The sequence below is a fragment of the Corapipo altera genome, unplaced genomic scaffold (genome assembly GCF_003945725.1).
Source record: "Corapipo altera isolate COAL_440 unplaced genomic scaffold, ASM394572v1 97, whole genome shotgun sequence".
NCBI classification, from domain to species: domain Eukaryota; kingdom Metazoa; phylum Chordata; class Aves; order Passeriformes; family Pipridae; genus Corapipo; species Corapipo altera.
Window position 1 is genome coordinate 360,679 of NW_020884998.1, and position 63,575 is coordinate 424,253.

The following is a 63,575-nucleotide window of genomic DNA, read 5'->3' on the forward strand; positions in this document are numbered from 1 at the left end:
CAGCTGGCAATAATAAATTTAAATTGATCTTCATAGAGAGAAAAATGGAAATATGTTGTGATAGACCAACATCTTCATGAGTACACATGCTGCTTGGTTTTGAGCAGGGCATTTGAGGATCTCAAAGGAACAGCATAGTTCGACAAATGGTTGCTAATGAATGCAAGAGTTGTAAAAGCAAAACTAAATATAAATATAAAAATGCAACTTCATGAATTAGCTGAACTAGCATCTTCCCAGCCACATTGGGGAAAAAAAAGAAAGAAAGAAAAAACCCCAACAAACTAGTTAATGCTGCCATCTTTATGTTGTCATAAATTTTTATCATGCAAAGCAGATAGGAAACTGGATATTGCTCTCTTTCTGCAGGTTCTGTGCCAGCCAGAAACTATGCTACAGACAGAATCTGACAAGTAATTTAGAAATTGTTTTTGACCACATTGATTGCAATTACAGAGTGAAGAGCCATAATAATGTGAAGGCTAGAGAAAATGCCCTACTATAGGGGCCCAAAGAGCACAATGTGCTTCATTTATAAAAAATAAAATCAAGAATGATCCAACTACAGCACACACACCCCTCATGGGAAAAAATAGCTAGTCTCAGAGGGTTGTCTAACCTCGCAGAGAGATGCATTGCAAGAATCAATAGTAAAAAAATAAAGTTAAAAATAAAACCAATTTAGAAATAAAATAAGTAGCATTTTTACTGTGACCCATTGCTGAGATCAATTATGAACAGAAGCAGTACATTGCTTTTTCAGTTTTAAAGGATACAGTTTTTTCATAAAACACAAACCACCTCTTGTCTGGCAGGAGCTGTCACACAGAAGTTCTGTGGAATGTACTACAGAGAACAGGCAAGGTGGGAGATCTGACACAGACACCTTTCTGTGCTTTTTGGGGCCAACCACACTGAAATCAGTCATTTCTCAACACTCTTAACACATCACCACACCCCTCACTCTAAATTTTTTGCCAAGTTTCCTATGAAAATAAAACGGGTCTTTGTCCTCTAAATGGATATGAGTCTGTCCATGGCCTCTTAGCAGTTCTGGAACCCAGTGGCAAAATCTAATCAAGTTCAGCAAAAAGGTAGGGGGGTTTCTAAAATATGAAATGCTTAAATAATATGTGAAGATAGACAAAAGAGAAGATCACAGAATCAATTAGGTTGGAAAAGACCTCTAAGATCATTGAAGTCCAACCCATGGGCGAACAGCACCATGTCAACTAGACCATGACATTAAATGTCACATTCAGTCTTTCCTTAAACACCACCAGGGATGGTGATTCCACCACCTCCCTTTTCACTAGAATGGCAGTGCATTCCAATGTCTAATCACCTGTTCTGTGAAGAAATTCTTCCTAATGTCCAACCTAAACCTCCCCTGGCACAGCTTAAGACTATGTCCTCTTGTCCTAATGCTATTTGCCTGGGAGAAGAGGCTGATCCACACCTGGCTACAACCTCCTTTCAGGTTATTATAGAGAGCGATAAGGTCACCCCTGAGCCTCCTCTTCTCCTGGCTAAACTACTCCAGCTCCCTCAGCCACTCCTTGCAAGACTTGTGCTCCAGACCCTTCACCAGCATCATTGACCTATCCTGGATCTGCTTGCTCCAGCACCTCAGTGTCTTTCTTGTATTGAGGGGCCCAGAACTGGACACAGGACTCAAGGTGTGACCTCACCAGTACAAGGAAACAATCACTGCCCTGGTTCTGTTGGCCACACTTTTGCTCATAAAGGCCTGGATGCCATTAGCCTTCTTGGGCACCTGGACACACTGCTGGCTCATGTTCAGCCACAGCTGCTCAGCATCTCCAGTCCTTTTCCACTGGGCTACTTTCCAGCCACTCTGCCCCCCAGACTGTAGTACTGCATGGGGTTGTTGTGGCCAAAGTGAAGGACCTGACACTTGGTCTTGTTCAACCTCACACTGTTGGTCTTGGCCCATCTATCCGGCCTGTCCAGGTCCCTCTGCAAAGCCTTTCTACTCTTCAGCAGATCAACACTCCCACCCAACTCAGTGTTGTCCACAAATCCACTAAGGGTAGACTCAATCCCCTCACCCAGATCATCAATGAAGATAGTGAGCAGGGTTGGGTCCAACATTAATCCCTGGGGTACATCACTGGTTACTGAACACCAACTGGATGCAGCATTGTTCTCCACCACTCTCTGGGCCCAGCATCCAGTCAGTTCTTAACCCAAGGATCTCTTATTCCTCCCAGAGGAACAGGCCACAGAATTAGGCATCAAAGAATCCACATGGGAGAACATGAGACACTCATACACACACTTTAGGAACAAGGCTTCAGTAGTTTTGCTGTTCATGAAATTGCTTAAGTGAGAATATTACAAAAGCAATTTTATGCTATGGCTACAGGTAGCTTATTTTCTGAGCTAAATATGGCCTGTATACTCTCTGGGAGATGTTAATCTGATGACCTCTTTTTGGCCTTAAAATCTATACCAGTGTGTTACTTTTCCTTCAGATTGGACATGTAGTAAGCATCCTTCACCAGTCGTATTCTACGTAGCTCTCCAAAACATAGTAGAGAAAAATATGATGGACAATACTGCTTTTCTTACTTACCTGAACTCCACACTGAGCATGAGACTGCTGCAGGGACTGGTCTTTTTAAATACCGTTGCAATTTTCAGATGGATCCTAAAAAGGAGTTTTAATAATCCATTTGACTATTGACAGCATTTCATTTTACTGAAAATATAACCTGAAAAAGACTCCATGGTAGATCCTCACGAGGTCAGGTTTGTAGAGAGCAGAGGTGCTACCTGTTAGAACACTTCCTGCTGTGGCTACATCTTGGAAATCACCCTGCTACCCCACCACCCCAGTCAGGGTGGGATTAATTATTCCCAGGAAATAAATACTACCTCCATTGGCTCTAGAAGGAATCCAAGTGCCTAATTTTAGATAGAATGCGTGACTGCTTAGGCTACTAAAGTTTGGAAAGATCAATCACGCATCTGGCTCCATAAGAGTTCAAAATTAATATAAGATCAGGTTGAGAAGATTCAGTAGCAGCCAGCATGACTCTTTTTAGCAGGGTGTGGAATAAAGTCATTGCCTGCAGAAATGGTGCATGAATTCTGGCTTTACTCTGAATAACATGACTCGTACCAGCATTTAACCATATCTGTCATCTACAGGAAGGAAAGCACAATAGAAGGAAGGCCACGCAAAGTCCATCCTTAGGAAGCAGGTTTTTTGGCTGAAGAGATTTCCTCAAATCTTTAACAGGACATGTTCTCCTAAGTTTTATTGGAGACAGTTTCTGTTAAATGACCTGTTTCTACCTGTTCCTCCAGCAGTGACTAAGGCAAGTTTAATTGCAACCCTTTAAAGGTGTGCTGCATTGCTCACTTTCTGTTAAGAAAAAAGAAATTAAAGCTGCCACAGCTTTAATGGAACTGCTGTACCTCCATGCAGCAGCTGGCAAGTGAAGAAAGGGCATTTCAATCACCAAGGCAACATTTCCGAAATTCAGACAACAATCAAACAACTTGAGCCAGCCACACTGACTATCACTAAGGAAGTGAAGCTTTCTCAGTGTTAGGTTATAAGATTACATTTGATTGTTGCTTCCTCGTATTTGCGTATGAACAAAGAACGTCAGTAAAGAGTAATGTAGCTATTTACCATTGCAGGGCATTTTGTAACACTGAACACACCTACTCCTAAAAACTAGGAGTGAGAGAAAGACGTGGTCTCACAGTAAGTGCGTCAATAGCAAAAATGTGGGAATGACTCCCTGACCAACCTCATTCTGGACAAGGGCTGCTAGCACACATAACACAAGCGGCAGGGCTACTGAACAGATAGATAGGAGAAGGAGCCACAATTGCTTGCCAACCCATACTGGCAAGAATACTAAAACTCTGGCCAAAATATTCCTCATGACCCAAGAGGAGTGCTACAGATTCTTTTCCTTGGGGATAAGAATTACTTAATAATTATAGCAGCACACTCTGTTCTCCAGTAAGACTTGAATTGACAATGCTCTGAGCCCCACCTATAAAGAGGAAAATTCCTCTGCTCCTGCTAACAGCTATTAGTCAGTACAACTCAGACCTGAATAAATTAACACCAACTAGATGCAGTCAGCACTTACAGCAACAGCTTATGGGCATACCTCTGCATATGCCTGGTTAGGAACTTAAAAAGAGCTTCCTTCTCCTGGGGCTATAGTGTCTTGTCACTGTTGTGTGACCATATTACTCAGTGGGTGTGGAGTTATCAAGGCAGTGACCCAAAAGAATGCTGAATAGCAGTCTACAGTGTGGAACTTTTGCCTCCCTAGGTCTGCTGGTTCATCTTCACATCGCATCTCTTGGCACATCTTTTCTGCATCTAAGAGTCTGCATCTAAGAGCTGCTTATTTTGAAAATAACAAGTACACTGTAAATGAAAAAACATAATCCATAAAATGTTTTCAAGATATTTTCTGCCGACACTGTTGCTGTGTTTATAGCCAATTTATTTCTGTTGGCCTTTTAGATTTCCTGTTACTTGCAGAATTACCTTGAGAACAGGAATGTGAAGCTAAAAATACTGATTTAGGTGCAATGCAATACAAGAGTGTACATCATGTACAGCACTAAGTCCTGTATATTTATGATTCAGAAAAGAATAATGTACTTAATACAATGCACTGCTTTGCAGAATGTAGAATTAGCTACATATAATAGCATTAACTATTGGTTCTCCAACAAAAATCAGATTTGAGCAGTTCTCTCTGAGTCAGACTTCTCCTTCCTACCTTTTTAGTTTTATTAGCTATCCTGAATTTCTTTTCAAGAAGAATCTTCTATGAGAAGGGAAGGAAGTTACTTTTCTTCTCTATTTCTACTACTGTCCTAAAGAGGACAGGTATATTTGAAAAGACTCATGCACGAGACAGAACTGTATTTCCTTGCCTGACTTCTGTCCCTGACTTGCTTTGAAATCTCAGTGAGGGAAAAATTAAAAAAATCTCTTTTGTCTTATGTTATCCCCACCATCCCTAAAGAAAGTGCTCTGACCATAAAGCCAGAAGAACATCTGAAGCCACTGCTAAGCAAACAGACTAATTCAGTCACTCTTAGCCATTAGAAAAAGAAGAGAATGTCTATACAACAACATAGCACTCAGGACATGCTATGTGGAATGATGTGATCTAAACCCTGTTCCATTCAATACAGAATATTTGAATATTCTGTATTGAAACAGAAATTAGAAATTAGAAGCCTGGTCTCCTCACGCATCTTCATAGGAGCACTTCATAAACCTCATTTCCAAAAGGTTTTAACCCCTCTGCACTCTCTTGGGAAACACAGAAAATGAAAGACTGACCTACTGTGCAAAGAAGTCTTCTGAACCACTATGCAATAGCTTCACACAAGCAGATAAGGTAGAGGTGCCAGAACTTTCCCTGGTTGTGTTTTGTCAAAGCAAACTTCAGCTATTTAACAAGGAGGTAAGAGTTCATGAGTTAATCATGACCAGCTGAAGGTACTTCAGTCTGAAGATCAGGGGTAAAACTCAGTCCTACATTCAGCCTTGCCTCTCATCTTGAAGGCTCCCTACTCAATGTCAGCATCTTTTGGATTAAGCTCTGAGGCACCCAGCTCACCTGTAACTCAATACATACCTATGCTGGGATACTGGTTTGCTCTAGGTACTTAAAGCTTTAAGTCTGGTGTTCCTACAGGATTTTCTGAAATCAGTTTTCAGGCACTTCTGGAAGGATTCCACATCATTTAAGAGTTCTACACATTTAAATCCTATTATATTCCTAAATTCTACACCTTAGATGTGTTCTAGGTATGAGTTGCTCAGGCTTGCCCATAAACAACAGGGCATTAGGGTGCTCAGGGTGGACAGCAGTAAAATGATATTGGCCACCCTAATCTGTTTCCCTTTTTTCTACAATTCCACAAGCTGGGGGGAAGGGGGTCATTTACTATTTTCGTATCTACAAACTTCTAAAATTTGCAAAATTCAACTTGATGCTGTTAAACAAGATTAAAGCAAGACTGATAAATGCATGCATACAGAAAGCATCCAAATTAATGCAAAAGTCAACCTAGCCCAAAGCAAACTACTAGCCTTCACACAGATTTGTATTCACACACTTAGACACCACTTTGTTAACTGTCGGACACACTTAGTGAAGTCGGTAGGATATTATGTTTAGAAGAGGCCTTAAGGTGTGGTTTTAAATCAATTTAATTAAAATGGTACAAAAAGTTGTGCTCATCCTCTGAGATGAGATCAGTGTTCCTGATTCATGAATTAGCCAAGCATCAGCTTAGCCACTGCAATTGTACATGCAGGCCTTAACCTGTGGCTAACAACAGGCACAGCGTGATTAAACCCAGGAAAATCTGGCAAGAAATGAATATGTTTATTATCTGCTTTTAAACTCATCCCCTACTAATAGTGAAATTTAACAGGTATGGTGCACGATCCAATCAATACTGACCAAGGGAAATGGAAACTTGAGTTCTTTAACACCCGTGGGTACCCAGTCTTGTAATGGTGTTTTATGCAACTTTTACAATACATGGTCACAGGAATTTCCAGACGATTATCTAGATATGACATTTGTTTTAATTTATAGGAAGAAGCTCACTAGCACAGGTAGTCCTAATGAAACAAAGCAACCACAAATTTGGGGAATGTGTTGCATGTTCAGCACATAAGCAGAATCTGCCCCCAGAGATTATAGTGAAATCAACAAGCCTTTAGAGACTGACATTTCCATTTGCAGTTTCCAATTAAAGCATGCATTATTTATAGCAGTAGAACCTTGGCCTTAATATAACACAACAAAGAGTATTCTGTCAACTATGCTACAGTCTCTAACCTATGCTGAGCCTGCACTTTGTGGAACTGCTGCTTTATGACAGGTCTTTCCTGACAGCAAAGGAAATTAGGAAGGGAAGGGAATACAGGGGACAGTTCGTTCAAGAGTAAGCACAGTTAACACCTTTGTAACAGTCACGCAGAAAATCTACCTCAGATTCCCCTCAGACTCACATAAATTGACATACAAAAAACCACACATATCCCCATTTGCTGGATGACACAGAAAGAAAATAAAGCACAGCAACTCAGATATTCCTTGAAAAACTGTGCTTGGGAGTTGGAAGCAGGCTTGGAAGATTTCTACTATACCTAGCAGTTGGACTAGAAACTAATTGCATGCTGATCTAACTGCATTTAAATATTTTATATCATTAAATGATAGTTTTACATGATAGCCACATTAGTCTTCCACTATGACCAGTGTGTGGATTTTTGATAAAAAGCTATTATTCCAAGATGTCTTACAAACGAAACAGAAACATGTCAAGATTATTAGTTTCTGTAACTAAATTTTCTTCCTTTTTTAGAGAGCAAAGAAATAATTCTGATAGAACATGTCATATTCATACTGAAAGATCACTTACAAGGACATACCAAAATCCCTCAATTTACTGCAGAATAACTGTACTGCCTGAGGCTGGTATAAAGAACAGATTAGAATTTGGCTCTATAAATCATACCTTATACATACAAAACCTGCTATCATCAGTCAGTCTTTTCAGTAAACTAGTTAATGCTGAATATTTCTGCCCATTTACAACAGGGTAATAAATATGCAAAAAAAAAAAATAAAGTGGTTATTTTGTATTCAAGATCCCATTTCTAATTAACTTATCAAGCCTATTATACAGCCTCCTCAAGCAACAGTGGGGGAAAAAAAAAGGAAAAAAAACCAAACAACCCAGCACATTAAAAATTCTAGTGGGCATGCAACTGCACCATGCTATGCCTGCAGCTCTGCTACTCCAAGATGTACTCTTGCCTGTTCTCAAATGCTAAGACTGAGCTTGGTGCTTATGTGAAAGATATAAAACCAGGGCAGAATGCTGCCAGAAATAATCTCTAGCAACTACTAGTAATTTAGTAAGTGATACAGATCATCCTTCACAACTTTACTGAATAAATTCCCTAGAAAAGCAGATTGTCAAGGTGACACCAAAATAAAAGCTCGGTTCACTTTGCAAGATTGGGACTGTTGATGTGAGTTTTGGCTGAATTCCAGTTTGGTTAATTAAATTCCACATACCTGCATCTCCTTTGCATCCCTTTGCCACTGCTAAATGCTATTAAACAACCAACGTGTTACATCAGTGTCCCCTGGGCCTAACATCAACATGGATCAAAACGTTTCCCCAGTGCAAAGTCAGTGAAAAGCAGCTGGAATCCTTCAGAATAAAGTACTGCTCTTGTCATAAATGAGTACTTGCCACTCAAGCAATTTCATGTTAAAGAACCATCAGATTGCTGTGCAAACAAGTTAATGCAATTTACATTGCAGCATTTTAAGGAAAGAAATTTTTCTCATTAGTAATAACGTAAGTGCTCAGTTGCAAATGTCCAACTATTATGCTTCCAGATGGAGAGGGACAAAGCGTTTATATTTTGTATGCATTTCTGTACCAAATCTAGAGGAAGATGAGGTTTGTTCTGCTCATCAGTTTCTAAAAATATAACAATTTTCTTCTCTGAAGAAAGTTTCTCTTTAATTCTTTAATAAAGGTTCTACCTATAAATTTCCAGTAGCTTCTCTCCACATAACTCTCTTACTAACATTTTCCTGTAAATCAAGAAATCTACAACTTACCTGAAGGGAAAGTTTTACCCTGTTGCAGTAGTATGTTTTTTACAATTGTGTGTAAGAGAACAGTGATTCTGTCTGGTAGAAAGTTGAGATACTAGGTTCTTTATCCCCATGAGTTTTTTAAACCATCATAGGCAAGTAATAAATGTGGAGTCTTGGAGCAAAACCATTTTAAAGTGAGCAATTTCTATTTGGGTAAATAAGGTTCAGATGTACTTAACCACTGAATTTTCAAGTCAAGTTTATTTGATGTCATATTTCAATAGTTTCTATTTTTACTTCAACATTGAATAATAATAATAATATGATAATAGACACATTTTGTCATAAAAAGTAACCATGAAGAAATTTAGTGAATATTTTTTACCACATTGAATGCCACAGCATCAGTAGATTTTCTTGAATCATTTACTGTTTTATACAGACTGTATTAAAAATGAAAGACGTAATACACAAACCACCTGTAGGGTTCACTGTCAGCTTTGATGCTTTTCAACAGATTCTGTCTTGAAATGTCAAACTCTTCATCAGTAAGTAAGCAGAATGTATGAGCAAGAGGTAACCAGACCAAAAATAAACATGTCCAACCTTTGTGCAAGATAAATCTCCACAATACTTTCAGCACACTGAAGTTACCACCTGTACCATACTGCACACAAAGTACTTTGGAAAGACCATACTAAGTTCTTTTAATTGCCACATAAAAGCCATTTCTTCTCTTCTTCCAGATAATCCTTGGCTTTCAGCACAAAAGCCTGACCATGCCAACAGCTTCTTTATTTGCTGGGATGCTCAGGTGGAAGTTTAAGCATGAAGAACCTAATGTTCCACAAGGAGTAATTTGAAGGTAAAGATGGGCTGGAAAGTGGTTAATGAGGTTCCTGAACACAGGTAATATTTCCTAGTATGTTTTCAGAGAAGTTGTTTGCCAGGGAAAGAAGAGCAGCAAAAACTACAGCCAAATACCTCACCAGTGTGAGGTCAGTGTATGTGAAGGTCCAAGCTCTTCTTCTGAATGCTGTAATAAAACAGAAACGTATCCGTCATTACTACCATCAGTAGCAGTGAATGAGCACCACACAAGCACAAGCAGTCAGTCTCTAGCTGTAGTGTTCACAAACCCAAAACAGCCAAACAGTAGGTCATCTTTCTCAATATCTCATGGCCCTGTCCAGTAGCAGAGCTAGACCAGAACACAGCTCTCCTGTTTGATTTTGGTTATAGCTAGCTGTATTCCCAAGTGAGGGGTTCTAGACCTAAAATACCTCTCCTTTTACACAAGCAAGGTGACACCTTCCACAATTTTTCTCCTACCACTGGAGTAAGTTAGTGGAGTTTGCACCATGTTTTTCAGCAGTATTTCTATTTCAGTGTCAGTTGTGCAGCTGTGGATATTCTTCTGGATATATCGATTCTTTGAAAATAAAACCTCTATACAGACAACTAAAGATCTAAACTCCTACCAAAAAAGTGTCCCAATCTACTTTTTAGTCTTAACAGGACTTATATGCACTTAGATCCTTTGAATACAATTGCACCAGCATGCAACCACATACACCAGAGATGCACAAATTTGCATGTGCATATAATTCTAGCTCAATGTACTGAAAGCTGCGAACTGGTCGGAATATACTGAAAAGTTCTGAACTTGCATTTGTCATTTATTCTACCTATTCTGCACTATGACTGAGGGACATACCTCAAACTAAAGAACTTAACCATAACAAGTTAATCCTTGACAAATACTGTTCAGGATTCATTCCATATTAAAATGTGAGGTCTGCCATATACTTACTATTGGTCAAAATTGTGCCCTGAGACAGTGGAATTATCATCTGATACTAATCAAAACCTCAGTTCTATCAGGTTAAGGAAATACCAAATCTAAAATCTAAACCTTTGGGTTCTGACACTTCCCTCATGCAAGATCAACCAAGAATACAGCTGTACACAAGCTAAAAGAGAACCCAGACTCAGACTTTTGGGTTAATCTCAGCATTTACCTAACACGAGACTCCAAAACTTACCAATTTATGACATAAGCTTCTCTGAATTTTGGGTTTCTCTCAAACGAATATTGAGGATCTATTTATTTTGACAGCAACAATCTGCAGACCTATCAGGTAAGATACTAAAACAATTCATCTACAGGAGGATTCAACCCACACAGTCAACAGATGTATTATCTTCTACATTTCCTCTGTAAAGTTAACTGTAGGCAGGCAGTAAGAAATCCTAATAGGTGAATTAGCCCACACATTTAAATAATATCTCATATGAAATTAGGATGTCTTGTAGGAATGCCCATCATTCTCCATTAAATATAGAATGGAATCTACAGAGAGGTCAGATTAAACAATTAAGTTGGCTAAAACTAAATTTTAGACTTAGCAATGCATACACCATACCAGTTTAAAAACTTCATGGTTGGTGATGCCAATATTTATGGGTTTTCTGTATTTGGGGTAGTGGTGTTTGGTGGTGGTGTTATTACAGGAATGCACCAAGCAAAAGACCTGAGGCACCCTGAAGTATGCTTAACTTAATAGAAAAGCATATCTTAACACTCCTTTTCCCTCACACCTAACAAGAAATTTAACTGGTTGACCTAGCATAGAAAAACATGCATTTTCAAGCTAAGATTTATACAAAGGATGAAACACTTTTCCACAAATTATTCTTAAAGCAGCACAGAACCCTCCCTATCTCTACTATCATCAGGATTGCACAATTTCCATGAAATTTTCTTGTAGTCTTTGACAGCAAGACTACAAAAAATGTGAACCCGTCAGATTTTGTGCCATCAGAAGCAGTCATCTGCCTCTTCCAAGTCACTAAGTAAGGCAGATATCTCAAGCAAATTTACATCTCCTCTTCTACATAGCTCTAACCTCTTGATAAGACAAAAGCGTTAAAGACTAACTGTTGTGAACAGCCCAGCTGCAAACATGTACATATACACACACACACACACGTGTCAATACACGTAGAGATACATTCTTTTGTAACTGAGTATCAGTAAGCAATTTATATTTATTCATGAACTATATCAAAATACAGTAAAGATTTAGATACCACACTGCTCTGTATGTTTCACCACTGCAGTTATGCCATCCTTAGTCTTGCTTACATTCAGACCCTTTATACCTTGCTGTTGAATATAGCACATTGAATCAGGCAATGGGTTCTGTGTTGGTGTAAAGAATACGCTTGGGGGCTAGGTTGGGTTTGTTTAGTTTTTTTTTTCTTTCTTTCTTTTTTATTTAGTATTCCTACACTTCATTGTATTTTTGATACAATTTCTGAAATTTGTGCTACATTCTATTGAGCTTAAAAATCCTAGGACTATTACAGACCCAAAATAAATTACTTAAGAAAAAACAAAACCAAAACAACCCTAACTGTATTTACCCAATTCAGGCAAATTGTTTCACAAGTGGCAATTTCAAACATCCAAACTACTTAGGTCTTGAACACTATGCAGAAATGAACTAAATATTTTTTAAGCATAGATTTCACATACAATGAAAGAGTACTTTCAGATGGTGTTATCATTTACTCTTACAGACACTGGTTAAAACATTCACTTCCTGATCCCATAGATTCTTATTATATAATGTTTTAAATTTATAAAATGTTTTAAATTTATTAAAGAAGAATTCTACTAATTTCAAATGGAACCAGTTTTACAGCAAAAGTTAAGCATGCAAGTGTTTATAATACAATGGTTAACATGCATCTAACAGGGCAAAGTAGGTTGGTGGAAGGAGGCATATTGATAATTTGAAAGAAACAAAATCATTGGTTGCTGTAAGTAGGGCTTATTACAAGTAAATGAAAAAGTATATGCTTTTAAAGTAATACTGCAAAAAGAGATGAAATATCATGGCAGGTATTACAGAATGATTTGTCTCAAAAAAGGATGCTTAGTAGTACAGGACTTAATGACAGCTCCCTGCCATGCTTTAGTTGTATCCAATAACTAAACAAATCATTGCAACAAGGCCAGTAAGTGATCATCTCATTATAGGAATTTCCTTCGTTTTTTGTTACAACATTTGGATAATGTTTACAATTCTGCATTTTTACACAGCTGCCGCAAAAACTAGGAAAAAGTTTTTTTCTCCTGTTATTCCATTACCAGATACTGAACACCTCTTGGTGAAGAGGGAACTTACTTTAAGCTCAAGGTATTTTATCTCTTTTGATAGATGCATTTCCAGTTTTTAATTCTGGCATCAAAAGGCTCTCCAAAAGGAGCACTGGCTTCGTAATCAGAATTACCTTTATTATAAGAGCTAAAGAACCAGAGTAAACTAACCTTTTTTTTCTTTTTTTGTTACACAAGGAACAAACCAAAACTAATCAAGCTGTCTTTCCACCAGCCACTGCACACCTGAAGAAGTGACTCCTGGACATTAGCTTATCTTAGTTTAAACCTTTTAGCTTTAAAACAAAGAAAATAAACAAAGCAAAGAGTACATTATTTAGTGTAAAGAGTTTAGACACACACAAATTTAACACTTAAAGGCTGCTAAGCACATACTTTCAACATGTACTTTGGTTTTACTAAGACCAGCTCATGCTCCCACTTATCACATGATGCACTCTGCTACCACTGCAAAATGAGATGTGCTAGCACTATCAAAAATGTGATCATTTCCTCAATCTGTGGGAGGGTGGAATCAAAACACTACAAACAAAGCCGTAGACAAAATCAGAGTGAAAAAGCAATGTGGTGCACCTAAAACACCAAATAAGACAAAGTTAGTGAATGAATACATTTTTGGTCTTTTTACATAAGTCATTATCACTTGCCTGAGTACCCTTTCACACACATGCACAGGTACTGCCACCTTCTACGGGATATTTTTGTATTTACCCTGTTAGTGTTCCATACATCTTGCAGAACAGTCTGTGTGGTAGTTAAATACAGAAAGAGCTGTAAATAGGGGACAGAAAGCAATTCCCTTAAACAAAAAAGCCTTCATAGAGCCAAGGTCCCAACACGAATATATGTAAAGTAAATGCTTGACTTCGGTAGGAGTGCCTACCTGGAAGTGTGGGGGTTTGTTGTTGTTTTTTCAAAGCCAACAGATGTACAGAATTTGTCTCACAGAAAGATTGTTTACAGTTACCAACTATATGAACAAAGTCAACATTCACATGGTGTCTCACTAGCATGTGTTTGCAAGTGCCACTATAGAGGCATAAGAGCAGACCTCACATTTGAAAGGCTTCTCGCCTCCCAGGAAATGGAAAGCAAAATATGAAGGATGCCGTATCTTCCAGGGGAACACAAAGTGTGTGTGGGAAATTCAGAAAAGTATCATCAGATTAGCATTTATAGCACATCCTCCAAGCCACAGCTCATCTTTTATATGATCCTGTTGCTTAGGATCCTGTTGCTAATCCTAAGCATGATCTTAGATAATGGTCTGGGCAGTAAAAGGTTGTAGTCTGTTTTACCAGTAGCAGACCTACTTCATCTAAATTTCGCTTCAACCATAAGTCTGATCAAGAAAGACTGGCCAGAACTATTTCCAAATTTAGTTTTGATCTTTTTTTCTGAATTAAAGTTGAGAGAGACAACTTTCAGTGTACTCTATGTCACCAATTGAAAACAAACAAATCCCCCACAAAGGGGAAATGTAGCAGAACAGGAAATTTTCAAGAAGCGATAGGAAATTACATTAAGGTAAAGGCATTTTAACTTAATGAAGAAAACACATGAAGAATTTTCTCTAACGATAGCAAGGACAATATTTAGGTCACAATGAAAAAGGAAAACAATGACTTTCAATAATAAAAACATTGAGACGTATATTCTTAAAGAACTAGCTTCCCCTTTCATTTACGTTCCCACTGACAAATTTTAATTTACAATATTTAACTTCATATTTGTATGAAAATTCTGAAAAATTAGTGTTACAGTGGAAAACCTGAAATGAACCTAACCACAGACTAAAAAAATGAAATGGAACCACAGAAAGGTCAGGGTTGAATGGAGGTCATTCAGTCCAACCCTCAAATAGGCAAACTTATTTTCATTTTTATAGCCAAAAGTAAAATAAATACCAATGAAAACATTTGAGTCCAAAAAAAAATAGTGAGAAATGAACAAATTTTAAGAATCCTTGGTGTTAAGTCCTAACTCCAACCCTGGTATAGTAACAATTCTCCTCAAGACATTTCACACCAACATTATTACAAGTAAGTCTACTGTGCCAGTTTTATTACTGTTATCTTTCAAGAATTACTGCAGGGGATATCACATTGCAAGACTACTGCATAGCCAGCATTCTGTATGCTTACCCCCAGTTGTCAACAGGGAAGTAAACAGGAAAGGGCTGATGACATTTTCAGGAGCAATTGTCAATGGTTTGGTTATCTAGACAATAAATTATATTTTCATAGGTAATAAGCAGCTTTCTAAAACTAATTACATGTGTTTGCTGTGGGTCACATAAGTAGTCATCAGTCATCAACAAGGAATAGGAGACAGTTCTAGATTTGCAATTGTTCTTCTAGTCAGTAACTTAGTGTCTTCATTTTTTGCATAAGTTTAATTTATTTTGTATGGGTTTGGTCACTTGTCTACTTATGCACCTAAACACCATTAACAGTGTCTAGCCACACTGCCCAGCCAGGCTCCCAGCATAAGTCAGTTGGCGCTTTTTTATCCATCACTCTCCTTCTTCTGTACCTTTAGAAGCCCTGTCAGTTGCCTTCCACATAAGCTAAGAATATTTAATAGAGCAAATGTCTGTCTTTGAAGACAGAGCACACTTGCCACCACAGAGATTGAGAGCCATCTGTCCCAGTAGCATGAGACGTCTATCAGCCCCCTTCACACCTAGGTTTCCTGCCAGACATCTGCCTACTCTCCTCTGTCACCATGTGTGATGCCATGTCTCCAATGCCATGGGATGCAGCACCACCCACAATGCTCAAGTGTTGGGAGCGCCGCACTCCTGCCAAACGACTGCAAGAGTATTCCATTTCTTCAACTTGACAGGAAGTTAATTCTGCCAATGTGGACAAAGGTGGATATTCCCTACTCACTATGCTGCCAGGTCCTATAGGACAAGTTCTCCACAAGCTATTTTATTTAAATATTACCACAAGCATCGAATTGGCCCCACTGTCCTGTTCACCCACCCACTGCACATAACAAGCAGCAGTTTTCACGACGCCATTAAGACAACATAGCACGTTTCCATCCTATTCATTCAGCTAAACTTATTTTCTAATCCTATAAAATGCTCAGTTCAGAAGAAAGGAGGAAGGCTTTACTTTTTAAATACCAACAAGATGGAGTAGATCCAACAGTTCCAAGCAGACAGTGCTACAAAGTACTTTCTTCAGTGTAATTTGGAATTTCTAATGCGAGTGCCTTTTCTGGCAGAATGGTAGACTTAATATAACCATGGCAATACAAAGTCTATGTAAACAAATCGCTTGACTGAGGCAGAAAGAACCCCAGAGCATAAGACACAGAGAGGCTGGGCCTTTGACAGAGATTCAACATTAAATTTCAAAACAAAACAACTGAAGCAGGAAGCTTTCCAGAAAATGAAAGGGAATGTAGTCAAGGTGGAAAAACAACTCTGTTATACTGAAAATCTTGAAATACGCCAGTATGTGCAAGTTGATTTTAAAAGTTTTGAGAAGACATTCCTATTTCTTCCCTAGCCATGGAGTACCAGAACAGAAAACGACTTATGAACTGGTTAAAGCCCACATCCCTCTGAACTAGCAGAGACATCCTTTTCAGTTAACAAGCCAGCAACATAAGATATCCTTGGTTTTGCAGTATCTATATCTTTAGATAGGTGTCTTCTGGACACAAACCCTAAACCAGGATCAAATATATCCTTAAAGATCAATATGCCTAACTGCCATTAAAAAAAACCCCAAAAAACATTTCTGTTAAAAATTTGCCTATTTTGTTAAATCAGGATCACAGTGTTTGGTTTTTGCACATTCAACATAAGAGGGAAAATTACCAGTAGGGGAAAAATACCCCTTTTCTCTATAAATTTTTTTTCACGTCACAAAAGAATCACTCCTACACAGCATTCAATATTCAACTGTACAGTACTTTTTTTTTATCTCCCTAAGCAGTTTACCTAAGTGGTAACATAAAGAAGAGATATATATGTAATCCACCTGTATGCATTTGCATCTGCTGTATCAGAGAGACCTTGTTTCCTACTCACAGTGCTGGTAATGAAAGGCTTTGATGCCAGCATGCATTCCCATGTGTTTCTGCAGAGCTAACTGTAAGAATGCTTCCTGTCAAAAAGGAAATGAACCTTGTCACAGCTGGAAAATTATCATCTATTCTCCCTGTATAAGTGGTCTGAAGGGATTACATTTCTCAGTCACTGTGTTAATTTAGGCTTTTAATGCCTTTTATCATGAGTATTTAAGGCTATTAGTTAGGAAAGATTGATATCACTACGGAGAAGAGCACAAAGATTCCTATCAAACCCATATACAACGAAATACTTCAGTCACTAGTTTATTATTATTCAATTATTTACTTATATTCCCGAAATGACAGTTTGCTGTGTCAAATTAATTTACTAGCAGCCAATACTGCATAACGCAACATGATCATATCAGATTGTGGTATTTTTATGTTTGAATGGTCCACCTAAGTTTTCTAGAAATTATTTGTCTCTGCTGTGTAAACTGCTACTCTTTCAGGCCTGTAAGTGGAATTTATTTAAAAGGGGGAGGGAAAAAAAGCGTACGAAAATTATGTATGTGCTTATACACAAAGAGAATTCCTAGGAATAAAAATTGTAAAACATCTGAAAAGACTGATGCAGATCACAGATGCGGTGTTCCAAGTTCCTTGATTTTCCAGATTCTTCCCCATACCATGCTTAGAATACCTCAAAACCATTTAGCTCTAAGCACTTAGAGTTCCTCAAATTTCAGCAACAGAGGAAGCACTGGCTATTCACAAATTCAAACACAAGTCTTTAATGCTGTAAAGTCACATCTTTAACACACAGTCATTTCAAAGGGAGAAAGACAAGCATAGAAGTTTAAAATCTTTGCCTTGTGGAAGTCAATTATAGCAGGTTTAAAAAGGTGCACCTCTATCCAGATTATTGACAAGCACTCAGTAAAAGGACACATACTTGTAAATAATTAATTACCGAGTAAATACTATTTCCAAATACATGCATTACATTCACATGTTGGATGTAATAAACAGGATTACTCATTCTTTAAACACTTTATTATGAAAGCACAGGTATTTTCACAACAGATTTACGAAGGCAATTAAAGTCCAGCTATTTTGAAAACAAAGCATTTTAAAAAACAAGGAAATTAGTTTATATTATACTCAAGAATTCTACTGGTAAAAGTATTTCTGCTAATTCTAAAGTAAGAGTGAATCATACAGTTGATATTTTATGCAACAGTGTTCAAACAAGAAAGATGCAAAAGGGGGTTTAATCTTCAGTTGTTTGTGTGGATTAACACTTTCTTGCACAACAAAAATGAAGCTTACATTGCTCAAAGAATAAAAGCCCCTAACTTGCATGAGAGAACTTAACTACTCAGGGAAGTTGTTGAAGTGCCTGATGAAGAGAAGGTGCTAAAATAGTGACCTCAGTAGAACCAAGGGCCAACATGGAAAAATCTGGGATTTAAACAGCAGGCTTCAAGATGAAAGCCAACTCTGAAAGTCAAGCTGTGCCATTCTGTGTAACTATTTGTAATAATTTCCCCCACTTCCCTGAACATTTGTCATCTTAAAAGTAGAAAAACCATCACAAAAAACCTCCCAAAAAGTCAAAGATCTAGAGTTTTAACTCCTACAGGATAGGCAGAACCTTTTTAGAGCTACGAAGCGGAGCCCAAAAATGCAGAGGCTATTTTCTGTAATACTCTTCTGAATCCAAGTGTAGTTCAAAGGGGTAACATACCAATTCATGGACTTGGAAAATATTTTTTTTTCATTTCTACTCATTTAAATGAGAATTATAACTGTATATTCAATGCATTTAAAGTCATTACATAATGACTTCATAGAACAACCTTTCTGAAATGCTTTGTAGAAAACTAATGCTTTTTGGAATTTCTAGCTATTTCAATTACTCTTTAAAAAGAAAGTGTAAACATAACTGCCTACTTCCAGCCCATCTAATAGCTTTAAATGAAAATTTCAGAATTCTGATAAAGTTACCATCGTAGGCAGCACTTGCAGTGCAAAATCCCCAGAAATAGATATGTTCTCTTTTTTTGAAGGAGAAAAGGAGGGTTGGTTAAGTCTTCTAAAGTTAAGGGACAAAAGTCCAAAGGAACCTGGAATATGGATGATTCAGCCTTTCATTCCTGACATATAGATAAGGTGTATCTACACAGTGGGACACTCTAACCCATTTAGACCAAAGGGTCTTGAATTCCCTTGATCGAGTTTTAGACCACATAAAGGTCCCACAAGCATTCTAACACTTAGGATTTTAATGAAAACCATTAAGGCAAGACTATCAATAAATCAGTCCTGTTAGGAATCAGCTTCATTCTTCCCAGTTAGCTTTTGAACACTGATTATAGGAGCTGATATTCATAGATGCCACTATGATCTGCCCTTCTTTTATAGGAACTATTGGATAGAACTCAGCAACTGAAAAGAATAGACTGCCCTCTCTCTGTGGCTTCTTGCTAACTACTTTATCTCTAACTTAAACAGAACCACAGCCAAACATTTTCAAGAAATTCACAGTGATAGGTAATAGTCAGCATTTTTCCATACAGTCACAAAACCCCCCCACTATACTTCCAATCAGTAATGTGGTGTGCCTCCATAAAGTTTTAGATGACAAAACCGTACTTTGTGGCTGAAATAAGGCAATAAAATTTGGTTATATTGTTTAGCATCACTAGAATTCCCTGTGAATTCAGAACTCTAACTCCTGTGCTCTGTCAGCAGTACACACAAGCCACCCTTGTACATGAATGTATTAATTATACATGAATTAAAAGCATCACTAACTTTAGTGTATCCTCAGATTTATTTTCTGATGAGAGAAAAACGTCTGTGAGACGTTTATTCTGAATTGTAATATTACATTAACTTGCAACATAGAAAATAAATATTTGAAACACATTAAGTAAGACTTAGGTGACACTAATTAATATTGTCATGGGGTTTGGTTTTTTGGTTATTTTATCCTTTAAAATATATCCAGAACTAATTGCCACAGTCATAAAAATCTTAAACCTTCATACAGAACTGCGCTTTTTATAAACTTGACATAGATTTTACTAAATAAATTTTACTGCTTAATACCAAAAAGAATGAAGACTTTCAATTCGGACATTCCAGCTATCCTTGTAGCAAAATAGGTAGAAATCATCATTTTAAACTCTCACGTCGGTATGTAGCTCACACTGAGGATCTCAGGCAAGAAAGAAGACTAGAAAAGCGTTTGAAAAGTAAAAATTCCCTTCGGACGTTGTTCATTTGCTGCCCCCTCCTGGTGAAAAACAAACAAAGCGCAACAAGACAGCAAGGAAAAACAGCTGGTTTTCCAAGTCCCGTTAGGAACACTTCACTGGTAACCTTGTGACGGCAGACCTTTTTCAGTTTAAAAGAATTTCTTAAAGTTTTGCAGCATCAATAGACTCTCAAATATGCTTCCCAAGTGACTGTGTTAGGCATAACGAGAGACAATGTTGGGACAAAGAGAAAATGAGGCCACTTACTTTGGCATACTGGAGCTCTGTGTGGTGGCACAGCCCGCATGCTTGGAGTCGCAGTCAGCATGGCAGTGCTGTCTCGAGGCCATTCTGCCATCAGCTGCTCATTCTGTGCTGCAGGACACACAGCTGGCTGGAGCTGTGTGCAATTGAGCTCACCACAACTGGAGACAGATCCCATTCTGCCGCGGGGCCAGGGCCTTCAGCAGAAAGAATTAAGAGACAGCCACGGGCAGGTACTACAGCTAATTGCTGGTTTCAGGAGTTTGCACTTCAGGGGGGCTGTAAGAAAGAAACGGTGTTGACATGAAGTTTGTTTTGCTGTACAAAACTAAGTCAAGCAAAGCTCAAGTCAGGATTAGGTATGAAAAGTTCAAGTTCTTAATCTTTGCGGTAATTACAAGCAGCATTGCAGGGAGAGGTCCAGAGACCCAGTCCAAAATGTGCCCTTTGCTTTCGAAACAGAAAGGAAGTGCATTCATCAGATGACATGTTTAACATGTAACCTCAGAAAAAATTTGGATTGTCATACTCCACTGGTTCAAAAATAACTGTGGCAATGATACAATAATATAATGTGCTTAACCTTATACTTCTCCAACTTAAAACAAAGGCAAGTTTAGTTAACTTACTGCTTCATTTAAAAAACAAAAAAAAACCCAAACAAAAGATGGATGCCTAAGTGAAAGGTACACCAGCAGCACTCTGGTCTACTCACTACCTACTAACAAAGCTGCTAGCTTACTTCAAGTAATTAGGCCTTTGACTAACCAAATCCAAATTCCACTTTCGCTTCTTTTTTCATTGTACCAATTTCAGCAAGCTCCTAAAACATGTGTTTATTTCTTTCCACGCAAGCAATACCAACATCAAACCAGGAAATCCAGATTCAGCATAGATAAATACTTCAGCCCTAGAAAACAGTGGGATAAAGAAGCTATTTGGGGAAAAGTCTGACAACTTGAATTAATTTATAGTACACAACTGTAGAAGTGACTTCTCTAGTTAAACTATTGTGAAAACGTTTTCTAATAATGTATGGTCATTAACAACAATAGAAAAAAGAACACGCCCAAAACCAAATTCACATACTTAGAAGAAACCTAGAGAAACAGATGTACACAAACTTCTCTATCTAAAGATTAGGAAAGTTATCAGAATATTTTGTAATGTCAACTCTATGGACAGGTGGCTACCAGAGATTACTATTTCTTCATCAAAAAGAGAGATCTTTTAGGAATAATAGGGAAGCATCAAATGCCTTCTCAACTTCTCCTTGGAAGAAAGGATGCACTTGAGGTCAGGAAAAGTGTTGGTGTTAACTCTTTAAACTGTAGATAAGTAGAATTTTACACTAACTAATAAAATTGGTGTTCAATAAACATGTCTCTTAAAAATGCAGCCTTGACTACAAAGGAAGCTGTTTTTTCACCTGGTTAACTTGTAGAATTCCAAGAAGTCTCACAGCACCTCTCTTGGTTCTTCCAAGAGCTTATCTCAGTGACTCCACTTTGTTGTTTCTTGTAACAAAATGTAATAGAAAACCTTTAGCAGCACCTTTTGATCAGTGCCTGGTTAATTTTTTCAAAAGCCTGGTACTATATCATAAACCAAGTAGAAGGCAGCTATTTGAACAGGGTACCTTATTTTGTTCAGGATACTCAGAAGCAACTTTCTTATAAAATAAGTAAGTAAATAAGCAAACAAATACATGGGCCAGACTATCAAAAGTTCTGCAATGAAGGAACAAAATAGTAAGTTTTGCTGTAATAGAGGTGGTACCTATTGTAGGTATTACATTTAAATTAACTTGAATTCTTCTTTCTAGTTGCTTTTGTGTTGGAGCACATGGGATTATCTCCAGGCTTCTTTCTTCTGTCCCTCTCTTTCATTTGTGGGTTTGTTTTTTTATGATGGATTTGTTTGTGATGTCCACTCATTTGATGTCTGGTTTTGAATACTTGGTCCCAAAATGAAGACAAAACTGATGTAGAAGTTCTGTGATATTCCATACGCTCCTTCAGTGCTTCTCTGGATTGCCAATTAAGAAATAAATTACATAAACTAATTAAAAAAGAAACACAAAATACACTATCAACCAATATTTTATAATACCATCAGTGATGGAAAGACTTAAAAATCTCAGATTTATACTTTCAGGTGAAAGACAAAGTTGTAGAGAAAATAAACCTTGCTCCTCATTTTGTATTACGTTTGTGAAACACACATAAAATAGAGCTTCTCAAAAAAAGCCATTTTTTGGGGTTGTCTTTTGTTCATTTTCTTGTGTTGTTTGTCTGTTTTTTACCCTTTAGGACAAAGTTAGATCCAAGTTAAATAGAAGTGATTTTGAGGAAAGAACTGCTCTATTTTACTTTTGCATATATTGCAAATACAATGAATAGGCAAGTGACTTAGAGAAATGTTTAACTGCCATTCACACACACCCAGGAAACACAGATTGTCATTACTGGATGTACAAATGCATTATAAAATTGCTAAAGTTCTGCTTGGCTCAACAAAAGATAAAACCAAAATTAGGTAAACACAAATTATAATCATAAAAATGACAGCATTTGGAAAGTCACTACTGTGTTTGACACACTTGCCACGACAATAAATATCCCTTTCCTTTTAAAAGTGACAATGCAGGAAGGAAAAACATGATTTTCAAGTATCTCATTTGACCTGAATCCATTTGGTTTACCAGATTACTATGTATTTATCATCCAAAAGCTTTATCCAACAACACACATTTTAAGTAGTTGTCTTTTCTAAAGTTTCCTCAGCAAAACTTCTAATGATCACTATATGTGCAGATAAAGAACAAACAACCATTTCACATAATACAGTTACTATATAGCAAGGAATTGACTTATGTCATGAATGTCCAAGTATTGTTAAAATAGCATATAATTCTAATTACACTGTTAAGACTAATACAAACATCAATGAAATGTCAGCCATTTCCAACCTAAAATATAAGCTTAAGAAACACAGTGCTGCATATATACTTCATAAAACTAGGGGGAAAAAAAAATCTATTACATGATTGAGAAGATAGCCAGTGTTTGCTTCAGAGTAAGTTAAATACTTTAATCCACAGCAGTATTTGGCACAGAACCACTTAATTTGACATAGTTTGTATATTACTGCTTTTGTATTAGCAACAAAGTAGCAAAGTACCCCAAATTCTCTTTTCCCTCCCCCCTAGTTTATAAACAAGATATAAAATCTGATGTTAATTGCTAAATAAATAAATCAATCTCAAAACAGTTGTACCAACTCTGAAGATGACTTGTAAAAACCAGCACTTGGTAATGTGAGACATTTCAGCACACTCTTATTTACAGAAAGAAAAAAATAAAGACTTTTTTTCCTCACCCAGTTTCATCAAGCCTTATGTATTAAATTGCCAATTCTTTTTAATGTGATGACACAGCAAGCATCAGATTACAAGAACTGCTGGATTATGGAGTCTCTAGTGACTGAGAGAAAAGGAAGAATAAATTGCCAATTTTGTGACCATTTACAGATTAAAAAATTATTCAAAATCTTATGGGTTCTTTTCATATGCTGTATATAAGACAGCATTATGAATAAACAAACACTTACCTGACCCTCCAATTCAGTGTACACCAGTTTCTCCACCACGGTTCAGTGGTCAAGGCACCACCAACACATGTAAGGATATTGTGATGGAGTTGAAGCCAGTGACCCTAAAGGGTCTACATGTAACAGGACCTAAGGAAAAAACAGGTGAACTTTTATATAGCCACGTTCTGTATGGTACATACATGGTGTATAGCAATGTACAGCCTAGTAACTCAGAACACACAGCAGCTGCTAAAGAAGATGCCATTTTTCGTAATTCATTTTAGTATGTTAAGATAGACTCACAACATATCTCCCACAACACAAAATACAATCTATATTAAAAAAACTCAAATAAAATTTCAATCCACTGAGATTGCTAAACCAAGAAATAAAAATTAGGAATTGCAAAAATTAAAGTTGCCTTGGTAACCTTAATTTCATTGTTTTTTGTGTATCTTCTCTGTTCTCTAGAGAATAAAAATGAAGCAGTACCCATTCTACACACTGCATTTCAAAAGGATCACTGAAGGCAGAAATTTATATACAGTCAAGTCAGGCAATTGAAGATTTTTCAAGTGTACCCACCCACACAGATGAGTACTTGGTTTTTTAACCTGTGTCAAGAGTTTTCTTAACTTTTTTTTTTTGTGGTTTTGTTTTCTTTTAAATGTTTAACAGGTTTTAGGTTTTATTTTTTAAATCAAAATACCTAAGAAGTTAAAACATAAATTCCAGATTTCACAAAAGGAGATCATATGTATATGGCAGAAACCTCTGATGCTTGAACTGACTGTCGTTTGAACAATGGCAGCAATAGTACACAGAATTGATTGTGTAGCCTATTATTTTAGTGCTGGTTCACACGTCTGAGACTAAATCCTTTCTGTCCACTTCAGACCAAACTGCTGCCCAAGTTATTCTCATTTTCTGAGACTTCCCATTATTTTACTCACTGCCCACTTTGCCCTGTCCCAGTAGCAATTTTCCTAACATGCCAAATTCTGCTTAAGTTCATCTCCTCATTTCAGTCTTTTCCTCTAGTAACTTCTCACAGGTTTTCTAGCTCCACCAGTCTTCAGTATTCAATTTTTTTTATATGCTGTCTACAAAAGAATTAAAAATCTTTGCAAGCCAGGTATCAAAGAAAACTGGCAAGTTTTCTCGGATCCTGTCCCCGCCTTCCTAAAACAGTCTGTCACACCCAGCTTCCTGCAGTAAGGTATCATCTTTGTTCACTGCATTTTTCAGAGATTGTGAAGACGGCAAATCTCAACAGATTTTTGCATCAGGAACGTGGCCTTTTGTCTATTCCAATAGATGACACCATCTGAAAAACGCTTATATATTTCCTGCAAGCCATGGACTATTAGGGCTTTTTAAATAAAAGGTAACCACAGTCCTACGGTTTCCACTTGAAAACATTATGAACAGGTTTTCTCCATATGTATTCTAGAAAATTGGCCGAAACATTTTGGTTGACTTGTTCTTAAAGGAAAAGTTTTAGTTGTAGGCAAAGAACATGGTGAGAAATTTCAGTCAAAACAGTTTAAACAAACAAACAAAAAAGCAAGACAGAAGAACTAGTGAAAACAGTATCTTCTAAACAAATAACAACACTGGTAACACAGCAGACCACCTAGAGTTAAAAAAAATGCAGTGTGGTTTCATAACTCTCAATACGAAGTGTGCAGTTATAATATAGAAGTGAGAGATGTAGGTACATAATAAATTCATTACTGATTTCAGTGAAAGGAGCCACCTTTAACATAATATTGGGGAGGGTATGTATATATCAGCATGAAGAACTGCTGCTAGAGATGTACAGCCTTTACCACTGTTAAAGAAACTTAGAAAATCAAACATTGATGGTGTAAGAATGCACAGTTCCTCTCCGCTCCATTTTTGTTCACCCTCCAAGAGACAAAGCTAGATAGAGTTCTTTGAAAGTTGTTTTAGGACTTAAGAAGTATTGAAGCCAGGTACAAGAATTGCTCATTTGATGAAGTTGAAGTTAATATATATTGATTGATAGGCTGCTGTACATTTCCCAGTAAGATTCACCTTGCTTCAGTTAATGAGATTAACCGAAGCAGTCCGAAATCAGAGACATGGGGACAAGTCTCTTCACATAGCTCTGTTCTACCACAAGTCTAGGTCTTTCTTTGTAGGTCAAGATGTGAGGAATTGAAACTGATAACAGCATGAACTGCAACATGCACTTTTGACATTGTTAAATGTCCAAAAAGGAATCAGAAAGAGACTGAACTCTTGGGTCAAAACAGACCTAAATTGAATATTGAACCTGGTCATCATTAAGACTATTAAAATTCTGGTGTTATTTCAGTTACATTGACACAAAGCTAAATTCAGAACAGCTTCAGACATGAAGCATTCTTCAGCTTCGACATGTTAAGCAGTACAGTATCCCCCACCCCCAGTCTGATAACACAACAAACAATAAAAGTGTGATGTAATACAGTCTTCCTTGTATGAAGAAAGGATACCTGCTTCTTGCAGATGGAAATAAAGCTGTCACTGAGTAAGATGAAGCAAGACTGCTAAGTAAGGAAGATAAACTTATCACTACTAACTTAACAAGGAAGAATTTCCTTTTAAACCAACAGACAACTAGCTATGCAACCAAGCAATTGTCAACTGCCAAAATAAACCCATCAAAACTCAAATCAACATAAAAACTATCAAAAATCCAAGCATCTCATCATGTTCTGCATCCAGATCCCCTGTATTGAGTGTTGTTGCCTTCTTTTTTCCTCTACCTACTTAGCTGCTCAGTTGCTATCTCAGTGCAGCTGCCACAGCCCACCGCCACTTTGTTTAGTGCCTTCAAGCAAACTGTAAGAACTGTAAGAAGTTCCTGGTCCTTCCCCCCGTCATTCAAAACACAGTTTCTAATCTAACTTAATGAGTTTTAAAGCCTTCTTGCACCAATTAAAACAAATTTACTTGTAGGTACACTTGCATTAAGCAAATATTTAGCAGTGGGGGGAAAAAGGGAAAATAACTGGAAAAATCATCTCTCGCATCTTGCATTCAGTACATCGATACAGTTTGAAAATGTAACTGTGGTTCCACAGATGTTTGCAGACCTTAATCCATTCCTTGGCTGTATTAAAGGCCACAGTTTGTTACAACAGGTTAAAATCAGAATAAATACATTAATTTAAAATAGAAGAAAAACATTTATCCATGTTAAACAATTATTAACATAAATATTCAAACTGAACTCCTGTGTAGTTTAAAAGTATTTTGTGCTTATTAAGTAACATGACACCAACTTTGGCTGAGATGCACAGTATTTCAGAATAAAGAGCAATTATTGATCATGAAGACATAATTTGACCATGGGGCCTTTGGCAGCAAATCCAAAGTTAGCTCAGCTCTACGAATGCTTAATGCACTCCCAATGTCAAAACAGAACAAAAAACCAAACCAAAACACAATAACAAGGAGCTCTCAAAGATTTCAAACCACAACTTAAAATGAGTTAGCAAAATATATCCTTACAATGGAGTTATTCTGATGTAAAACATAAAGCATATGAAAAATATTGAAGGAACAGATACTCAGGAAACATCAAAATACCCAAGCTTCAAAGGATTACTTTTAGTGGCATACACAATGTACTTTACATGTCCATTTTATTCTAAGTACATTTGCTAACAGTCTAAATTTGGTCTGGAGAAACTACTGGTTGGAGGTTGCCAGTTTTGCAGAAAGAATTTCAGTTTAGTGGGAAATGGAAGCGAGACCACTAATTGTTTCCTGTAAAGGTTTTAATATAAAAATCACTCAACTTTTGTAGCAACTTCTGAACTCTTTTTTAAGATTTGAGATTCAAAGGCCCAAACTTATGACAGGCAGCGTGAATAATCTTTCCGGTCTTTTGCCTCTATCCCTGATGCAGACAGAAGACTTTCACCATACAGCCTACACAACTATCAACAACTGTTTTAATTTAGAAAAGCGAAAACCAAATAACATCACATAATCTCATACAAGAATCTCCCAGAATGACAAATTGATAACTTTGTCCCAAGTAAGAAATTAGGAAGGAACTTCAGTATTTTAGCAATTTGTACATTTTTTCCCAGTAACCACTTAGGCTTTCACATAGGTCAAAAGCTACAACAAGTATATTGTACCAAATAACTAGCAATTAACAGCTGAAACATGACACTGTGTTAAACACAAGCTTATGCAAGTGCGAAGCTACTTTTAAAACTTGTTTCCAAAACTATCCCCATAGCAAGCAGGAAGGATCTTACGCCCATTGTATTAGCTCTGCAAGCACAACAAATCAGCAAGGGACAGTTCCTTATCATGTTACACATTCTTCCTTTAATGGAAGCTTCCTTTAATGGAATGAAATACCTCAGAAAAGTTTGAAAGTTTCTTAGTTTCTTTAATGTTTTTTCTCCACTTCAAAAATTTATAGAAATTAGCATGCATTAAAGAAATATTTAGAAAGGCTTCCTTTGCTCACATTTATCATAAAAATGTAAACAATAATCAGAACAAATATAAGATATTTGCAATTCTATAATACTACCGACTATTTAAAAATTATTATTTAATCTATTAAATTTTTCACCAAAAAGCTAAAATTAAGTAAACTTTCTGCATGTTAACATAACAGTGAATGGTAAGTTATAATTTTCAAAATTCATTGCCCTCAGACATAATGGAAATTGTCAAAAGAGTATCTCGAAAAATCTAGTCCCAGGTTTTCTCACTTCAGTTGTAAGGAAGATGGATTTTTGATCCCCACGTCTCCCATCAAAACGGAATGAAATTACTCATTCAAGAGGCAATTTATAATTTGTTAATAAAAACCAGATATCCTTTCACTTACAAAAACATAGTTTGTATAAACACTCATGAATCTTTTCGCTGTTGTAGTCAACTTTATTTTGAAATACTGTGAATTGCAGCTGTCTTTCCAAGTGGTTTCCTTCCCAATCCCTCAGAGAAGTTATACTGGCCTGCAGCCTTGTTGTTGGCTTGCAGTCACACACAGTCAAGTGGAGATGCTGTAAGTTCTTGTGAAGCAAATAAAATATTTGTTTTGCTTTTAGTTCTAAAAATTACTGTTTTTTCAATCAATTTTTCACCAGAAAGCCTGCTATAACCTTCTATAAGAATTCTATCTCTGGCCCTTTCAAATAGTAAAAAGCCTCATAACAACCCAATGTATGCCAAAGACAATGAAGACATCAAAATTAGACTGCCTAACATATAACCAATCTAAACACTTCAAAACCTTTACTGTGACACAGATGCAATGCTTGGCCTGGCTACAATCACTGGAAGCCCTGTCATTGCACATTCCCCAATATTCCTAACATTGTCAGTTTTCTTACCTGACCACTGCCACAAACTCCAGAGCACACCCATGAGCCATCACCTTATTTCACAATTCCCTGTTTTTTTCACTAGGCCCTACTGAGCAATCAGAACCAAATCAGTAGTTCAAAGCATAAAGCAGGAATTTTGTTCATATTAACAGAAGCAGGCATAAAATCAATTAATCAGTGCAATCACCTACAACACTGAAAGTTAACCAGAACAATGCCCAGACTACCTTTGTACACAGTCTTTCAAGATTTTACCTACTGACTAAATGCATAGCTTTATTGAGGGCAAAACACTTGGAATTAGTAACAGAAACATTATTTAACTAATGAGAGAAAAAATACAAAAAAGTATAATAAGTAAATAAGCAACATCAGTAGTTAATGCAAAGGTGAACAGCACGAGAATACTGGAATAATGTCCTTTTGTGATTTAGGAGACACAGATTATGTTACTCAGTCAAGGTCTTCCATTTATAAATGGAGACAATATTTAGCTATTAGCAGTGTCACAAAACTTGAAAAAGCTAAAAAAAGCATTAACCTTGATAGAAGTACCTTTACAGTAATGTTAGAGCCATTAAAAAGCTAATAATACTGAAATAATTGGAATATGATGGTCAACTACTCCTAGAAACATTCAGAATCCAAAATATGAGATAGGATTTTTCAGAATGAAGGAGTATCATCTAAATGTGAACATTTACAACACATTTTTAGAATTTTTGCAATTCTTACATTTTCTTTGCTTAAACTAGCATGAAGATATTTTACAGCAGCGTCTGATGGCAACATTTACAGCTCACACTGAAACTCTGTAATAAATTTTGTATTGACCAAATAAAGTTATTTGCACAGATAAGTTTATAGTTGAGGAGGCAACTGTATGAGAATGAAAACCAAAATCTGACTTACTGGTAAAATCACTGTGTGGACATCTAACCATATCCCGATAATGGTAAGCAAGCTACATGAAGATTTCTTATCTGCTCAGTTTCAGAAGACGACAGATATACCATGCACTGGGACGAGGTTTCCTCTAATGGTTGTTTTTATTCACTCTCCAGGCATCTTGTGACATAAAAGTACTTTCGCAGATGAGGCACTGGTAGGTTTCTTTTATCTGCTTTTGTGATTTTTCAATGATTTTCCATTAAGATCCACTTGGTCATGGGACAATAAATACATTTAAAACCACGATCCACATCATGACCCTTTCAATGGATTCGCTCAGCATCTAGTGTTCTATTGCACATGTTGCAAAAGTGCTGCCTTTTCTCAGAAACCAGCTTTAAGGCGCACAAGCATCTTCCACAGAACGAGCTGACTCTTCACATCAAGCTTGCAGCTATTTTTGTTGTAATGTTTACACCTCGATTCAGCTTTAGTGGTTTTTACCTGTCCAGCAAAGGTCTGAGTCCTAACACTGTAAAATGATAGAGATGCTAAGACTCACAGACTGGGCTTCTCCATCCTTTCTCTTGGAATATAGAAGAGAAGTCAGCACTGCAGGGTTCCTCAAGCTGCAAATGAGCTGCTGCTTCTCCAAACAAGGTGTTCACAGGAGTGAGAGGCATAAGGATTATGCTCAGGCTCATGTTACAATAGTGAGGACTCATATTTTGAGGCATCTGATACACAGGCAACAGGACAGTTATTTTTTGCAAGAGTTTATTTGCTTTCATTATTTTCATCTCCCATGCTATATGACTCATTTTCACTTTTGTCCATGTTAAGATACCCTGAAATTTGACCTGCCATATCTGTCTCACACGTTTGAGCCAGGTGCATCCTGATCTTACTTTTGATCCTCCTTATTAAATGGCAGAGCTTGCACCTGTGTATCTCCACCTGAAATATTTCCACCAGACCAGGCAATCTGGGCTTCAAAAAAGCACAGCGGCATGTTGTGATGTCCTTGAGGTGATGTGCAGGTGCATTGACAGAAACCATTGGTATTTGTAGTTAAATTCATTCATTTTCTGTAGTTGCTAGTAGACAAATCTACAAAAGACAATAAGCAAAAGAGTTAAAACTCACTTATCCAAACTCTAAGGAGTCTCTAAGGCACTCTAAGTGTCCTAATGAAAAGCTAACGTGCAGTGAAATCCAAATTCAGATTCCAGTCCTTGAGATGTCTACAGATTTTAAGACTATTTGAAAGAAGTGAGAATTCTTCATGAGAACAGTGATGCCATAAATGACTACTCAAGTCACCTGTTGAAATTAAAAATTAATACAGGTTAATAATACAGCATTTCTGTGTTAAGTTTACAGCAGATCCTGTTAAGAGACCACTGCAATAGTAATTTTAAATCTAATACTGATCTTAAAAGCCAAGCACGCTGGTGAGGAATCTGCACCCCTCCAACCCGACAGCCATCATCACAAGCACAACCCAAACACAGCCCAAGATCCCGCCGCCAAAGCCCACCGGCCTTTTCCCAGCAGCCTGGAAAGGCAAATTAAGCGGAACAACACCTTACAACAAGACCATGAAATCACAGAATGGTTTGAGTTGGAGAGGACCTTGAAGATCACCCAGTTCCAACCTCTGTGCCATGGGCAGGGACACTAGAACAGGATGCTCCAAGCCTCAGCCAAGCCAGACTTCAACACTCACGGGGATGGGGCATCCACAGCTTCTCTGAACAAACTATTCCAGCGCCCTTCCCCCCCTCCCCATCCCTGGATATCCGAGCCAAAGCCACTCACTCCCAGCCGCCTCCATTCCCGCCGCCTCCCCCCTGACGCCCCTGGGGGAGGAGGCGGAGCCTCCGCCGCGCTCGCGGCCCCGCGCGCGGGATTCACTTCCGGCCCCGCGCCACCCCCCCCCTCCCAGCGGCGGCGGCGGCGGCAGCGAAGGAGTTCGGAAGTTCAAAATGGCCGCCGCGGCCGAGCCCGAGCAGCGACCGCCCGAGTAAGGGACCAGCTGGGGCTGGGGGGGGAGTCTCTTTGCCGCGGCGCCTCGGGGAGGAGGAGGACGGAGGCGGAGGGAGAAGCGCGGGCGAGGGAATTGAAGCGGGGGGATACACACACGGGACGGGGAGGACGAGAAGCGGCCCGGGTGGAAGTGGCGAGGGAGGAGGGGGGATGAGGAGAAGAGGATGGGGGAAGGCGGCCGCCCCGGGGCAGAGTGGTTGCTGTAGGAGCGGCTGGGCTCGCGGCGAGGCGACCCGGCGGGGCCGGGGACACTGCGTTCGCCCGTGGATCCGGGAGGGCCGCGCGGGAGGGGGAAGGGAAGGGAAGCGGCGCCGGGAGCGGCGGGCGCGTGTCCCCGGGAGTCCCGCGTGCGCCTTCCCGCCCCAGGGGCGCCGCGGCCACGGGGAGCGGCGGTTGCCGCTGGGGAGCCGGGTTTGCCGGACAGGGGGACGAGGGTGTGTTGGGGGGGGGCGCCTCCTCCGCGTGGCTGCGAGGCCGCCGCCGCCGCCCGGCGCGCAGGACTTGGGCATCCTGAGGTGGGTCCGGGCCGGCGCTGCCCGGGATCCCCCCCCCTCCGCCACTCACACACCACCCCCCCACAGACGCCCTGTCCGAGCGGGGCCGGGGGCGCTCCGGGCCAGCGGGTGCCTCGGTGGCGCCCCGGGGCCGCCGAGCCGCTGCCCGCCTTGCGGCGAGCCCACCTCCCGGCCGCCTTCCTTCCCCCGGGCCCCGCCGCTCTCGCGGTAGGGAAAGTGCCCGTGCTGCGGGAAGCAGAAAGCGATTTGTTGCCGCCAGCCCCTCCTTCCAGCCCTCGAAATGACTGGCAACTCCCGGCTCCCGTTGGGAAGCGGAGATCGAGCTGCCGCCTCCCCGCCAGACCGGGGCTCCCGGGCGCGCGTTTTCCTGGCACCCTGGTTAGTGCCGTGTGGTTTGGGTTTGTCACCACTCAGGAGCTCGTGAACACAGTCTTCTGGAAATTTTGCCCAGAGTTAACATCCTAATGATTACTCTATCGCTCTTCTTCACTATATAAATATTTTAGTTGTGTAAACTGCTTTCTGTATTTTTTTGTGCCTTAAAAAGTTTTGATTTGAGGCTTGATTTTATTGTTGATCGTGGGAGTGGAAAACGAGTGAGGAAATAGGGTGGGTGTACGTGTGAACTATGTAAAACACATGAGTGTTTAGTATTGCATAAAGAAAGTTAGCTAAGTGATAAGATAGAAGCTGACGATAGGAACCTTGTTTGTAGGAAAAGATCGGTGAAATCTCTTTGCAAATCCTTATGAACTTCCTATCATTCTTCTTTTTGAATTCTGAAGTAGGAAAAAGTAGGGCTGCAATAAGATCATGTCACAATTTGTCTCTGTTTAAAGCCGTTAGTGCCTAAACATGCACATACTAAACTACCTCATCACCTTCTAAAATCTTCTTAAAAGGTTTCTCATCCGCATCAATACACCTCTGAAGTGTTTAAATGAAGTAAAAGTTTATCCACATTTTGATGGAATTACTTGAAATGAGCATATTCCTTCCTGTACATGAAGAGAATCTGAACTATTTCATGCATATTAATGAACTTAATAGTAATTTTATTGTTGAGTTACAGAGACAGCTGGCAGTTGTATCGGCAGTCTGTAATGGCCTGAGATATTGCTAGGGTGTTATATCTCATCTGGTGCCTTCTCTGCCAGCTTACTTTTCCAGAATGTAAGATGAGGTTATTACATAACTTTAAAATACATGCGATATAATAAAATAACTTCCTTAAAGGTTTCAGTGTCACTTTCTGCTATTAAGAGAAGGAAGACTCTGCTGCAGTATCCTGTATCCAACTAAAAGAAATCTTGAAAGACGCATAGTACCCTTAAAATTCTCCTTGTGACATTTCTTTGCCCTTTAACCAACTTATGTCACAGACATACTTGCTCAGGACTGCAAATACAAGTTGAAGTTCTAATGCTTTTTCCTTCCCTTTTTTTTTTCTTTTCTGCCCAATGCAACTTAGAGTAAGTTCTTTTTAAGGCAGATTTTCCGCTTTTGTTCTGATAGTCTCTTGTCATAATGGTGTGCAGTATCAGGATGATGCAATTAAGAAAAAAAAGCTTTCTATGTGCCTTAAATAAGCAGAAGTAGTGGTGAAGATCTAAAAGAAAAAGCGTGTAGCATTCTGACTGAACTCTCTGAATATTGCCTGTTTTTAACTCAAACAGTCCCTTAGGAAGTTTCTCATTTCTGAGCACTAAAGTGTTAATGGTTTTGGCAAATAATTTTAGTGTATGTTGCAGAAAAGTCTGTATTATTACTAGTTCTAGAATTTGCATTAACTCAAGCTGGAGAGAGTCAGTAACTGTGCACTGTTTGAAGACCCTGTCCTGAATTAGGATGACACTAACCAAATTTATAGTGAGGTGCCGTCCTTTAGACCTGGCTTAGAGTATCTCTGATACATTTGTTCTACCAGATCATTGATCATGATCTTCAGAAACAATTGTCATATGAAACTAGTAGAGTTCAGAAGATAATTTTGACATTTCTGTGTACATTCACCCCCTGCTTCTGACTGTCGTGTGTAGGGGATTTGTTTTCAACTAATGAGACCTGGGATACAGAAAGAGCAATATTTAAGTTATTAAAGTATTAGCTAGTTTGCTTAGTAAGCTAGTATTAGCTTAGTTTGTAGAAAAGTGAGCACTGGCACCTGTAATATTTGGAAATACATTTCAAAAGGCAAATGTCTATCTTACCAGAGACAGTAACTTGATTGATGTTCTAAAGGAGATCAGGAGGTATTTGCTAAATAGTGTAAAAAAACTGTAGTTAAGCCAGTTTCACTGTCTGTGTAAGAGAATATAAGGGAATGTGTAACATCAAGTCTAAATTTTGTCATTTTTAAAGTTTCTACTTGAAGAAATTATACTTAATTGAAACTATTCTTTTTAGAAGAAACATTGCGTATTATTATTATTATTTGAATAACCTGCTGCAGACTTATTTTCAGCTGTTTCACTCCATGCCATTTTACAGGGAGAAAGATTACCACACTTTTTTCGAAGCTGCTATCTGCTGTATAGTGTCAGAAAGCTGGTTTGAAATTAGACTTCCTTAATTTATACTGTTCCTCAATAGTGTTCCCTGCCTTGCATAAATAATACACATGTGTAAGAAGAGTTCTTGATTTTCTAACAGGTGTGTACACTTACAGAAAGAAGTTTCAGTTAAGGGAGTCAGTCAGCTCTGAGTGAGATTTTACAAGAAGGTTTCGTTAGCTGGTCAGCATCATCCCTTGAAATAAATTTTGATCTTTGGAGCACAACTCCTTTCTACCATTGGAAAATACTTTTAAAATCCATAGCTTGGGTTAGGCATTGGAGTGGAACAGCAAGTGAAGAAGATAATGATGGACTGACAAGATATGTAAATATGCAGCACTGTTGTATATTATTAACAGATATTGTCAGCATTGAGTCTAAAGATGTGAGCATTGATTCCACCCACATATCTTGTTTTGTCAGTGCATTTGCTGTATCTTCCTTCCATAGTATTTTGCTGTGCAGCAGTAGCTGTCTGTTTGTGAGGAACTGTATCTGCTGTTACAACTTAGTTAAATTAGTCGTACATTTTTAATTCTCCCAAAGGTAAGTGATTAAATACCAGTTAGTTTTTTGTCATAAAAAAGGTTGTTGACTTAACATGAGATAAAAGACTGCAGCAAGTTGATAGTACTGATCTCTTTATTTTTTTTGCAGGGTTGAGGATGCTGAGGCATCCGAGAAAAGTGTAAATGAAGAAAATGGGGAAGTATCAGAGGCAGACCAACCTCAGAACAAACACACCCGACACAAAAAAAAGAAACACAAACACCGAAGTAAACACAAGAAACATAAACATTCTTCAGAAGAAGATAAGGACAAAAAACATAAACACAGACACAAACATAAGAAACATAAATGGAAAGAGGTGGCTGATGCCTCTGACAAAGAAGATGGACCAGCTAAAAGAACTAAAATTGATTTTTTAGCTCCTCTGGAAGACTTGGAGAAACAAAGAGCATTATTGAAAGCTGAACTTGAAAATGAATTAATGGAAGGAAAAGTCCAGTCTGGGATGGGATTAATATTACAAGGTTATGAGTCAGGATCTGAAGAAGAGGGGGAGATTAATGAAAAAGCACGAAATGGAACGAGACCTACAGCAAAGTCAAACACTAAGGGGAAATTAGAACCTGTGGACAATAAAACTGGTTCCAAGAAAGCAAGTAAGAGTGAATCAAAAGAGAGGACTAGGCACAGGTCTGACAAAAAGAAAGGCAAGACAGGAGTTGATGGAGTCAAAGAGAAGACAACTAGAAGCAAGTCAAAAGAAAGGAGGAAATCCAAAAGCCCTTATAAGAGAAGTAAGTCTCAAGATCAGACAAGGAAATCTAGGTCCCCAATGCTTAAGAGGAGATCTCAAGAGAAAAACAGAAAGTCTAAATCTCCTCCAGAGGATAGAAATAAGGCTGATGATAAAAGTAAATCAAGAGACCGCAGAAAGTCTCCAGTTGTTAATGAAAACAAAAGCAGAGATCGTGGCAGAAAATCTAAATCTCCAGCAGAACTAAGAAGCAAATCCAAAGATAGAAGATCACGGTCCAAAGATAGAAAACCTAGGAGATCAGAGACTGACAAAGAAAAAAAGCCAATTAAATCTCCTTCTAAAGATGCTTCTTCAGGGAAAGAAAACAGGTCCCCTAGACGACCTGGCCGTAGCCCAAAAGGAAGAAGCTTATCTCCCAAACAGCGTGAAAAGTCGAGAAGAAGCAGATCCCCTCTCTTTAATGATCGTAGATCTAAGCAGAGTAGATCCCCCTCTCGAACCCGGTCTCCAGTTAGAAGACTGAGGAGTAGATCTGCAGAAAGGAAAAGAAGAGAATCAGAAAGGAGGCGTCTTTCTTCTCCCAGGTAGCTTAAAGATGTCATGAGCCATTGCAAAAATGCATCACGGGGTGAAATACCTTCTAGTTCAGTGCTTACCTCCTTGTTTTATTCTGAAAATAGCTATTAAAGAAAGTAATCAGGTTGTGCATTATATTGTGAGCTTACTTTGTATGTATTTAGTTTTTTTAAAAATCCTCCCAGCTGTCAGACAGGCACATGCAGTGTGTGGTTGTTAAAGTGCTAAGTTATTTTCTGCTCACACCATTACTGGGAACAAGTTTTATAACTCGATGTTCTCCTTTCTATCACTTAGTTGGATTCAGAATTTGGCTTCTATTCTGTTTCTTTGTTAGTAGTTCTGTTGCTTTCAGAAATTTTTTTGGAGTGAGAGTCCTCTCTACTTTTACATATTACTGTTGGCTAAAAATGGGTAATTAACCCCATTTTCGCCTCAAAACCCTAAGATAGAGTCAGTATGCATGAATGTAAGCAAATCTTCTATATCAAGATGTCCCTCTCAGTCTCTCTTTTTTTTTCTTTTAAAAATACTGTGTATTTTTCATCTGCTAGAGGGATGGTAGTGTTGCTTTTTATCAGACTTTTGTATATAATTAACATGTTTTGCATACACTTAAAGGAGAAGAATGGAAATCTGTTTAGTGTATGGGTTTAGCCTTGGCATTGTTTAAAGAAGACAATTAAGCCTAAGAAAGGACTTACCTTGAAACTGCTATGAAAGCTAATAATGCCTGGATGGTAAATTTCCAGGAAGAGAACAATATAAGTGTATGCATTTTTGGAAATTAACTCATTAGCTGTAAGAAGTTCAAGAGGCAGAAGAGTTCAACAGTGCATAATGAATGTTTTGAAACTTTCTATCATGGGATTTAGCTTCACCCAGTCTGAGAATTAAGAACGAAGAAGTATAAATTTAAAACTGGAATTAGAACCACAAAAACTGAGCTCAGTAAATAAGCACCAAAAAAATGAGAAGGTCTTTCAGCCTTAATCACTGAAGGTTACTCTGGTTTCAGGTATGGGGTATCTTCAGGTTCTTTGGAGAATGGCCCCAGTGGTGTGAATCAGATTAAGTAAATATTGTAAATGCTAGCAGTTTATCTGGCTGCTTTCTGGTGCATCAGGAATGTATTGGCACAACCACCTATTTTTTTGGCATAGTATTTGACTTCTGTAACATTTTGCATCTTTCAGTTTTCATTCTTCATGACAGCTTGCATTGTAGCCAGTTTGAATTGGTTGTCTAGACACTTACTTCAAGTGATGCATGTGTCTAGAATTTTGCTGTCCAATCCTGTAACTGTGGTGAGCAGCATGTGAGTGGGGGACTAAGAAATATTTTCTGCTGGAAGTGTTTGGAGATCAGCAGAAATAATGTTTCTTTGTGGGACATCTGAACTAATTCCAGCTATGTTAAGAGTTTTAACTACCTGTAATTACTCAAACTGACAGAGAATTCCAGGAGCTTTCATGAACAGTTTTGACAAAAAAAATCCCAGTAATTTAAGTTTGTTTCCAGTGTTCTAATCATGTATGACACTTCTCAGGTCTTTGACTGAAGTTACTTATTATATGATGTTACTATGAATTCTTAATCAGCTTCTACTTTTTATCTCATCCCTGTGATGCCTGAACTGGTTTATTTTTTGTAACAGATATTTTGATTGGGTTTTGGCAGTACAACCACTTCATTAGCCAGGAAGCCTGGAACTCAGTTCATCCTGTGACTTTTTTGTGTAATATTGTTCACAAGAACATAATACAAATTAATTGGGCTAAAGGTATCAGCCTATTCAAGCATTTGAGTACAGTAATTTTTCGTAGAAACTGCCAATACTCTGCATGTGTGTAAATTTTCCTTCTGCCCCAGTGTTTACTATTTTGCATCAGTTCTGTGTGCCAGATCATTATATATAGCTAAGGTAACTGAAGCTGATCCAGCTGTCTCAAAACAAACAAACAAAATTACAGAATCAGTGGAATTAATCTTTCAGACCCAAGATATTTTGTTCATTGATGAGATATAGCATCTGTAATAAGTTGTTCCAATTTGATTAAAAAACCCAAAAAATAGGGAGTGGGGAAAAAAAATTAAATAGAGTAGCAACATTTTCTTTGAAATAGTGTGGACCTGTTTTCCAAGAATTTCTGATGCTGCCTCATTAGAATAGTTCTTGAACACTTTTAACTTATATTCATTCCAGTTTTTGATTGAAGTCTTGCTACCTTGCAGTTAAGCTTTTTAATGCTGTTGTCCCATCAAGGATTTTTTTCTTGAATAATTGTGAATTCACAAGAATGAACAAATTTTGAGTAGTATATAGAATCAAACTTGAATTATTTTTTTAATTTGAGAAGGGTTAGTTTACATGTTAATTAAGAATTCTAGTTTTCATCTGCTGTACTAGAGTGTGTGAAATGTTGAAGCCATGCAGCTCTAGTGCCCCAATTGAAATAGCTACTGTGAAGTGGCATGATCCTAAGCATAAATTTCAATACTGTATTGTAAAGATGCTGAAATAATTCTCCATAATAAGGTTTTGGGGTTTATGTATTGTTTAAATACTGTTTCTGATAAACATGAAAACAGGCCACTATTTATGTAAGTCCTAAACAACAACCTTTGTTTTAAAACCTCTCTTAGTTGCATGGTAGTAATTAGCAACCTCTTTCCATACTTGTCCTGAACTAGTCTGATGTGTGGGCACATACTTCCCAGGGTGGGGAGAGACACAGGAAAGGCAGCCACCTTTATGGCGTACTTACCCATCTCTCTCTCAGAAGCCCATCTGGTGGTCCCTCACCTGCAGTAAGACTTTTTCAAGTGAGTATTTAGAGGGAACTGTGATTTTCGTTGTTTTCAGCTTGCTCCTGATTTTTACTACCACTCTCTTCCTCTGTTTTAAGAACGCGGACCAGAGATGATATTTTGTCAAGACGTGAAAGATCAAAAGATGTGAGCCCACCCAGCAGATGGTCCCCATCCAGAAGAAGGTCTCGGTCCCCCATTAGACGGAGATCTCGCACACCCCTTCGCCGTAGCCGATCTCCAAGGAGGCGGAGTAGATCTCCTCGGAGAAGGTAAACACAACCCTGTGTTTTCAAGTGTATTTTGTAAAGTATTCCTAGAAGAGTAAGGACTGCTATCTTGTCTGTAAAGACTATGGGTTTTTTTTATCCATGTTTATATGTGTTAACATAGTTGAATTAATTTTATTCTCCATGAATTAAATTGTTTTATTACTTAGAGTCATTACGTACCTTTATGTTTTATGAATAGATTTTCCTTCTTTTCTTCAAAAAAACAAACCAAAAACCCCAAGATCTAAATCCTTCTTACTATCAACAGGGATAGAGGCCGAAGAAGTAGATCTCGCCTTCGAAGGAGGTCCAGGTCACGTGGTGGCCATAGACGTAGGAGCAGAAGCAAAGTTAAAGAAGACAAATTTAAAGGTAGTCTTTCTGAGGGTATGAAAGCTGAACAGGAGTCTTCATCAGATGAAAAGTAAGAGTTAATTTCTAACTTGCATTGATTATTTAAAAGCTATAATTCCACTGATACTGAGAATGAACTAATACTTATCTTCATGGTGTAGTTTTTGAATTGTTACCTAAAACCTTAATCATGTTTTAGTACTCGTGATCTTGTCAAATTACTGTTGAGATGTTCTGACAAACTTTGGAATATGCGAAAAATATCAAGACCTTGACTAGTGGGCAGACCTGAGGGGATGATATATCACTAGGGTTGTTAATTCAGCTTGATCAGTATCTTGTGAAAACTTTTGGTGTGATTACTAAAGCTTACTGCTTGAGGAAAAACTGTATTAGCTGAAAGGATTCGTTGCTGTCTGCAAATTGTGTTTATATTTGCTAAATATCTACTTATTCAATTGTGCAAGACTATGCATTCTTAATCAAATTATTAAGGGTACTGCAGTGAAAATGAACAAGGTTTTTTATTTGTTTGTTTTCTTTTAAAAGGCTGCTGTTAATTGTTTGCAATTAAAAATGATCTACAGAATGTCCCAATGAGATACTAAGAGATAAATCTTCTCTGTAAGGAAATGTAAATATACACACTGGGATTCAATACACCGTAGCTTTCTGAGTCAGTTGAACAATATTGTTCAGTATCTTCTGTGCTTTCTACACCAAAGAACTGTGTTTGGTAGCATTCAGTAGATAATCTTCTGTTTATGAGGTTATATAAAAAATAATTGTGTTTTCATAGTCTTGAAGACTTTGATTTGGAAGAAGAGGATGAAGAAGCAGAGATAAGACAAAGGAGATTACAGCGACAAGCAATTGTTCAGGTATATGGTTACAGACACTAATTTTATGTTTATAGTGTAAAATGTTGGGATAAAGTAAGGTTCTTTGCCTATTGCTACCTTACAATAGTAATTACTATCGCTATATTTTTCCAGTTAATTAATTGTAAATGTCAGTCTCTGTTAAACTTTACACTTCTATTGAAACAGCATTGCTTTTAAGACTGAAGTGATTCTTCTGTGAGTCATTTTTTGCTTCACTTAAACATCTCTGACAGTCTTAGGACATGTTAAAAATATTCTTATATTATTTTCATTTGTAGAGTTTCTTCGTAGCTATATCACTGATATAATAATGTCAGTGTAACTCTAAGTTATATATCAGTTTTTTTCAAGTAGAAGTTGTCCTTGTCAGCTTCCAGAGTTTCATAAAGCCGCTGATGTGGGTTCCTCCCTTAAGGTAGAATATGTATCAGTAATCACAGATGTAATACGTGATTGAGACCCCTGACAGGGAGCTGTGACCAAAGGGAATGAAATTATAGAGCACAAGTGAGGTACCTCTTTTCAAAGGTGGAATTTGGCACACAATTAGAACATAGCAAGCAAAATGCTGTAGCATATTGTAGTGGTTTGAACCTTGTTTTCCCCCAGAGGCTGAAAAGTGGTAACCCCCAGGGGTGGAAACCCCTGGAAGTTTTGGGGCTCTGTCCAATTAGCGCTCCTGCAGAAATGTAAACATATCACAAGCACCAGAAGAGAAGGGTTGTAGTTTGGTTGGTAGAAGAAGTTGCCATGTTGTGAGACCACGAGGAAAGGGGCCTGGAGCCCCTCGGGGCCTCTGGCCCCCCCCAGCCCCAACTGGGGGCTACAGAGACAGAGCAGAAGCGGCGGCAGTGTCCAGAGACTCTGGGTAAGAGCCAGGACAGATAAGAACTGAACCGGAGGAAGCAGCAGAAGAGAGAGCCCGCAGCAGAACTTCAGAGTTCTGGGAGTAGGAACTGTACCAAACCCCCAAACTCCTTGAAACCTCCTGGAAGGAGGAAGATGATGGACTCTTGCTTGAAAGAGCCTTGGAGTGCTACAGCACTTGCAGAGAGGAGCTGAGAAGCTCAAAGGCGTCCTGGGAAGCTGGACCAGGACGGAGAAGGAATGCGGGGGGGTTGACCTTGGCCCCCCTTGCTGCTGCTGCTAAGCTAGCAGCCTTGAGGCAGAGCACAGAGCTCTGCAAAGGGGAATTTGAATCCCCTGAGGAAAGGGACTACCACGAAGACCCCTGAGCTTCGTGGTATGACGTGGTGATGCGAGCTTGTCCCTGCTACGCAGTCCACAGAAGAGAAAGACCCTCGTTTTGGAGACGACGGTCTCCAAGGGGCTTGGAGACCCCCTTGTGTGTATTGAACAGAGATCCAGCTACAACAATCCAGTTACTGCTGCATGCATGAGATGAGGAGACCTGCTGCCTTAGAAGAAGCTGCTGCCCTGAGAGACTGGAAGGGATCTGTCCTTCTTTCCCTGCTGGACTTTTATTTGGAGGGGAGAAGAGATCTGATCCTTTGTAGATACATATGTCATGGTAGAGATAGTTGTGATTGTGTGTATAATGTGTTATAGTATAAGTATTTATTTGTACAGTCATTGTAATATATTCCCTTTCCCCCATTCTGAGTCTGGTTGTGTTTTGTCTGGAAAAACCCATCTCACATTGGGTTGAGATGTGGGAGGGGGGATGGAGCTAGGGAATTGGATTTTGGGGCTATCTCAAACCATGACACATATTTATTTAATGATGTACAAAACCACTGGTTTTAGTGTACTGCTTATTTTAAGTAGCAGTAAAAATACCGCTCATGATTTGAGCTTTATGCAAAGCCCACTGTAAAATCCTTCAAAACTATGACTGAGAAAAACCATATAAATTCTTACTAAAGGCCAGTTACACCTGATGTTGGTGCATGCAGGAAGAAAATTCCAGAGCTGCATTCCCTAAATGAAAACCTCTGCTTGTGTTATTGAATAGTTTGACTTTGATAACTGAGTGGTATCAGCATTTATTCAACTTGAGTTTTAGCTTTTGGGATAGGAAGTGAGGTTTGTATAATTTTGTAGTACTTAAGGCTAAAAAAATTGTAAAGATGTTGTTTGAATTTTTTTAATGCTTCTGAAATTTTTCAACATGAATGAATGAATAAGTAGGATTTCCAATTCAAATAAAAAACATGAATCTAAAAAACTGCTTTTCTCTATCATAACACTAATAAAAATGGGAAAGATTCTAGAATGCAAGACATAAAATAATTAATTTTTCCTCTGAGGCTGTTTCAACATTTGTGTGCCTGAATGGCTTAGTAATAAATCTGTTGCTGCTGACAGTTTGTTGTGCATAACCAAGCAGTTAATTTTTGATAATAATTGCTTTTTACAGAAATGTCAAGTCCTAAAGACACCCATGAATTTTTCAGTCTTGTGGTCTGGGCTGTGGTGCATTGTGAAAAAAGTCAGTTTTCAAAAGTTGTATCCCATTCTGCAAATAATCTTGTCTTTAGAGATGTAAGTGATTATGAAGGCAAAGATTAAGGTTTAGCACAAGCCCTTGAAAGGGTGGGTATGAAAATGCTTCAATTGTGATAAGCTGTGAGGGTGACATTAAAAATTAAATTTATTTTTAGAAATACAAGGGCCAGACAGAAGACAGTAATATATCTGTACCATCTGAACCAAGCAGTCCTCAAAGTAGTACACGTAGTCGCTCGAATTCGCCTGACGACATACTAGAAAGAGTAGCTGCTGATGTTAAGGAGTATGAACGGGAAAACGTGGACACATTTGAAGCATCAGTGAAAGCCAAGCACAACCTCATGACAGTTGAACAGAACAATGGTAAGATTCTGAAATCTGTCTAATGCAATTTATGAAAGCTCAGGCATTTGCTTAGTTTCCTTACATACCTTCCGGACTTGGAAGTAGGTTGACATTTTGAGTGGAATTTATGAATATTTTCACAAATATTATGGTACTAAAAATAAAAGATTAAAATAAAGCTTCCTCATTAGGAAGGGTAATATGAGTAGAACTTGTTCTCTATATTTCTAATAACTCTTAACACAATTTGTGCTATACCTTTGGAAGAGCAAATAGCAATGTCTGTCTTTATAGTTAAGAATCACCCTTCCAAGTTTTTTTTTTTTCACTCATGCATGTTGTTTTTTTAGAAGCTTAATATAACCTAGTCTTTATTTCGGTGAACTGGAAAGTATGCTTCCCTTCATATAATCAATTGTACAGCAATATTAAAGTAAAATAAATCTTGATATAAAACTTGCCTTTTGCCAGCAGCAGCAAAGGGAAAATGGAGCATCTCCAAGTGCACAGTCTAATATTGAAAATCTGCTGCTTTTTTTGTCTTTCGAAAGTGGATTACTGTACATCTTCCAAGTAGTCAAAGGTGTGTCTAGCTGCTGTGTGGTCATACATGAGATAGTTTAAACTACTTCAGTTTCTCTTTACAGTTTAGTTGCAAGAGCACTGTTTAACAAGGGCTGTGGAACCTGCCCAGCCCCTCAGAGGGAAATAGTTGGATAGTGGGTTGTATTTCATGTCATGCACCACACATACCTTTGGGGGCTAAATACACTGTCTTCTAGTGGATGCTTCTCTTCCAATTAATGAAGTTGTGTCTCTTTGGGACTGCTGTACTGCTCTGTAGTTTCCCTTGAGGAGTGTGTTTTCAGATTGTTCTCCTACAACAGTTGTGAAAAGAACTGTCCTATGCACTTTATTTGCATACCACAACTTTAGACTTAGTCTTCTTATGTGTAACAGACAATAAATTTTCCGAGTTTTGTCTAAGCATGTACTGCTCTCTAATTTTGTGTACTAAAGCATATGAAAATATAACCCTTAACTACATAGACATTTTCCACATAGACACATGAAAAAGGTTTCTAAAAACACATCAGTTACACTCAAGTCTTGGAATTTTTCATTTACTGGTGGGATCCTGGGTCGGAGGTGGCTGTAACAACAGCTGAAAGCAGTGAAGTATCTTTCTTTGCAAAAGCCATTCTTTTTCTATCCTGACTTTTTACAGGGCCAGAGTAATAAGTTGCTAAGAAACTAGGTAATAACTCATTGTAGCCCAATGCAAGTGTGAGTAATCGGAACTAAAAAGAAAATTTGAGGAAGTTTCTGGAAGGATCTGTAGCTCAGTGGTGTAACCTGTCTCCCCACAAGTGTCGGGTGATGTGTCTATATCTTGAAACAGCAATATCAGCATGATGGATGATTTGATGCTGTCAGATTTCAGTCTAGTTGTTTTGTGTGGAAGTGGTTGGTTACGTGCATCATGAGACCCTGAAGCCTCTGAGCTTAACCATTTATTTTTCTCCATTGCTTAGTACCCTGAAGGGAGTGTCTGTGATTTGCCATGTTCATGAAGGGCTGCTGCCATAATGTGTGTTATGAAACAGTTTGAAGTTTGCTTGCTTTTGCTACTGTTTACTTAATTTATATTTCTTTGCTTTTATCTTATCAACCAAGTAAAATGTCTGTGGGATTTAAAGATGATTAAAAGGTGAGAAAGGGATAATCTTGCCCACATTAAAAATGTTTCCCTTTAACACAATAGTAAACATTGTATTTGACAAAAAGCTACACACCAGGTCCTTTTTGGAAGGGTTGGAGAAAACATTTTCCAAAGAAGCAACGTCTGGGTTTTACAACTTTGGTTTTTACCAAAATACCATGTGATTAGCAGAAAAGCCTGAAGTTGTATATTGAAAACATGACTGGTTTTTTTTTTACATATATGCACAGTCATTTTATACTTGTTTTTATATGTATATATAGTTATTATTTGTAGGGATCATGTACATATATAGCTTTTTTCCTTTCTGCTGTGTGAATTACTTGAAAACTATTACACATAGTATTTCACAGAAGTAAAATTTTTGAATGTTTTAAAGAACTAGTCTAAGTTTTATATTCTAGAATGTGAAATATGTGAAATGGTATTTGCTGGAAACATTAGTAGAGCTTCCTGTTTGCCAACATACCGATCTTAGGCTATGTTGTAAAAATACCAAGTGTCAAATTATACTGGCAACAAAGTTATCCTTCGACATCTTTTTCATGTTGAGTAATCTAAATTTCATTTTAAGGTTCATCTCAGAAGAAACTGCTAGCTCCTGATATGTTCACAGAATCAGATGATATGTTCGCTGCATACTTTGATGTAGGTAATTCTTGGAGATTAAATGTACGATCTCTTTCTGCTTGATTTTTGTTAGTCACTGTCACTTGAGTGCTGTGGGAACTTTGATTTGTAGAAGCATGGGCAGCTGAGTGGATTGTGGGTTCTGAATCTTTTGATCAGCCAAGTCGGACAAAGTGGTTCTTAATTAGTATTTCATTGAAGTAAAACCTGCTGAAATTAGTGTTTTACCAGAGGAAGCAATTGGGGAATTCACCTACTGTTTGAATAGGACCTATAATGGCATAGGACAAAAACATGAACCTATTTATAAGTTAAGGTTTTTGTTAATGTTACCATGTTGCACTGTTTTGTTTTCAGAGGTTCACATATGATTAATTAAAAAAATGCATAAGATATTTTAATTGTCTAATGATGCTATGTTGGAGTAATCTGGTGGTTTGTTTGGTGAGGTTTTTTTGGATGGAAAGATATATTTCCTGGTTTTACTTTTGCACTGTTCCATCAGCTTTTCTCTACATGTGCTGAAATGACCTGGAAATGTTGGCAGTCCAGTGACTAGTCTGAGACGTGGTGTGCCATTTTCTTTAAATCCTCTTGCATTGTTGCTGGTTGACAACACTAAGAAATAAGTCAAGACAGGAACTTTCTTCTTAACTTAAAAATTTTCCAGTTAATTTTCATTTATGGCCAATGTAATGAATTATAACAAATGTGTGTGTGAGGGTGTATTTTTAAAAATTCAGAAGTTACAAGTGGGGATTTATATGGCTTGTAAGTAAGCAGTTCCCTCTTCCAGAAACCGTTGTTCAGTTGAAGATATTCCTTGCAACTCATAGTTTGGAATTTGTGATAAAATATTGCCAAGTCTGTTAAGAGATGTCAACAGCAGTTGTAGTAATGTTATAGTTTTATGTATAATAGTATGAAACAAGTGCCATTGAATGAACCAAAATTCAAGGCTTAAAGAGTTATATTTTTCTTGCAAATTGCTAAATTTTTTATTATAAACATACTGTAAATAAGAAGTCTTACTTAGATGGCCCAAAATGTGCATTCTAATATGACTTGTAAAACATTTCTTATGGGTATTAATTGAAACTTCACCCATTTATGTTTAATAATACTTCTGTTGGTTGATCTCATCCTCTTTCCTTGTATCAGACTTTAGATACTGGTATGTAAATAGCTTTTTATGTTAAGTTGTTTCTCCCTCCTACAAGATAAGTGTGTTTGTATTGTGGAGAGGAACAGTGTTTCAGTAGGGGGAAAAGGGCTTTGGTAAGTAAACACCAAGGAAAAATACAGAGCACACAAGCAAAGCTGTTACTTTTCTTTTTATTTCAGAGTGCTCGTCTAAGGGCTGCTGGGTTTGGAAAAGACTTCAAAGAAAACCCCAATCTCAGGGATAACTGGACTGATGCAGAAGGCTATTACCGTAAGTGGTATTTGTTGATCAGTAGGGACAGATCGAATGAGAGTGCTCAATGGAGAAAATCCTCATGGAAAAGTACTGAAATGTTATTCTAATGTAGGTATATCACAGAGCACTCTCCAATTGTGTAATGTAATGGATGAAATGAGCATGCAGATTTTAACCTGAGTTATCAAAGGACTCCACATTTGCAGAACAGCCGTTTGTTCCCCATAATTTCCACAAAGCTTGGTGATTGTACACCATAAAATTAAAGGATTTTGCCATTTACCCTGGTTTTTTGTAATTATAGAGAATGGTTTATTTTTCATGAGAAGTTTCATTACATATGTCACTCATAATTTGAAATTGCCTGATTTTATCCTTCAGGTGTTAATATAGGTGAAGTTCTAGATAAACGTTACAATGTCTATGGTTACACGGGTCAGGGAGTCTTCAGTAACGTAGTGCGAGCCAGGGACATGGCGAGAGCAAACCAAGAAGTAGCGGTTAAAATCATCAGGAACAACGAACTTATGTAAGTAATGTCTTTGTTTGATAATAATAAAGCATGTGTGTGACAGTTGGAAGTTTTTTTTCATGATGTGATTTGAATCTCCCTTTGTTTCAAGTGAAGTAACAGATTACAGCTGTGATTCCTGCCTTTTCTGCTAATTTGAGCCAGATAATGGGAAGTGCTTGAGGACTATGTATCCACTCTTCTTTACAGCTATCACAGGAAGAAGGGTACTTGCATTTTCATCAGGCACTTTCTCATTTGCAAAGAGAATAGCCATGGCAAGGAACAAGGTTACAGTTAATTATGAGACCTACCCAGACCTAAATTTTTTGAGATGGGAGTCCCGGACTGTAAAAAAAACTTTTTTTTTTGATGGACCAAGTGGTATGTGGCAGGCTGTGGGTTGGATCCCAGTCAATCATCTGCAATTTACAAAACGACCTCCATACATTGATTATTTTTGTATCTTTTCTGTAGGTTTGCATGTATATAAGATACATAAAAAGGGATGAGACTCTCACTGTTGACATTGAAAAAAAATGAGGTCTTTCAGAATGAACATTAACAAATATGATCTATTAAACTATGTTATTTGAGGACTTGTCTTCAATATTCATTTTCAGTATCTGCTGCAGTATTTCTACAGTCTTTTATTATGTCCTCTTCTGCTACAGACAACTCTAAAGAAAATCTTTTCTATGCATTTTGCCTTGGAAGTTTTGAGAGTTGTCTTACTTTTTGTATAACTGGATTATTTTTAGTTATGTGAATAAGTATCTAGAAAAGTTTTAAAAACTAAAGGGGAGTGATGAGCTATTTTAGTTTCGTATGTTGTATAGATAATAAGGTTGGATGTGTAATTGAATCTATAATCAGTTCAGCTTAAGTCTTCTTTTAATAATGTGGTTAAGTATTTTTTAAAAAAAATAAACTTCTCAGGTGAGTGCTATTTGAAATTTTAGTGTCATATTACAAGAGGAAATCCAGTTTTAGCTTTGCATGCAACTGGGAGTGAGGAGGAAGGGATAAGTAGGTTACAAGGCACAGTGAAGATCAGAATTAAATGAACTTAGCCAGTATGTAGACACTGACACCAAACCCCTGTTGTGATTTTGGTTTTTTTTTTAATATGTGATACATTAAGTAATGACAAGACACTTTTTATTCCTGGATAATTATAACCACACAAGTGAATATCTAGATTTTAAAAACTATTGGAATTTATCTGATTTTGTTTTGTAATCACATTCCTCTGTTTTCAGGCAAAAAACTGGCCTAAAAGAACTGGAATTTTTAAAGAAGCTCAATGATGCTGATCCTGATGACAAGTTTCATTGTCTACGGTTGTTCAGGCATTTCTACCACAAACAACATCTCTGTCTGGTATTTGAGCCACTCAGGTAAGATGACAAATGTTTGGGGTTCTCTGTAAAAGGTAAAGTAGTACTGAGTGTTCTTTACCTTTCCGGTTTTGGCTATTGTTTTGATACTTTGTTCTGTTGCCAAGATTCAAGAATGCATGGAACTTTCAAACAACAAAAAAAAATTATCTGGAGGCACAAATCCACAGACTACTGAACTACTTCTGATTTCCTTTAAGCATTGATGTAAGCTTTCTGCCTGGAAAATATTTGAAACAAAATAATGTATTAAAGGTGGTTCCTCTCACCAGTACTGCTCTTTAAGTTTATTAGTTTTCATAATTCTTTGTTTTAAGGGTTTGTATTAAACACAGAGTAGGTTTAGCAAACGCTGTGTATTCTGTGAAGAATGTGTATATATGTATATATATGTAAACAGCCTGAGGAAGAAAATTGTTACAGTGGTTTCTTTTCATGTTCACTTTCTGTTTAAGTAGTTAAGCTCTTTTGACACGTTAATTGTATGTGTCAATGATGGATACAGATATGCTAATTGTCTTAGTCTCCCTTCCTGCTTGTTGTTCATATTCTAAGTTTTCCGAGTATGTCATATTTTAATTTTTGCCATATTTGAGATGAAGATAAGTTATATGGTGAAACAATGCAAATTTTATAAAATTACTATTGTATTTCCATTAATAAGCCATATAACAAATTAATTTTCTTGTGCTGCATTATCTCTTTATAACACACTTGTACATTATTTACATACAATTATGCTTTTGTCCTGGAATTATGGTCTTTTTATCTGCTGTTTAAGTCGCCAAAAAATCTCTTCAACTTTTGCATGCTTTCTTTTTCATTTATTTCTGAAGAAAATGAGTACAAAGACTCTACAGCTGTTAAGAAAAGGCTGTTTGTGTGCAAATAAATCCTCTCAAACTAAAATTGAATAAAAATGTACTCTGAACTAAGTCCAGTGTATATACAGTATGGGATAGATCTTGACCAACCTTTTTGTTTCATTGCTGTAGCTAACAGTAGTATGTGAAGTTGAACGCTGCTTTTCTCAAAAGATGTTTAAAGCTAACTGGTTTGTTCAAGTTTGTCTTACAGTTTAGGAGGCCACTGTGTTTTTCTTTGTTAAGACCCTTTCTATTCTTTTGTTCTCCCTTTCTCTTAACAGTATGAATTTACGAGAGGTGTTGAAGAAGTACGGGAAAGATGTTGGACTCCATATTAAAGCAGTGCGTTCCTACAGCCAGCAGTTGTTCCTGGCTTTAAAACTTCTTAAAAGATGCAATATCCTACATGCAGATATTAAACCAGATAATATTTTGGTAAGTAAGAAATAATTGAAATTTATTTTGCACGGCATATAGTGTACAATGGCATATTTGAAATTTATATCATTCGGTTAATTTAGGTGAAGTCAAAAATTACTGAAAATATTTCGGGTTTATACTTCAATATAAAATGATACTGTGATATAAATAGTAAGTAGGAAATATAATAAAACATCTAAATAAAATCTTTTTCAAATGAACATGAATCCACTTGTATCTTTATAGAAAGCAGATTTTCCAAAGTAAGACAGTGTCTTTTCTTAGGAGAAATACTTGGAATTTTTCCATTGATAGTTGAAAAATGTTCTTCCTTTGTGTAAAATGAAAGTAAGTTATTTGAGTCTGGATGGAGATGTTGTTTATGTGAGATAACAGGGAAAGGTCCTTAATTCCTCTCTTGTCTTAGGGCATGAGAGCTACATCAGAGAAATCCAAGAGATTTCCTTTGGTTTTCTTGGAGGTCGTCCCTGTGACAAACTCAGATTTTTAATTTATCTAGAATGTCTTCTTATTACCATCACAGCATTAAAATTTACTATGCAAGCATGAAATATTTGAATAATATGCTGTTTTATGAGTGGTACTCTGCATACTGGAGTTTCAAGTCTAAACTGATCAAATATCAGTATCTGGAATGAAATTTGGGTCCACCAAGGATATTTTTATCAGGAAAAAGTATGTCAAACTGACCTCTTTTTTTTTTGTATTTTGTAGGACCTGAAGGCATTAACTGTCACTTTCAGTTTGAGAAAGTTTTACAGTTTTATCACAATACAGACAGGAAGGAACTTCCAATTTAAAGGCTGAATATTTATCTTACCTCTGACTTAAATATATTATCACTTTCACAGTGCTGTTGTCAATTCTGTCCACAAATGGTGCTAATAGATATTTATGTTTACTTTTCAGGTGAATGAGTCTAAAACAATACTAAAGCTTTGTGATTTTGGATCAGCTTCACATGTTGCAGATAATGACATCACACCCTATCTAGTTAGTAGATTTTATCGAGCTCCAGAAATCAGTAAGTACACTTTAGATTCTCTACATGCATCACATAGCAAGACATACCAGTACTAGCAGATGAGAATTTGACTTGAATTTACCCTCAGGTCTTAGCAAAACATGACTCTGGAAATATAATGGCAGTCAGAAATTCAGACTTTGAAAGCACTTGTATGACTTTTCATGTGTGTTGGTGGTCAGCTCAGTGAGGATGGGGAGATGTCATTCTGATGGGTTATAGTTTTAATTTGTTTTAATTTGTAATTATTGTTCTGACTTCTTGGTTTTTTGCTGATTAGTTTGGTGGTAGGTAAAGTATCCATTTCTAAAATATGGGTACTTTAAAATTTTGCATGCTTCTTTTATCGTAACTTTTTATTCCTAAGAGGAGCAGCACCAATATAGTTTAGAAATCATAATTTTTTCATCTGTCTGCTTTTGTGGTATTATATGGCTGCCTTTGTGGAATTAACTGGTATTGCTCTGTTTCAGTTATAGGAAAAATGTATGACTATGGTATAGATATGTGGTCTGTAGGCTGCACATTATATGAGCTTTATACAGGAAAAATACTGTTTCCTGGCAAAACCAATAATCATATGTTGAAACTTGCCATGGATCTCAAAGGAAAGATGCCAAACAAGGTAAGAAAAATAAGTACATTATTTTAATTAATATCTGAAACTGCTGCAATGAACAGTAGAACATACATTCTTTTTTCTCCTGGAATTCTGTTTTTTGTTATGTACATCTTCTCTTAACAATAAGTAAATATCAGATGTTGCTCTGACTGTGTAATTGATATTGATTTAAAATCTTATAAAGTGAAAGTATACAGCTTCTTTTTCATAGACTAAGTATAAAGTGAAAGCAGAAACCTTCTAAGCACTGACCTGAAAAAATACGTAAGTCAATGGAAGATACTGTCCTTTTTCAACTGGTTTTAACTGTATTTTTTTTACTCAATCTAGAGATTTTTTCCTGTCCTTTTGATATATTTTTCATTAGTATTATATTATTCATGTTGTGATAAGTTAGAAGACATGGATGCTAATTGCGAAATACGTAAGACACAGAGAACTTGCCTGAAACTCTTGCCTCTTCCTCATTTTCCAGATGATTCGAAAAGGTGTGTTCAAAGATCAGCACTTTGATCAAAATCTCAACTTTATGTATATAGAAGTAGATAAAGTGACAGAAAGGGTAAGTCCTCAATGCGTTGATTAACTCATTACTTTTTTTCAAGCTTTCCTACCTATTACAGTCTTTCAAACATGCCCTGACATCTTAAAAAAAACTTTGTAAACTAATAATATGTCCTTTTGCAGCAGTATGGACAGATTATACAGTTACAAAATGCCAAAAGATATTTTTTCCTACCATGTAAAAACACAATTAAGAGAAATCTAGGTTTAATTTGGTAGATGTACAGGGTATCTCCACATAATCTATTCTTAAATTACTAACAAAGAAAACTGTGCCTTCATTTTATAGAAGAATGTCCAGCGTCAGTATGATGTGCTTATGTTGTATGAGGTCACTATTAATTTTGGTATCATTGTAACATATTTAACAAGAATCACAGAATTAGTGGTCAGATATGGAAACTTTCCATATGGACTCCTCTGGTCTCAGTTAGCTGGGATGTTAGGTTCATGTGTGCACCTGCTGCTGGTGGCCAAGTTCTTTCCACTCTTTTCTCTGCCCACACCATGGTTTCTGAGGCTGTATGGTGGAAGGATGTTGCTGCTCAGATACGAGACAATCCTGCAGAAAAGCTGGTGTTGAAGCTCTGTAAAAGGGATGGATGGGGGTTCTTGCATTACTTCTGTTCTACAAGGTTGCTATTTTTGTGTTTGTAGGAGAAAGTTACTGTTATGAGCACCATTAATCCAACCAAGGACCTATTAGCAGACTTGATTGGGTGCCAACGACTCCCTGAAGACCAGCGTAAAAAAGTACACCAGCTAAAGGACTTGTTGGACCAGATTCTAATGCTAGACCCAGCTAAACGGATTAGCATCAACCAGGCTCTACAGCATGCCTTCATCCAGGAAAAAATCTAAACCAGATGAAGAAGTTCAAAGGGTTTGAGTAATTAAGACACAAAGACTGAAGAAATTTCACAGCAGTTATTAATGTATATAAACATAAATATTTCCCCTGCAAAGTTGAGGAAGAAATGATACATTTGAATTAACATCAAGGCTGATATTTCTTTTAGAAATGTTAGAGTAATTCTGTTTTGTGTCTTATGTGAAAATTTTCACTGTAGAACTGTTTTAATTGCCAAGACTGCACAAAAGTACAATGCTAATGTATATGGTTGCAGTTCGTATATATTATAAAAAGAAAAAAGCGTCTGTTATAAAAAAAAACAAAAGAAAGAAAAAAAAAAGAGAGCAGTAATACTGGGTGGTTGATTTGTTTTAAGCAGACTTGGCTTCATTTTTGTCTTTAAAAAATGGCCAGCATAAATGCTATTTATATTCACATTTTCCTAGGTGTGTGTGTGCAGGCCACAGCAGCATGCCCTTGGTGTAGTCAGTGCCGAAGGGGGTCTGTTCCTTCTTGAGCCTGCCCGCAGGGATGGTCTCCTCTTTTAAAGCAGGTTGTGTACAACTTTCAGTACACTGAAGGTAAGCTAACCCATCAACATCACCGGTGTTTAAGCTGTTATTTTACTGGAACAACTGACAAATGAGAGACAATAGCATTGTGGCAGAATTCCCTGCATGTTTGATAAATGATCTTGTTTTATTTTCTGGCATTGCAACCGTGGCATAGTTACAACTTCTGTTCTGTTCATCACATATAAAACTTGGAGAGAGCGCACTTGATGGATAGAGCGCCTTCAGTGTACTGTTTCTTATTACTTTAATTTTTTTAATCAACTTGCTATAGACTTTGTATACATTTTGTTAAATACAGTTCACTATGACATAGAACCAATACTTACAGAAGAGTTTTCCTTTAGTAATTACATATGTTGGGATCTCATTTGAAAGACCTTATATCTAAAGGATAAATAGACAACATAAAGAAATTTTTAACTATTTGTATGTCATTTTGAAAGTGTACTGCTTTATGCTAAAAGTGTTTCATTTGTTCATTGTTTTCATTATTTGTGATCATGTTGTCTTTCAATACAGGCATAAACCTTCCACTCTTGAACAAAGCAGCTGCTTTTTAAAAGCGGTAATTGCTTCTTTACCTTTTATTTCTTTTGTAAATGAAGCTTTTCTTTAAGAAATGTGACTTTAAAGTGTTGTCTCTTGCATAAAACAGTTGACACTTACTTATTGTAAAGTGAAGATTGTTCTGCTGCATGTAAAGTGGACCATGCAGATTTCTGTATGTTTTCAGTATGCATCATTAGATAATAAAGTCTTTTGTGAACAAGGCATTTGTAGCCATTTTTAAAAGAATCTGTCTTCAGTGATGGTAAATCAGGTAATTCTTAAGACCCACTCCTGCATTTCCTATTAATCATTTAATTAAAGGAATAATTAAATGTTATGATCTTTGGGAGAGCTATAGGCTTATGTTAATTGGATATATAATTATCACTGCTTAAACAAAAGCAAAGCAAAAAGCCCTACAGATACTGTCTGTCTGCTTTCATTGTAATGAAATTATTCCTGTAGGACATGGGATTAAATTCAGGCTTTAACTAATGTTTGTGCTGTTTTTCTCACTTTTCCTTTTGATGGTGCTGAAAGAGAAAAAAGGAAAGCGAGTCACAGGCCACTCAACGCCTACTCCATGGGTCTGATTTGCTGAGACACCAACTTCACCTTCCTAACAAGGTTATTTCTGACAGCATGTGTAGATAAACATTTAGCAACGAGTTAAAAAAGCTTGAGACAGTTGAGTTGGTTATACAGGGTAAGGAAAACAGAATCAAACTTTTCAGGTCCATACTGCTGTTTTAATGTTCTCTTTGATGATGTTAAGAAGTTCATCTTTTCATTTTTTATTAATATATTCTAACAAGCTGTGAAAACCCCACTGGTTTCACATACTTTATAATACTTTGAACTAAGAAGGATTTTTGTATCCATCTAGGTACATAATGGCAACAATCATGCACTCTTAGTGCACTCAAGAATGGAAAAATGCCACAAAGCAGGTCATTCTGCTGGTGGGGAATACCCCACCGAGGAGATGTAATGAACTAACTACAAAAACAAGCATGAGATGGGTGGTTTTGTATGCCTGTTTGGAACCTTTAACCTGTCTCTTCTCAATTTATTTTGTAAAATTCCTAATAAAAAACAATCTCTCCTTATTTCCACATATTAAGGTATCTTTTTCATACAGGAAATGAGAAAAGTTAGCTTTCACATTTAGTGAAAACACTAGTTGCTTGGTAGTTAAATACAGAAAGTATAACTTGCACTTTTACAACATAGGCAGCACTTCTGAGGGCACTTTTGCACAGATTAGTAATAGCGTATTCTTTCTGTTGCTTTGTACTTTATTCTTAAAATAGGGATATGAAACAATGAAATGAGTTGGTGATACAGAAACAAAGCAGTAGAAAAGATGCCCCTTAATGCCTACAGAACTGTTATAAGCTATTCTGGAGAAGCATAAAGTTGCTCGTTTACTTGTTCTTTGTGTTGTAGGTGCAGCTCAAAAGAAGATGATGGCTACCAGAAGACATGAACAAAGGTTTCTGTCCTATAAAAGATATGAAAAATACTCCTCATCTAGTTCTGTCTTAAACTTTTAGTTTCCAGCATTTCAGTTTAGAATTGATTAACACTGCTGCAGTACTGATAATTGCTGAAACATACTTGCTGTATTAAAATTTGTTACATAGATTGTTTAATTTCTGGTTGGAGATTTTTTTTTTTATTGTGATTAAATGTAGGTAAATAAACATTACCCTTTAAATGTAGTTTTCTTAAAATGATAGGATGATCAGTACAAAGTCTATGACACTTAGGAAAAAATCAGCCATTATATTTGGTTAAAATGTGTGTGTTAAGTAAAGATTTAAGCAGATTTTGTGCTTTTTTCTTTGACTTCAGTAGGTTCACTATATATTTTAATTCTGTCAAACTTAGTTGTTGATACAGAGACCAGCTGGCAGAGGTTATTCAAAACAAGTGGATTTCAGTTCCTCATGCAGCTGATACTTCTTGTTGGCAGCAGGAGAAAATCCTTAGCTCTGGCTTCAAAAACCTCTGGAATTGAGGACTTTGTGACACTCTTAAGGAACACCTACAGTTTTGGGCAATACCTGTCCCAGTAGCCTGAGGTCTCTGAGGAGAGTAGAGTAGTTGCAGCTGCCACTGCAGTCAGCTGAATTCTCATAGTTGTGGCTGGGTGCAAGCAGAACAGCTGTGCTACAAAGTGAACTATTTCTCTGCTGATCTAAGAGGGAGGATAACTTAATCTTTTCCTCCTGTACACAAAGATGTAATTCGTATCTTCACCAGAGGTCCTAGGTACAGAAAGTTTGGCTGAAGCTACTGTGCTGATTTCTGTTTCCTTCTCCCTCATGGTGACAAAGAGCTTCACATTTAACATACTCAGTTTGCCAAGCATTCAGAAAAAAACAAGATTCCAACCCTGTGGAATTAGAATGTGTTTTTATTACCTTGGTGTATACTACTATAGTTTAAGAATTAATTACCATTTAAAAGTTTCTAGTAGAAGATAATGATTCCTTTAAAACCTTTTTAATAATACTTTATCTCCGTACATAGGGTAAGTGGCATTAAACCTCTGAAGAACCTTTATGTGTATATTGACCCACACACAGAAGGCAGACCAGTCTGTGATACTGCTGGAGATAGAGGGATCTTCTACAGTATGTGTAAAGTTGTAATGCTGGTGGAGGATGTTGGGAAGTGGCAATTGCTTGAAATTAATAAACTATGCTTGAAACTTGCTTACATCCTGTCTTCTGTTGTGCTTAAAAATGTCCTACTACAAAGCTGTGAAATATATGAACAATTTTTAAATAGGCTAAAAATAAAGTATAATTCTTTGAATGGGGTTATCTGCTTAGGTGTCAGAGGCATTTAAAGAAATTGTGGAAGTATGTAAAATGGAGATTTTGTTAAGTTGCCTCTCCCCCGGTTTTGGAAGCCCTCTCAGCACCAAATAATTCATATGGATTCACTTTGGGTTTTCCCTGTGCTTTTTTTGTCTTTTATAGCGAGGTAATAGTCTGTATGAGTCAGGGGATGAAAGAATTGCATTGTATTACAGTGAAGAGAAATCATACATACTTATTGATTAATCTTTATAAGGAAAAAAACCCCAGTCCAATGGGAGTAGCAGCATGGTGAAGTGGGATAGAGTGTGTGCTTTCATTTATTAACTTGTCAATTATGTATCACAATATTAATCTTAACTATATTTGTGTGGGGGTACAGAAGCAAGACTACCAAATGCATCTCCTAGACTTTCATGTCCTTAAATAACTAAGACTTAATTTAAACTTATGACAAATACTTGTTCTACATGAAAACTTTTGCCCTTCTTTCTGTCATACGACTTGTGAATTCTTCATTGTCTTGATTATTTCTTCATAAACATTGATTTAGATGATTGGGGCCCAGATCTTCCTATAAAGTAGGTATGGGATAATTATTCATGAAATAGTGAAAACAGTATTTACAAAGATTCAATTTAAGGCTGCTTATGGGCAGGTAGAAATAAATGTCACAGTCACTGTCTACAGCTGTTCATGGCTCAGTCTTACAAGTGTGACTTCTCAAGTGAGAGTCCAACAAAGGTGGCTTTATGTTCATGTAAAAAGAAACTAGGGTCACTGAGGACAACTGAAGTATACCCTGTTTAAAGAATGAGACTGATACTAGCTACCAAGAATAGTAAGAAAAGAAAGGCTATACAGCTTTAAAGAGAAACAAGAAGTTAATAACAAAGGTTACTGGGCACACTAAGGCAGAGAAAGCTCTTCTAAAAAGAAAGCACTCTTGATTTCCAGTAACACGTCAAAAACCTAATCCCGTATTGTTACAGGAACTGGATCTTTTCATAGACTTAGTGAAACTCTCTTTGACATGTTCTACAAGTTTCTGAAAGCCAATTTAAACCTGCAGCTACACTAGACCTGTCACTTTGCAGAGGCAGATTTATTACAGAATCTGATATGTTACCTGGCAGAAGTATGATTTCTTAGAGGATGCAGGTGAATTTCTTCATTGGTGAAAAGAGGTAATCACTCTACGTCATCTTCTGTCTAAGCAGCATAAAGGGTATCTAATAGCCTGGGTTTGACATTCTGCATATCCAGTTTTCAAACAGACATTGATGCTCTTTGCTCTACCACTTGGAAAACTCCCTGCCTAAATGGGAAGTGGAAGGGGGGTAATTAGCACAAGCTGGAAATACAGCCACTTCATTCCTTGCACCCTGACTGGAGTATTAGGATGTAAAAATGGATTGGTGCAGCTTCTACAGATAACACTGGAAGGAAAATGCTCTGAGGAAAGCAGCCTGTCCTGTAGGCTGCTGGAAGTGAAAGTGATGTGATATGAAGCCAGCAGCACATACCGAACAGATTACTCAGGCAGTGAAACATCTGTTCTTGGAGCCAGGATTGAACAGGATGTGATGCCAAGTAACCCTCTGCAGTTAGCCATGCTCTGAGCACAGGGCAAGAACAGATGACCTGCAGCTTGGAGAGGACTGTGACAATTTGGTGTTGTTTTCTGTCATTTGTAAAGGTTCATTTCATAGCAGCCTCACTGCTGCCATAATTCTTGTCCAATGTATAAAACCCTCAGTTAATGGTTATATAGTAGGAAAATATCCTTCCTGCAATTTATTGAATTTGAGCTGTACTATAGGAAATAGTAAGAACAGTGCTGAACACATTAAAAGGAGGAACAGTAGAACTAATATTCTTGATTTTTGACAAAAGTGAGTTTTTTCTGCAAATACCATTTACAGTGGCTTTGAGCTGTCACACTCACTCACTGAATTAACCTGTATTCTTTCTGCTCCTAAACCCTGCTCTCAAATGAGGAAGCTGAACTTCACATGTTCCCTGTAAAAGGAGCTTTAGCTTATCTAAGTACACCTAAAGCTCAGACATTCTACAAATCTTTCTCCTATGTTAAAACAAAGCTCATGCTAAAAACATCACCCACAGTGTAGAACAACCCTACATTTGGGCTGCAGCTTTTCCATGGGAAAGAACAAAGTTTTGCTCGACTAAAGCCAAGCTGACCTCCACACCATGGTTATTTGTGTACCCACTAAACAACCAGAAAGGTAATGCACAGAATTCTGCAAACAATTTGATAAAATTCACTCTGGATTTCATATTCAGACAGCTGGATATTTCATATTCAGACATATTCAGATTAAGCCAGCTGGATGAATCTGGTAAAGGCACTCTTCCTTTCAGCCTCTTGAAGATGCCACATTATGGCTGAACATGAGGACTGCCTGCAACAACTCTTCCTTTGGTTATCTCCTTCCCATAGGATAATGACAGTTTGGTTACTCTTTCTGTGAGTTCTTAAGTTCAATCTGAAATGTGCAAAGTGCCTATCTGTTTTCTCCCCCCAGGAGGTTTAAATAAATCTGGCAGAGCAAATTTAGGCATAGAGGTACCTTCCTCTTTTATAGAGAAGTGCTTGCACTCTGACAAGGAAGGAAATGGGTGGTTTCACAACTTGACCCAAATTGCTCTGCTAGCTCATGAAAACTAATATACCAAGTCCATTCCTATTTGCAAGTAATTTGCAATCTATTTCTGTTTATAAGGACTTAAAAAAAAGCTCAGCTATGTTTACATGAGAATTCCAAATAATGCCTAGATCATGCTTTTTTTGTCCTTAAGGTTTTTTTCCTCTAAAAATAATCCAGAGATTCTCATACCATGTAATAAATTTTATAGTAGTCGCATATATGCAACAGAGAGCAATTTAAATCATCTCACAGAAGATCTGCTTATCACATTCTACTCCAAAGACTGAACCTAATCGTGTGCCACTAACTTCCAAATTTGTTTGGGACTCCCACAGGAAGGTGCACACCACATTAAAACACAGGTAAGATATTGCCAATGTGTCACTGTCTAGTTTCCTTGCTTTTTCCCAGCTGACCCTCCATGAGGGAAATTCTACTGTGGCAAAGTACAGTCGTGTTCAGAGTATGTGTTGCAATGTTATGAATTAAAAACTATCCAAACTTTCATAACACAGCTAGATACTGGGCAAAAAGAAATAAATATATAAACCGAAACCAACAAACACAGCAGTCTGGTTTTGGTCTAAAAAGCATTTTATCTCCAATCTCCTTTTCCCCATAACCAGGAGAAGCCCAGTGCCCCATGAAGAATATCCTAAGTATTGGCCATAATACTGGCCAGAAGAAGAAAACTGATACCAATGTGTCTATCTGCAATAGGAATGGTAAAAGGAAATGAAGCTTGAAAGGCACAAGGGAAACTGTTATTTGGTTTAAGCTGATTTTGCATCAAATGCAAGTGAAAGAAGTTAAAAAAAAATTTTAGTGGTTTCTTGGTTTAATATCCACCACAGAGGTAAAATATTATCTGCCTTTACTTAGCACTGCTTAAGCCACTGAACTTCCACAGGATTTTACAAATTAGGGGAGGAGAGATTGGCAGAAGCCACCATCATGGTTCTCCCAGTTTCCAGTTGACTCCCAAGAGAGACAACAAGCATATTTTCATTCCTTTTCCAGAGTTACTATAGAAGCAGATGGCACAACTGCTACAAGAATGTCCTGCAACAGGAAATGCAATCTCACAGAGATTCTTCCTAAATATTTTGGAATATATAGTTTACAAAAATCAAGCAAAAGCATGCTTCAATAAAATCCCCTTCCAAAACTTACTCATGTACTCTCTGCTAGCTATAGCACAGAGTAGCAAAATTTGGGACAATTCCCCTCTCCACTCCATTAGTCTGGCCTTTCTTTATCTCTTCCAACAAGCTCAAAGGGAAAGCACATTCTCAGAGATGAAGAACTATGAAGAAAGTAGAGGGTTTGGGACAAGGAAGTGCTAAATTTAAGGGGATTTTTGTGTTCTTACCCCATATGGCAGAATTTGTTTGTCCTTGATGGGTAGATTAGCAAGAACTACATTTGAAACAAACATATGTAAGGTTTTGCTAAAACAAGATAATCATTAAGAAAATGCAGCCATAGTAATGTGAGTGGAAAGGTGCTTCTCTTCATTGAAATTCATACTTTTGATTATGAATAGTCCAGCTCATAATTGTTAAAACTTGGTGTTAGCCACATATTTTGTAAAATAATGTTTTCTTCTGACATCCAAATCATTCACAAACACACTCAGGAAAAGGAACAGCAGAAAATGTTAAGATACATGCCATTATCACACTTGGATTTAAATGCGGGGCTGGCTGCGATATGACAAGGGTTAATGGTTTTAAACTGAAGCAGGGCAGGTTTAGATTAGCTATAAGAACAAAGTCTTTTACAATGAGGGTCGTGAAACATTGGAACACGTTGCCCAGAGATGTGGTGCAAAATTCCAGGTCATGTTAGATGAGGCTCTGAGCAACCTGATCTAGTTGAAGGTGTCCCTACTCATCGCAGGGAGGTTGGAACTAGATGATCTTTAAAGGTCCCTTCTTGCCCAAACTGTTCTGTGATTCCTGTCAGATCCCAGTCTATGCCCTCTCACTCTGATAACCCAATGACTACTACTTAGTAGAGTGTTTCAGCCAATTCTACAACCCTGCAATTGTGATTTAATCTAGATCCCATTTACTGGAATTGTTTACAGCAGCTGCATAGCAGAACAGCACAAAAGCCTTACTAAAGTTAAATTACGTTCACTGCTGTCCACTTCTACACCAAGCCAGGCGCACTAATGAAGGACATTAGATCGGTTTGATACTGTTTGTCCTTGACAAATACAGACTGTGTTTTGTTCTGTTTTATTACTGCAGAATTTTATGTACTTAACAAAACCTTCTTTTACTTCTTTTACAATGGCAGACATTGCTAAAAAAACAGTATTCTGTCCTTGTGTCACAAAAGAACTGTGAAGTCACACAGTTTTAGAAGATCAGGGCTAGTGGAACAGTAAGATCAGAAGTTAGCTTGTGCCCTTTTGTTGCTCAGATACTTTTTTAAAAAATGTTTTAAAATGTTCCACAAATCTCATAACTTTAAATGTCAAAAAGAAATAGCACAATATTCAGCAGTGCTGTG

At 37.5% G+C, this 63,575-nt stretch overlaps 1 protein-coding gene and 1 pseudogene across 3 annotated transcripts; one reads left to right on the forward strand and one right to left on the reverse strand.

The window, feature by feature from the left end:
• Positions 1 to 9,497: 9,497 nt before the first annotated feature.
• On the reverse strand, positions 9,498 to 32,166 carry LOC113958503 (annotated as a pseudogene).
• A 12-nt stretch (positions 32,167 to 32,178) lies between these two features.
• PRPF4B (pre-mRNA processing factor 4B) lies at positions 32,179 to 58,274 on the forward strand. Of its 3 annotated transcripts, XR_003531537.1 has the most exons (19): positions 32,204 to 32,297; positions 36,048 to 37,241; positions 40,143 to 40,316; positions 40,585 to 40,740; positions 41,470 to 41,551; positions 44,179 to 44,389; positions 46,669 to 46,742; positions 48,069 to 48,159; positions 48,526 to 48,673; positions 49,918 to 50,055; positions 51,203 to 51,356; positions 52,272 to 52,386; positions 52,860 to 53,011; positions 53,484 to 53,570; positions 54,230 to 55,006; positions 55,520 to 55,565; positions 56,090 to 56,176; positions 56,999 to 57,044; positions 58,088 to 58,274. XR_003531537.1 is itself a non-coding variant. In XM_027666801.1 (15 exons), the coding sequence occupies exons 1-15, from the start codon at positions 32,260 to 32,262 to the stop codon at positions 54,431 to 54,433; spliced, it is 3,018 nt and encodes a 1,005-aa protein (XP_027522602.1). In that variant the 5' UTR covers positions 32,179 to 32,259; the 3' UTR covers positions 54,434 to 55,792. The 3 variants fall into 3 exon arrangements, 1 of the variants encoding a protein (XP_027522602.1); XR_003531536.1 differs by lacking the exons at positions 56,090 to 56,176; positions 56,999 to 57,044; positions 58,088 to 58,274 and having other exon boundaries at positions 54,230 to 54,507; positions 54,872 to 55,792; XM_027666801.1 differs by lacking the exons at positions 56,090 to 56,176; positions 56,999 to 57,044; positions 58,088 to 58,274 and having other exon boundaries at positions 32,179 to 32,297; positions 54,230 to 55,792.
• Positions 58,275 to 63,575: the final 5,301 nt, after the last annotated feature.

Bases quoted from the DNA above. Each gene is read 5' to 3' on its own strand.
- PRPF4B (XM_027666801.1), top strand. From the start codon at position 32,260: ATGGCCGCCGCGGCCGAGCCCGAGCAGCGACCGCCCGA. The intron at 44,390-46,668 runs GTAAGATTCTGA...TTTCATTTTAAG, and splicing joins GACAGTTGAACAGAACAATG to GTTCATCTCAGAAGAAACTG. The intron at 52,387-52,859 runs GTAAGTACACTT...GCTCTGTTTCAG, and splicing joins TTATCGAGCTCCAGAAATCA to TTATAGGAAAAATGTATGAC.